The following is a 72,089-nucleotide window of genomic DNA, read 5'->3' as shown; positions in this document are numbered from 1 at the left end:
AAGTTTGGTATGACCATAATGCTTCATTTAACTTCAAATGCCACAACCCAGGCCTTTCTCTTATCGTTTTTTCGAGGATGCCGATCAACACTTTACTGCTTGCCTCGCCCTGTCCGTTTGCCTGAGGGTAGTACGGTGTAGATTGCTCAAGTCGGATATTCAGACTTGCCGCGTATTCCTTAAACCTATCGGCCGTGAATATGGTGCCGTTGTCAGTTATGATCGTTTCTGGCACGCCGAATCTGGTCACAATATTTTCCTCTACAAAATTGCATACCTCTTTGGCCGTTAATTCGGCGTATGATCTTGCCTTGACCCATTTAGTGAAATACTCAGTCGCTACAATTATCCATGCGTGTTTTGCCGCCCCCGACGATGGCGTGATTTTGCCAATTACGTCCATTGCCCATCCCCTGAACGGCCATGGTTTAGTAACCGAGTGGAGTAATTCGGCCAGGGCTCTCTGCACGGGTCCATGAATTTGGCATGGTACGCATTTTCGTGCATATTCGATGCAATCCTTTAATATACTGGGCCAAAAATAACCGTCTCGTCGAAGCAACCAGCACATCTTTCGTCCAGATTGGTGTGCCCCACAAATTCCTCCATGTACCTGGCCATTGCTTGGGCAGCCTCGTGTGGGCCGAGGCACAATAGTAGTAACCCGTCCTCACCCTTGCGGTATAATTCATTTTGGTATGACACGTAATTCGTGGCGAGGACTTTCGTTCTCTGGTCGTGTTTCCCATTGGGGTTATCGAGGTATCGTAGCATCGTCTTTCTCCAATCATTTGGTTTCACCTCGACGACACATACTTCTACGGGGTCTCCCCGTTCTAGTAAGGATGTGAGCAACATCACCCTTGTGCGTATTACGTGTGCGCGCTGGAGAGTTTACCGATTGATCAAGGCTGGGTACGATTGCAGACTTGTGGCTGCAATTCGACCTAGCTTGCCCCCCGTGAGTTGTGCTCCGGAGGCGATCTGGGCGAGTTTGTCGGCGTCCGTGTTGTGAATACGTGAAATATGTTCAAACGTGATCCGTTCGAACGACTCGGCCAGGTAGGTGGCGACCATGTGATAGGGCGTTAAAGTACAACTTATGCAACGAAACATGCCATTCAATTGGTTAATCACAAGTTCGGAATCACCGAGGACGAGAACACGGGAGGCCCGTAGATCGTGTAAAACGTGGAAGCCGATAATGAGGGCTTCATATTCAGCCTGATTATTTGTACAACTGAAATCCAACTTGAGAGAAAAATACTAGCGGCAGTGGTCGGGCGATTGAATTACAATACCAACACCCGCCGAGGTCGAAGTACTGGAACCATCAAAATGCATAGTCCAATGGTTATCACGTGTTATGACTAAACCGATGTCGACGTCGCCTCCCCCAAAACCATAAGGGGAAGGGTGTTGGGCCAGGAAGTCGGCGAGAGCTTGCCCTTTGACGGCCTTTTGGGGTACGTACTAAAGGCTGAACTCGGATAAGGCGAGCGTCCATTTCCCGATTCGGCCTTTGACGATGGGCCGAGTGAGCACGTAACGAATTACGTCTGTTTGGGCGATGACCTGCGTAACTGATGGGAACATGTAGTGCCGAAGCTTTAATGCAGCAAAAAACAAAGCTAAGCAAAGTTTTTCGACAGGTGAATAATTGAGCTCTGGTGAATTCAGATTATGGCTAAGATAAAAGATAGCTTGTTCACGCCCTACATTGTTATCTTGCGCGAGGAGACAACCAATGGATTCAGCGGCTGCCGAAATGTATAATTTAAGGGGTTTGCCGCGACAAGGTGGAATTAGCACGGGTGGGGTGGAAAGGGCCACCTTGATTTGCGTAAATGCAGTTTGATGCTCTTCGCGCCATTCAAATTTGTCGGTATCCTTAAGTTTAAGGAGCGTAGAGAATGCCTTCATCTTACCGTCCGAATTGGTGATGAAGCGGTGGAGGAAATTTATCTGCCCGAGTAATGACTGGAGCTGTTTCTTTGTTGTCGGAGGTGGAACACTAATGATTGCACAGGCTTTATTTTCGTCGACTTCAATGCCGCGATGGTGCACCAAAAATCCTAAGAAATTACTGTCCGAAACATCAAAGGCACACTTGGCTGGGTTCATTTTGAGATTATTCTTGCGCATGCGAATGAACGCTTGCTGCAGATCATCCAGGTGCGTTTGGCGGCGTTTAGACTTTATCACCACATCATCGATATAAACTTCGACGATTGTACTGATTAAGTCATGGAATATCATATTCATGGCTCATTGGTATGTGGCGCTGGCATTCTTAAGGTCGAACGGCATGACTACCCATTCGTAAGTACCGAGTGCCCCAGAGCAGCGGAAAGCCGTCTTGTGGACGTCGGCTTCGGCGATGAAAATCTGGTTGTAACCTGCATGGCCGTCCATAAAAGATAGCAGTTCATGATTAGCTGCGGCATCAATTAGCAAGTCTGAGATTGGCATTGTATATTCATCCTTGGGAGTGGCCAGATTTAGATTACGGAAATCGATGCAAATGCGAAGGGCTCCGTTTTTCTTTAACACTGGGACGATATTGGCCAACCATTCGACGTACCGAGCGGTCCTAATAAACCCGGCTTTTAGAAGCCGAACTAATTCCTCTTTGATGCCGAGTTATACCTCGGTCGAAAATCGGCGAGGGGGTTGTCAAAAAGGCTTACACCCGTCCTTGATGCGTAGCTCATGCTCTACAAGGTTTCGATCGAGGCCTGGCATTTCATGGTAGTTCCACGGGAAGCAATCTCTAAATTCCTGGAGTAACTTACGGAGTTCGACCTTCATAGACGGTGGGAATAACGCGCTGATAAACAATGTTCGAGGATCATCGGCCGTGCCTACATTAACTTCTTCTAATGGGTCATTAACCTGGGGCCGATTGTCTTCGAGTTCGGCTGGTGCGGCCTGAACTTTATCAAAAGATAGAACGGGGCCGTTATCCGCTTCGGCCAAAAATTCGATTAAATTGATGCCGGAATTTGGTTGCTTGGTAATGGCGTACCAATGGGCCAGCAGACGTTCCATTGTCGATGAAACCGCGGCCTGACGCCGTCCTTGCTTGGTGTTATCAATCATCGACATTGGTGACTAAATTTGCCAAGCCAAGTCTCGCCGAATCCTGTTGGATAGTCTCGGCACCGACTTCAATCACTTTCTGTACCGAAATTCTCGTCGGCCGCCCATCCTCATTAAGGCATTGGAGGGTGATGTAGCCGACGTGATCATCGTAATAGTGAGCCTGAATCATGTTGGTTTCAAATGGTTGATTATTGGCTGGGTGTACTACGACCGATTTGCCATCCCAAAAGATGAGGACTTGGTATAGTGATGAAGGAATGCAACTGGTTTGGTGGATCCTATCGCAGCCAAGTAATGCGTTATAGTCGGTCTTGGAGTCAATTATAAAGAATGTCGTCATGTGGTGACGACCGGCAATGCTGACTTCCAACGGGAGTACTCCTTTGGTCTGAGACTTGTCACCAACGAAGCTGCTCATAATGATACCTGACGGGATGATTTTATTATCAGAACGGCGTAAAGCCTTCATGACGAACATCGGCATAATGTTGACTGTGGCTCTACAGTCGACAAACACTTTAGAAATGGGAAATCCTTCGATGTGAGCCGTGACGTATAACGGCTTGAGATGTTGGAGATTAACCGAGGAGGAACGGGGAAACAATTCGGCCAAAGCCGCCTTAAGGTTGTCCCCGTTTCGGACTTCCCTATCGTCGTCGTTTGCGACGAAATCTACTTGTGTTGTTTCCTCAGCAACCACGTCCCCGTCCAAGAAATTTGACTGGTGGGTACTTGGTTGGAATTCAGTTGGTAGGACGTGGACCATACTGATCTCCATATGTTCGAGGACCGAGGGACCCATCGGATCGTGGTCGTCGTCTTCCGCAGAAGTAACCATAGTATCAGTCGGCGAAACATCCTCAATCGAACTTTTGAGTGCCTTGGTGTGAACCGGCATCTGAGGCGTGTTGACCGAGTCGAGTTTATTTTGGCTATTTTCCTCGACTATGTTTACTGCTGAAGATTTATGTTGGTCCTGCGTTATACGAGCTCGTTCTTCATAGGCGATACGGGCGTTCCTCATGTCTAGATATGTATCCAACCGTGCTATCCTTTTTTCCTCGTCGGCTGTGAGGTCGAAGAGAGATACAGCCGAGAAAACTTCAAAATGATAGCGCAAATGCTGAAGGTCTTCGAGTGAAAAAGGTAATTCGACGGCGTCAATATCTGTGTAAGGATCGACCTCAAAACCAAGGACCCGAGCCTTCCATATATGTTGAAATCTAGCTTTGATCGCTGGGTCGGAAGTTTTCTGAATAATTTGCTCGGCATCAGGGCAAGTTAGAGCTAGGTCGATGGCTTCCTGACACGCCTTGGGTAGTCCGTACAAGTCATTGGCGGAATATTTCTTATGAAACTCTTGCATGTACTATAGGGATTCTCCGAGGAATGAAGGGTGTAAATTGCGTCGTATTTTGATGAACGGCTCGCGCGGTGGTAACGGAGAAAGTTTCCTTTTAGCCTCTTGTCTAAAATGCTCGAGACGAGCTTTCGTCTCCCCAGGCCGGAGAAGAAGCTTGATACGTTTCTCAGACTCTTCAATAGTGGTTTCAAAGCCGGGAGCCGCTACTTTTCTCCCTTCGACTAACTCGGCCATGATAGTCGGGGTTGGCCGTTCACTAATGCTTTCCACGGCCTTTTTTGGTTGCCACCGGTTGGCAGGGCTGGTCTGCGCTTCTCGTCATCGAGCCATGCAATCTATCCGTTTGCGACGACGTTTTTGAGATTTAGACAACGCCGTATATAGGCCAGTCGGAGAATTGTAACTGTACCAGCATTGATCCGATGTCTTGGGTGGTTTGAAAGTTTTTCGATCGGCTGGTGAGCCCAAACTATTGGTATTACGCGAGTAATAATCTTCATTATAGAAAGGTACGTCGAAGTCAAGACGCCGCCTGACCGGGGCCTGGTCTTTTGGCCGTACTTAAGGGCCGAGTCTATCAAACACTTGGCGTCGTGGACCGTTACCATGTCCCCTTAGCGATGTTGTAGGGGTCGTGGATGGTGTCGAAGATGTCTTCGTCCCAGGTTCGACTGGTGTTTTACAATGGTCACATAAAACCCTTGATTCATGAGTTTCGTCGGAACTCGACCCCGTCATAGGCTCATCGATGAGTGGCCCCGAGCGTTCCGTAGGTGGTGCATTTGAAAATAAATCAATCTTTAGTCTTGTTTAACCATTCCGTTTATGGATATGCTGCACCGGGATGTATTCGGCATTCCCTTTGTTTTTAGGAAGATGAGCATCCACCATACCAATTGTTGTTGAAGGGAAGGGATTGACGTCGACCGCCATCTGCTTTTCCAGAAATTTCAACTTTCCTTTCTCGATCCAACTTTGAATTGTGTCTTGGAATACAACACAATTATTGGTTGCATGCTTATTAGAGTTATGATACTTGCAGTATAACTTGCCCTTCAATTCATCGGCCTTAGGGATAGTATGTCCCGGCCGAAGCTTGATGATTTTTGCTGCCAATAATTGATCGAAAATTGTATCGGCTTTGGTGATATCGAAAGTGTATACTTTCAATGATTTACGCATCTCCTCGGCGGCCGAACGGGTTTTGGTGTCTTTGGAACTCACTTGAGCTAAAGCCTTGCAGACGTAAGGTTTATCTATTACTATCTCGGCCGCATCCACACTAGCATACTGAGGGTCCTCGCTTTCGGCCAATGCATAGCTAACCGTGGGATTCTTATACAACGTCCCCCGGGATGGTGACTTTGATATCTTTTCTTCTCGGAGCAGATAATCATATTGTTCAACGTGTTGAGCAAGTTCGTAAATATCTCGAATGTTTGCCCCCAAAAACTTCTTTTTGTATTCCATGTCCAATCCGTTGAGGGCGATCCTGACGAATTCCACTTCGGGGAGAGGTACTCGGCACCAATTCCTGGCCGACTTAAACCTTGTTAGGTATTCCATTGGAGATTTGTCGGACGCTTGAGCCATCCTGGCCAACGATGATACGGACATTTCCATCCCTGGCCGATAGAATTGTTCATGGAACTTCTCGACTAACTCTTCCCAACTCTACACGGAGTTGGGTGAGAGATTAATGTACCAGGCGAAAGCTGAGCCTGTTAGTGAAAAATTAAACAGCCGTAAGTTATAGAAGTCGCTATTGACGTCTCCACACTGCGTTGTGAACCGAGCCACATGTTCTAATGAGGATAAAGACGATTCCTCGGCGAAGAGACTGAAATCAGGGATATTAAAACCTCGCGGGTATTCAAACCTTTCTACATAAGCCGGGTATGGATGGATGAATTTTGGAAACTTCGGCCCCTTCTTTAGGGCCGAGTCAATCATTCTCTGGACTTCGGTCATGTTTACGGAGGCGGCTTCTTCTCCCTGGCTTGGTCCCTCAGATCTATTGCCCGGTCCACCTCTTTTATCTAAGGTGATTGGTTGTGGCCGGGCGGACCCTTTCTCGGCTTGTATTGGAACATTCGTAGAAAGCTGCCGAGGCTGGCCGACCTGGCCATCTTCGAAGGCTTTACTAACCAACAGTTCAAACATCCTGGTCTGTGTGTCATTGTTACTTCGTATTGCTTCCAGTAAATCATTCATCTTTTGACCAATCGACTGCTCGACCTGTCGATACTGTTCATCAAGTCGTCTCTGAAGAAACGACCTAGTTGGTGGATCAGAACCCTCCCTACTGTCGTCGTCGCAATCTTCCACTATTCTTTCCACGAACATGCCTGCTGTTTGGTTTGGGACCTCTGAGTTGCGAGGTTGTCCGCCGAGATAGATTTCATTTTCTCGGCGTGTCGCGCTTGTGGCCTCGGGCGACGCAACAATGATCGGATTTTTTGCAGGGTGCAAATCCTGCCCAAGGCCTTGCACTGGTAAGTCAGCTGTTGACTTTCCCATGATTGTTTTCTTCTTTACAGACCGTGTCTCAATGGTCATGAACTCCAAAGGTTTAGCACAATGGTCCCACTGGGCGTGCCAAAATGTTGACTCTAAAAATTACAAAACCTACTTGGCGCGCAGGCCGAGTAACTAATAAGCTAACTACGTCCTTCGGTTGAATGCGAGGCGTGCCAACTCGTCGGCCGAGCTCGGCCAAGGAGTAAAATTCGTTGATGTCGCGTTGAGCGCGTTGTTGACTTCTCTATCTTGCGATTGCGACCGAGGAATAAACACTCTCGGTCTCTGGGTTCTATAGCCTGAAGACAAGGCTACTAATTCTGCGAAGTTCACAAATCGTCAGAGCCCGATTCGGTCACTGTAATTATATTCGTAAGAGTATAAGCATGTCGAATCGAGACCAAACTATATGGACACAGGTACTCAAATGTGATGTATGTCTTGATGGTAAATGTAGTTCGGCTGTCAGAATGCCGAACTCTGAAACTTACTTGTGAGTATCCAATCATAAAATCATTCGGCGTCCAGTACGCCGAATGACGCAATTCGTAACACCTGACTACGCCGAGAAGGCTAGCAAGGTGACCTCTACCAATAAGGGTTCGAAAACCCTTCTCGGCTGAGACTTAGATAAGTAACCGATCGGCCTTGACGCAGTGATGTTTATCCAAACTGAAAGTGCTTCTCGGTCAGCTGATTCTGCGACAACAGTGCTGTTTATCCAAACTGAAGGTGCTCGCCGGGTGCCTCCACAGTGCTGTTTATCCAAACTGAAGGTGTGTCGGCAGAAAAAGAAAAGGAAAAAAAATCTCAAGGTATTTGAGAGGTTTTGCGCAGGGCAATTGTATGCTGAATTGAAGGTCCTTTTTTGTTGCATGATTTCTTGTATTTATAGCACCCCATTCCTTGAGATCGAATTGCATCCTTATCTGGATTGGGAGTCCTTGTCCCGTTTCAACTCTACCTCGAACAAACCTACTCCCACTAGGACTTTGAACTTTCCCCTTTTCCGAGGCTTTATTCTTTGCCGGCCGGGAATCATGGTCGCACCAGGACTTCCTCAACCCTTTCTGTTTATCTGGACTACTTCTTAGGATAGGACTTGACCGACCCTGCCAACTGGCCTGGGATTTATCACTCGGCCCATAGCATTCGACACAGCCTTGGGCCGAGCACAACCTGCTGCTCGGCCCAACAATATTATTTTGGGCCCAAACAGATAAAAAGGTTATTTCATTCCAAAACCTTGAAAAACAACCTAAAAGCATCGGTATGACCTCCAGTGGAACTGGTACCTTTTGTAATTATGTAGTTGGTATATGATTTATCACCTCAGATTTTGTTTGTTGACATTATGCTCACTCAAGCTCCGAAGACATCCATCGGTCCCAAACCACATATTTCTAGGTACTTAAGGTTTTTAAACCCTGCAAATTGAAAATACAATGGAAAAATAATGAATCTTGGTAAAAACCAAACTCCAAACTGTTTTCGGAACTTCATCCTCTGCACTGTGACCAACAGCCTCTAAGATGAAAATTTAGAAGACCAGGCAATATTGTTTCCACGTTCTGCAAATATTATCGGTACAATTTAGCATGTTAGTTATATACTTTATCTAACATAATAATGCAACTATCATACCCAAGAAACATAGAAATCCAAGTTATCTCTATAATTACATTCCCCATCATTTCTCATCTAATTGTCAATCCAAAAAACACATTAAGGTCAGTTACATGACCTTTCAAATGCCACAACTATTTAACAACTACTATGCGTAATTCTTAAAAAAATGAGTACAAAATTAACCTCTTTTGAAAAAAGAAGGAAGAAAGATGAAAGCTTAAGCCAAGGAATATAAGCATGTTGAACTCAATTATATGCCCACTAAGAGGGAAACGCTTCTACAAGTGAAAAAAAACGTATTTATATAAAACAAGCCTGTAGCTTTAGCTTAAAGTCGTACACCATCTAAAAGAGACTCTTGTATCCATTCCAATTATACTCATGTGTACCATATCCCTCTACAACTCCCCACCACCAATCAACCATAACTGGTTTCAAATTATACTCGTGTACCATATCCCTCTACAATCACCCTTGCTAAGTGATAAACCAATAATTATACTATGTATTTCGCCCTTTAATATTTGTTTTCTTGTCTAATTTAGTTGAAAGTTTTAAGTATTTAAGTATTTTCTAGGGTTTATGCACTAATTCATTTAGAGATATTGTGGAATTATCCTTGTTATATGCTCCGGAACTATATATAATATTATATTCTCACCGTATGTGATTGTGTTTGATAAAATATGCCAGTAAAATGAGACATAAATAGATGGTGGGTTAGAAACTCAGAAAGATGCAAAGTCAAGGAAGTGCGGATGGAAAAACCACCAAAGTGGGGGAGTGAGGTTTTGAAGAAAAGCAAAACAGAAACGAGAAAAAAAAAAAAGAAAAAATAATAATAAAAAAGTTTGAATGGTGCACGGCACCATATGGAAAAACTTGGCTAAATAAAACAAAGGGACAAAAGATGAGGGGAGGCGGGTGGGGGCGTTGACAAAGATGTTTCGCACTTGCTGAAGTGCTTGACTGGAAATGGCTTTGGGGAGCGTTGACAAAGATGTTTCCCACTTGCTGAAGTACTTGACTGGAAACGGCTACCTTTTGAAAAGGACCAATACACAGCACAGAGAAAACAAAAACTGAAGACAGCAGAGTGAAGCAACCAACGGCAGAAAGAAAAACAGAAGAGGCAGAGCTGAAGACAAGGGGGCACGGCAGAGAAGAAGGCAAAAGACAGATTTTCAAGTTTGGTTGTTTTCTTTCTCTCTTTCATTCTTAATAGATAATTCCTTATGTATTAATACAAGTATGTGTAATTAATTTCCTTTCGCCAGAGTGAGGACGTAAGCCTCAACCTGAATACATAGATTTCTCTTTTAATTGCTTAAGTATTGTTGCATGCTTGCTTTGACATTTTCAATCACTGAATTAAACTATCTATGTGCCTTAATGCTTAATCACCATTAGGATGCTTAGAAAAGTTATCGGATGCAATTTTGAACGAATGTCACGTTAAAATTGGTTGTGCTTCTTATGATTGAGAATTGTAATTTCTCCTAAGGTAAATATCACTCTTAGGGATTGCATGGTTTACCAAAAGGATTTTCACCAAGATTAATGAATCACTCATGTTTATATTTAATCCAAATGCAATGGATGAATTGCATGTAGTGGTATGCGTTTTACCTTGAATGTCACGAGTAAAACTACACAAGGAAAAACCCAACCTTCAAAGCATGTGTGTTTTCGATTACTTAAGCAATTGGAAGAGTTACGTAGGAGTATTGTTGGTAAAGGTCGAACTCTAGTGCCTTGTCAATCGAATTTTCTTCAATTATTTCTATTATATTGAGTTTTTACATTTACTTGTTTTGTTTAGTTGAATCACTATTTCTATAAGCCAATTCCCATTTTAGATATTTGTTTAAGTCACGTACTATAAGATTTAGTTTTGTCAAATTAGAGTAGTTCTGAGAGTTAATTAAGTTTAATAATCCAAAAACTTGTAAATTGTTTATACCAGTCTCTGAGGAAATCGACCTTACTTGAGTCACTCTATACTACAAAACCTTGTTTTCTTGCAAGAATTTTCTATGGTTTAACCCTTGTTTTACATGTGGTAAAATCTCTCACTGAGTAATGATTCACATACTTACCTCATACTTGTTTATGGGTTCCTATCCAACAAAATTTCGGCTCAGTACCCAAAAATTGCATTAGCTCACGAACCCAGAGAGGTTTATCAAATTCAAAGCAAAACCCACATATATTCTAAAGATTGTAGAGTTAAAGAGGAGCAAGGAGGTACGGTTACGGAACCTGAAACGCCATTTTAATGAGCAAATTATTTTTATTCTAAAATCCAAACTCGGGTGCACTGTTCACGGACAGTGTACAGATGCAAATACTTCCGTTTGGTTTTCCAGCAAGATTTTTTCTCTTTTTTGAACAGTTAAATGACGGCATTGCCCTTATAGGCCACGCGTGACTCCAATTCATTTGCCCAGCCCACGTGTTGATCATCGTAGGCTGTTGCGTTTCCCCTATATTCTTCCCACTTTTACTTTTGCTTCCCATATTAGTCTCTGCCTTTCTATCACTTTTAGACCTCACTTTCTTTCCCTTTCAAGCCCTTGCTTCCGTTGATCGCGAATTTGTGTTCTGTCGCTCTCAAATCCCGCTTTCTATCGTTCTCGGCTCTTGGTTTGCTCAGAAAGCACCGAATCAGTGTAAGGTTGTTCAATTTTTCAGTTTTCTTTGGTTCAAAACTGCGGGTTAGATTTTGTTACATATAAAAATATCAAAAGTTAAATCTTTGTTTGTGTGAATTTTTTAACCCAGATCGTGTCATGGGTTTTGTTCATTGGCTTTTTTGAGATTTATGATTTGGTTTTTTTTGGTTGATTCGTTTGTTTTGCAGGTTTCGTTTATACAGAGACAAGGACAACTTGGCCACTGCACCATTTCTCGGCACTTTGAGGGTAAGATTTAGCTGGTGAGGTAATGGATTGCAAAGCTGTAATGAGATCTTAGCTTTATTTTTAATCAACGAATTTGGAAGCATCTTTATATGTTTAGTTTGCTATCTTCTGTTTCAGTTGGATTTTAGGCACTGGAAATTATAAGTGTTGAATAATTGGCCAAGTGGCCAAGTGGACAAATGTCCAAGAAAACTTTAGGTGATTAAACAATCCAAAGGTGGAAACACATTCCTTGTTTTGGGGAAGAAAATAAGGGGAAAAACATTTTTGTTCTCTTCCATCACCTGTGCCTTTTGGAAAAGAAATATGAGAGAGCTCATTGTGTTCGGTTGTGAAAAAAGAAGAAAGAGAAGAAAGAGAGGAGAGTTTTTCGGTTTTGGAAAAACAAGAGAGAAGAAAGAGTTTCTTCTTTGCAGAGAGCAATTTCTGATTGCAGTCTTGCAGAGAGCCCAAAAAGAAGAACAAGTTGCTGCTTCAATTGGTTAGTAATCATCCACCAAAGTAGTTGTTGTTGTAATAGCTTTGAGCTATATGTATAGAGAAGAAATTATTCATTATATTTCTTTCTCTATTTTGTTTCTTTGGTGTGTGAGAGCTATTGGGTGTATTGGGCTTTTGGGTTGTGAGATTGCCAACACTTTGTAAACTCCCATTTGGTTGATAGTGGATTATTGGGTGAGCTCCTACTGCTCCGAGGACGTACTCCAGTTACACTGACTGTGGAGGAACCTCGTTAAAATCTTGGTGTTATTTTCTATATTGTTCTTGCATTTCATTTTATATATTTTCTGTGGGTTAGCTTGATTTGGTTCTGCGTGGTTTGGTGCTATCCTAGCACAACAATTGGTATCAGAGCACTGGTTGCTCTTGGGTACTGTCTAATTGCCAAAAATGTCAGACGGGCAAGATGAGAATCCTTTTGGAAGCAGCTCCGGATTTGCAAGAACTACGGTGCAAAATGCAAAGTTCGAAGTTGAAAAGTTTGATGGCACAAACAACTTTGGGATGTGGCAATGTGAGGTCAAAGATGTGTTGGCTCAACAAGATCTACTTGCCGCTTTGGGAGAGAAGCCAGAAACTATGTCGAAGCCGGAATGGGAGAAATTAAATTTGTGGGCTTGTTCTTCAATTCGGTTGTGCCTTGCAAAAACTCAGAAGTATTTTGTGATGCGGGAGACATTGGCAAGTGTGTTGTAGCAAAAATTGGAAGACAAGTATATGACGAAGAGTGCAGAGAACCGGCTACACTTGAAGAAAAAACTCTACCGCTTCCAATACAAAGAAGGTACAAAAATGATTAGACACCTTGATACTTTTAATAAGTTGATTGCCGACTTGTTAAATTTAGATGAGGATATTAAGGATGAAGATAAGGCCTTAATATTGTTGAATTCCTTGCCGAACTCTTATGAGCATTTTGTTACCACTATTATGCATGGTAAAGAAACTGTGAAATTTGAAGATGTGTCAAATGCCTTGATGAATTATGAAATGAGGCATAGAGATAAAAATCATGATAGTACCTCGGAAGCTTTATTTGTTAGAGGTAGATCATCGGAGAGAAGATCATCTTCTAGTAGGAAAAAATCACAGTCTCGACCTAGAGGAAACTCTAAAGGTAGAAAACCTTTGGAAATGGATGAATGTGCTTTTTGTCGGAATAAGGGCCATTGGAAGAAAGATTGTCCAAAATTAAAGACCAAAGGTAAAGAAAGTTCTGAAGCTAATGTTGCTGAAGTTGAAACAGATTTTCCTAATTTTGCTTTAACCACTTCCTCATCATTTGATTTTGCTACTAAGTGGGTGTTGGATACGGGTTGTACTCATCATATGACTCCTCACAAGGATTGGTTTTCAAGCTTGAAAGAGTTTGATGGCGGTGTTGTGTTCATGGGAGATGACAATCCTTGCACAACAAAAGGGATTGGTACAGTTCGTTTGAAGTTGCATGATGGCATGGTTAAAGAGTTGACAGGTGTTCGGTATGTACCGAATTTGAAGAAAAATCTTATTTCTTTGGGAACTTTGGAAGCCAAGGGCTTCAGGTTTCATTCAGATGGGCAGACATTGAAGGTGACTTATGGTGCACTTGTTGTGATGAAAGCTCCTCGATGTGGCCATTTGTATTTATTGTAAGGAAGCACTGTGACAGGTGAAGCATCTGTAGTCTCAGAAAATATGGGCACATCCGATTCTGATACTACTAGACTGTGGCATATAAGATTAGGCCATGCCGGTGAGAAAGCTCTACAAGGGCTTGTGAAACAAGGTCTTCTAAAAGGTGCCACGACTTGTAAGCTTGATTTCTGCGAGCATTGTGTCTTGGGGAAGCAAACTAGAGTGAAGTTTGGTACTGCCGTACATCAGACGAATGGCATTCTTGATTATGTGCATTCAGATGTTTGGGGTCCTACAAAGACTCCCTCTTTGAGTGGTAGACATTGGTTCGTGACCTTTGTTGATGATTATTCAAGAAGGTCTTGGGTCTACACTATGAAGCACAAGAGTGAGGTGTTGAGCATTTTCTTAGGTTGGAAGAAAATGGTTGAGAACCAGATTGGGAGAAAGATTAAGATTTTAAGATCGGATAATGGTGGTGAATACACATCCGACCCTTTCTTTAAAGTTTGCAAAGAAGAAGGGATTGTAAGACATTTCAGTGTCAAGGGAACTCCACAACAAAATGGAGTTGCAGAAAGATTGAATCGAACCTTGCTTGAGAAGGTTAGATGCATGTTATCTCAGTCGGGTTTGAGCAAGTCATTTTGGGCAGAGGCAGTTACTTATGCATGTCACATCATCAACCGATTACCCTCAGCTGCTGTTCAGGGTAAGACGCCAATGGAGGTATGGACTGGAAAACCTTCTACTGATTATGATTATATTCGTATTTTTGGTTCACCTGCTTATTTTCATGTAACTGAAAATAAACTTGATCCTAGAGCCAAAAAGGCTATCTTTCTTGGTTTTAGTAGTGGTGTCAAAGGTTACAGGTTATGGTGCCCGGAGATGAAGAAACTTGTAATCAGCAGAGATGTGACATTTGATGAAGAAAATATGTTTAGAGACTCTGAGAAGAATGTGAAAGATGTCCAACAGGTGGAGCTTGAGAAAGTTGCCTCTAGTACTTCAAATCCTATTTCCGCTGATGTCGAAGCCACTACAAGTGAAGAAGTGGAAGACCATGAGGATGTTGAAGAAGTTGAACTTGAAGATTCTATTCAAGTTGAAGAGCAAGTTTCACCTCAAGAGTCTATTGCTAAGAACAGAGGAAAGAGAAATATTAACAAGCCAGCTCGGTATAGTGACTATGTTGTTTTTGCTCTTCCTATTATCACTGATGAGATTCCATCCAATTTTGAGGAAGCCATTGAGAGTGAGGAAAAGGAGAAGTGGTGCAATGCCATGGGTGATGAGATGAATTCTCTCTTGAAGAATAAGACTTGGGAGTTAGCTAAATTGCCTAAGGGTAAGAAAGCTATTGGTTGCAAATGGGTGTATGCCAAGAAGGAAGATGCTGATGAGAAAAGCAATGTGAGATTCAAAGCAAGATTAGTTGCTAAAGGGTATGCACAAAAGGAGGGCATTGACTACAACGAAATATTTTCTCCAGTTGTGAAGCACTCCTCAATTCGTATTATGTTAGCTCTTGTTGCACAATATGATCTTGAGCTTGTGCAACTTGATGTGAAGACGGCTTTCCTACATGGTGATTTGAATGAAGAGATCTATATGTGTCAACCGGATGGGTATAAAGTGAAAGGGAAAGAAAATTTGTTTTGCAAGTTGAAGAAATCACTTTATGGCTTGAAGCAATCTCCAAGACAATGGTATTTGAGGTTTGATAAATTTATGAGAGGCCAAAATTATTCTAGAAGTCAATATGATCATTGTGTGTACTTCAAGAAGTTGCAAGATGGGTCTTTCATTTATTTATTGATATATGTTGATGATATGTTGATTGCCTCAAAGAATGTCGAAGAGATTGAGAAATTGAAGAAGCAAATGAAGAATGAGTTCGAGATGAAGGATCTTGGTGAAGCAAAGAAGATCCTTGGCATGGAGATCACTAGAGACAGAGAGAAGGGTTTGGTTTGTTTGAATCAAAGACAATACCTTGAGAAGTTGATTCGGAAGTTTGGAGTTCATAATTCAACTAAACCGGTTAGTACCCCTTTGGCTCCTCATTTTAAATTGAGTTCTCTACAATGTCCTAAAACTGATCAAGAGAAGCTACAAATGAAAAATATACCATATGCAAATTTGGTTGGTAGTTTGATGTATGCAATGGTATGCTCTAGACCGGATATTGCTCATGCAGTTGGCATGGTGAGTCGATATATGCATAATCCTGGTAAAGAGCATTGGAATGCAGCTAAGTGGATATTGAGATATCTCCATGGTACTCGAGACGTTGGTTTATGCTTTGAGAGAGATGACTCTGGTATTGGTCATTTTGCTGTTGGTTATGTTGATTCAGATTATGCAGGTGATCTGGATGGAAGGAAGTCTACTACAGGCTATGTATTTACTATGGCTAAAGGGCCAGTTTGTTGGAGGTCCATTTTGCAGTCGTCTGTTGCTTTGTCTACTACAGAGGCTGAATATATGGCAGCTGCTGAAGCTATAAAGGAGGCCATTTGGATACATGGGCTGATTAGAGATTTGGGGGTTGATCAGAAGCAGGTGGAGGTGCATTGTGATAGTCAGAGTGCCATTTATTTGGCTAAGTATCAGGTTCATCATGTGAGGACCAAGCACATAGATGTGCGTTATCACTTTGTTCGTGAAGTAGTTGGTGAAGGAGAAATCATTCTCCAGAAGATTCCAACTAAAGACAACCCTGCTGATATGTTGACTAAGGTTGTTGGTGTAGCCAAGTTTGTTCATTGCTTGAACTTGGCTCACATTTTGCCTATATAAAGAAGGCGTTGAGCAGTAGGAGTTTTGGAGCATTTGGCTCGGCATGAGTTGTTCTCTTGCTAGTGATTGGGAGTGATGTTGTGTGTTAATTGTGTTGTTTGGCTTATCATGGCGTTTTTCGGAACTTGGCCAAGGTGGAGATTGTTGAATAATTGACCAAGTGGCCAAGTGGACAAATGTCCAAGAAAACTTTAGGTGATTAAACAATCCAAAGGTGGAAACACATTCCTTGTTTTGGGGAGGAAAATAAGGGGAAAAACATTTTTGTTCTCTTCCATCACCCGTGCCTTTTGGAAAAGAAATATGAGAGAGCTCATTGTGTTCGGTTGTGAAAAAAGAAGAAAGAGAAGAAAGAGAGGAGAGTTTTTCGGTTTTGGAAAAACAAGAGAGAAGAAAGAGTTTCTTCTTTGCAGAGAGCAATTTCTGATTGCAGTCTTGCAGAGAGCCCAAAAAGAAGAACAAGTTGCTGCTTCAATTGGTTAGTAATCATCCACCAAAGTAGTTGTTGTTGTAATAGCTTTGAGCTATATGTATAGAGAAGAAATTATTCATTATATTTCTTTCTCTATTTTGTTTCTTTGGTGTGTGAGAGCTATTGGGTGTATTGGGCTTTTGGGTTGTGAGATTGCCAACACTTTGTAAACTCCCATTTGGTTGATAGTGGATTATTGGATGAGCTCCTACTGCTCTGAGGACGTACTCCAGTTACACTGACTGTGGAGGAACCTCGTTAAAATCTTGGTGTTATTTTCTATATTGTTCTTGCATTTCATTTTATATATTTTCTGTGGGTTAGCTTGATTTGGTTCCGCGTGGTTTGGTGCTATCCTAGCACAACAATAAGTTGTTTTGGGTATGGTTTCCTGCCTCTGCTGCTTCCTGATTCTGTCTCTGTTTGTTATTTGGTTTGCTAGAATTTGTGGTTTTGTCCGTAAATCTTGAAAAAAATTTGGGCTAAGCAGAGGAACCAATTCAGGTCTCAGTCATGCTCCCTTCAATTGTAGTATTTTACAATTCAAAAACATTATAATTTATAAAAAATGTTAGTCGTTGTTTGTTAGCAAACTCTGAGTTGGACTGCTCCCTAAACAGATAGTGAACCAGCTTAATTTTTCATTAAAATCACGAGCTTTGGTATCTGAGTCTGCCATATTAGTATCATTCATTAGTTTTTAATCCCATTAATTATATTTTGAACATGTTTATTTTTCATACAACAATAGTTATAAACATGTGAATTCTTTTACATCTTAAAAAATAAGAAACTGATCGGGATTCTGATTTTCCAAGCTGGGTTTATTCTGCATCAGGTACACTTCTGGGCATCATCACGGGTGTCAATTTCTTTAGAACTCATGGATAAGTAGTTTCGCGATATCAGTTGATGGACTCGGTAAGTGAATTCAATTATAGTTTTCTTAGCTGAGTTGATATCTTATCCACTGCACTGTCCACCTTCCTTTCTTTTGAGAAGATTTGTTTTCTATTGAATTAATAATAAAAATAACTGGGGAAGGAAATTGAAAAAAAAAAAAAAAAAAAAAACAGCTTTTCTTGGATGTATTTGTGGAGATTTTCTTTAGTATTTACTCCTTTTGGTATGTTGTGATTACACGCAAATACAGATTATATGTCAATATTGTGGGGTTATAACACATCGGTTTTGGAAAGCATCAATTTTGCGTTGTGAATTCTGAATTCTGTGTTTAATTTTGCCTTTTGTGTTTTGAATTTGAATTTGTAGTCTGATTATGATGACAATGCAGACTGTCTACTATCAATCAGACACTAGACTATGCCTTCAATCATTTGAGAAAAGTCAGTTCATTTGCAGACTGCCTGGTTATGAGTTTACTTTTAACTATCTGGTAATTTGCAACCAAGTTTTCTTTTTCAACTTATGCTCGGTTTACTATTCTTCTGCAGCTTATTTTTTCACAGATTCAGTCTTCAGTAGATGGTTGAGGAATTTCCACATCCAGCACTGTATCAAATTATCATTGATCATAGGGTATGGCATTGTAAGATCATCTTCTGTTCACGTTGATCAAAATTTTATCGACTTTATTTTTATAATTATGATTTGCTTCTTATCTTGCCTCAAGTTTAGTTGACTTAAGCTTTGTTTATTATCTCTGGAGTACGAAGAAGGCCTTATTAGTGTAATGAGAGAGTCCAATATCAACTGGACGGCGAGTGATCCATTCTTTTTGTTTTTTGTTTTTAATGCAATGTCCATACATAGTGTAATTTTTACCATATGTTTGACCTTTGTTTTTAAATTAAAATCCACCAATTTGGTTGTGGTTTGTTCCATGATAATTGTATGAAGATGACCATGTTGTACATTACATAGTTTGGGAATTTGACTAAGCAATTTGATCAATCTGAGTAAATATATTTTAGCTTTTCTTATGTTTTAACTGTTAAGATAGAAAATTAATGGATCATTTACATAAAACTCACAAATTATGAGTGTGTTATTGCATATGCCCATTTTGCTCCTAAATACTAATCAATCAGTATAATTTGTTTATGGAAAACTAAGTTTAATCCTGGACGGTAGGTAGGTAGGGATTAATTTTGAGAATCGTTACCCTATGAGGATATTCACAGTTAATGGTGAAAGTTATTTTATTTTTTAAATTATCTCATGAATAAATCTGTTGAGGGAGATGATAGTTTTCTTAAAAATAGCATCAGAGGGGAAAATGGATATTGAATTTTTGGGTGGTTGTTTCTGCATTTGCATCTTTCTGATTTTTACCTTTGCTGTGTGCTAACTCTGTTAGCGAAGTAACGTTTACAATTACTTTGGGCAGTTCTATACTAAACTGGAGGAAAAGATACATGCAAAGGAGATGGAGAAGAATAATTTGCAAGCCTAGTATGAGATGGTATTCCAATAGTGTGGAAGAAAAGAGCACCATCGCCACAAACGCCGGCTTTTCGTGGGAAGATTCGAGTGGGACAATGTGTGAGCAACAAAGAATCTTTGCTTTGTTGTATCCTTTTTAGTTTGATTGATATCTGATTGATTCCATAAACCCAAAAATTAATCTAATTATTTCCATGTTTTGATGGGTGGAAATGGTCAGGATTTCAACTGCGTTGGAGCATAATTATTTCCATGTTTTGATGGGTGGAAATAATCAGTGACTTACTCTGATTAAGTGGCAAGGCATCAGACAAATTGGCATTATCAACATAATATTGTCTCGTCTCTACCAAACGCACCACCTCCTTGAAAGGCATTCCATGAATTAATAGAAATAAGATTGAAGCAGGTGGTAGTGCTATCCATCTGACCCCTACCTTACCCCTACCTTCTCAATCTGAAACTCAAAGTTTCCACGAATAATCAAGTCCAAGAACTTAGACAACATACGTTCTGCATAATCTTCTCCTAATTGCATCATATGTGGTTGCTTTTCCGAGAAGAGTTCTCTGCCCAAATTATCACATGGTTGTCCTCCATGGGTTGGGTTTGCAACTCATCCATGAACTGCGAGACCATAATTGTTCCATCACCCCACCTCAACTTTGCAAGCTGGGACACATACTTCTCATGAGCATAATGGGATGACCCCAACACCGTAATAGAAGAACCTGCAGCAAGCCCACAAGGAAGATACGTCGACTTATCTCTTATTGCCAATACTTCCCCACTCATTGATAACCATGAGGGACATGACTCTGGGTTTCCTCTCAAATCTCCTTCAACTTAGCCACATCTTTATCATCTTTATAGCTTGACATTGGCAAGATTTCTTTCCACGAACCCAGTATGAATGTCAAGACCTCGGTAAACCCATTCCTTGCAATCTCTAATCTGATGAGTTTAGTGTATTCATAAGCAATTGCAACATCCTCCCAATATCCCAAGCATCCAGGTTGCTACTCAAAGACATATTATCTGTATTCAGTCTCTTAGACATGTCCTCAAACAGTTCCAAGGCATAAAAATCTTTCTTCACAAATTTTCCCACAAAATACCAATTAACCCAGTCATACTTAGCATTCAAGAAAGCATGATAGACGAATGCACTATGACCAGTATAGCATGCAATTACACCAAATAAAAGCAATAACTCAGATCCAGTTTTTGTGGTATCGGGGAACAAGTGCTTAAGGATTAGCCACGGAGCAATGGTCATCGTAGAAGCATAAATCACTGTCTTCGATGCCGGAAGAGAAAATGTGGTTGCAACAGAATCGTTCGACTGTGGCTTGACGGTCGAAGTTGCCAGTGCTCGTAACAACGGTGAAGATGAGAGCAGCGGTGGAGCCTGGATTGCCACCAGTATAAGTTGCGGCAAATAAACAGGAATTAAACAACCAATTTCAAATTGAGGACAAAAATCTTACCAGGCAAAAGAGCTATCTAGCTCGTTGATGTCGGAGTTGTAGAAGACGCACCAGAGGCAATTGTGGGAACCGTGTTCGCCCAGAAGTGGTTGCGAAAACCGGGAACGGTCTGATATACATCGGACTAGAATAGAAGTAGAAATGTATGCAATCATTAGAGAAAATTTACAGAGTCTTCTTCATGTCAATACGTTTACTAACTTATACCATGTACAAAAACCAATCACATAAGATATGACTTGAAAATATAATAATATTCAGATTTACGTTATAGAATTGAAAGAGAGTTAAACTCTCCTTTTACGCAACAAACAACCCCTCTCTCTTTGTAAACCAATCCAACCAAACCTTTCTTATTTATCTTAAACGTATAAAACCAACACATTGTGCAATGGTAAAGATAAAAATGCTTCTTTTTTTTTCATGAAATGATATGGGTTTGTCAAGTCAAATTATATATAAGACTTTGTTGTCAGACTATATTATAGATGAATGATAATTTATCAAAGTTAATTGGCGTGGGTGCTAAACACGGCGAACTTGGTGCTTGAAGATGACACGAGTGGAATCAATGCTCTAATCATTGGCAAATCAAGTGAAAAGATTTTTGGCATGGCCTATAAAGATTTGGTCTTCAATCGATTAGCAGATCAAAAACAGTTGCCAAGTGAGTTTCTCAAATTAATAGGCCATAGAAAAATTTTTCACCTCCGATTTGGAAGCAGGAGGAATTCATTGAACTCAAACGATTTCCTCATCTACAACATTTATGAAGACCTTAGCATCTAGCTAGCAACTCCACAGTCCATTAGCAGAGAAATTGCAATCTCTTCTACAACAGTTTCATCTTCCACTGCACCTATTGAGACAACTGGGGAATCACATAAAAAAGAATCACATAAAAGAAAAAGAGAACCAATTAGAAGAATGTTTTTTACAGATTCTGAAAAAAGGTTATACTCTGTATAACATTATTTTTAACTACATCTCAAATTAATCTCAATCTAATCCAAATTTAATTTTCTGATTTTTTTGATATCTTAACACAGTGAAACAGAAGAGATCTCTGAAGCAAATGTGCAAGATTTCGATCGAGTTCCGATTAAAATGTTGAAAAAAAAAAAAATCCTCCCCAACTAGCTCAAAAACAGACGTTGCTGCACAGAAAAAAGATTAGGGTGACTTTGTTTTCTTACTGCTTCTTTCATACTATAAATCTATTCATGTACAAACCGTATTCCATGTGTATTAACATTTGCTTCTCTTTTCGTATTTTTTTTTCCAATTATCCAAATTTTTTTATCTGCAGTGACTGCTCCTAGGAAAAAAAAAAAAAACTTTTGCTGCTCTACAGAGGATATTATCATCTGTTGTCCAAAACAGAACAGTGTTGACTAATATTTTTTGTCTGTAAATAGTCCTTGCTAACATGAATTCCCCATTTTTTGGTGTATAGAAACAATCTGGTGATACCAATCAGCATCTAGGGTAGTTATCAAAGGGGAATATCAGGATAACCACTTTTGTATGTGTATGTGGAAGAAATTTTAAACCTAGAAAAGCTTGATTTTCAGGAAATCGGCAATCCGAAAGCTTGGGTTTCCTGGTGAGTTCTCCGACATATTTGTTTCGAGTTTGGTTTTTGAATTCTCTTTTCTTTGTTGAAATTTTTGTGATTTTAATTTTAAAAATTTGGGTTTTTTTGTTCAATGGTTTGGTCCATCTTATTAGCTTTCTCACTAGAGATCTCTGCCATCGTTGCTCCACCAAACTTCCGTCCGCTCCTTCGAACCAGGTACAGCTTCTTTCATTTTCTTTTGTTTCCGGGAAAATTTAGGGCTCCAAAGTTATGTTGGTCTGTATACAATGAAATTGAATTTTGATTTTGTGTTTCGGCATACCCTTACTGGAATTTTGTGATTTGGGATTTGTAGAAGTTAGTGGCGATTCAAAACCGTTAACTGGGATGAGAATTAGAGTGATTTGAAATCAGAGAGTAAGGAATTGCAGGTGGGTAGTGATAAATGATAATGGTGAGGATACTATGATGATAACACAAATTCACTATTTTGCAGAGTTTTGAAGGTTGATTTTTTTTCTTTTCCTTTGTCATTTTGATTTTTGATTTTTGTATTTTTTGTATTTTTGAACAGGTGGTGTTCTGGTTTTTCATTCCTTCTCATCACTTCTACAAGAGGTTAGTTTTCTTTTCTGCATTTAAAGAGTGTTTACAAAAAAATTGTATGTAATTGATTTTCTGCTATAATGTTTTGAAATTCCTTATTTTACTTGAATGTATTAGTGCTTGCTTTTGCTTTCACCCAACTACCAAATTCAGTTTTGTTTGTATGGTAACATGGATTGCTCAGGTTAGGTAGGAGAGGATGGAGGTGAGAAATACAATTGGGAAAGATATGCTGAGAGGTTTACAAAACACCTTTGAAGCTGTCAGTGAGGATTCTTCAGTTTAAAAGTAGGTATTTTTTAATTTTTCGTGGAATCGATGTTTTGTTTTCGACCGAGTTTATAAAGGATTGCTTGGACAAGTTCAAGGTGTTTGGGATTGGCCACAGATGGGTTCAGAGAGAGTAGCTTGATTGAAGGGTTTGTGTATAAAGGTTTCATTAATGGGGATTTCTATGCCATCAAGAAGATGAAGTGGAACGCGTGTGAGGAGCTCAAGATCTTATAAAAGGTATTTTCGCCTTCTTCTTCTCTTTTTTTCCTCTGTTTTTTTGTTTCTTAATTTTTCGGTCTTTCGTAAAGCTTTCATCTTTTGTGTAGCACACCATTTGCGGACTTAATTTTGACTGTTTATAATTTCCTTTCCAAATATCTGATTATGTTTTCAATTTTTTTACTACAATGTGTTAATATTTCTAATTACTAAATCAAATGATCACCATTCTATTTAACAGAAGAAAAAAAAAATTCCAACATTAATTATCCTTATCATTCACAGAAGTGTGCTTCTCAAGCTTTGTTCTATGCAAATTTTAACGCACTTGACACTCACTTCAGGATCACTGGCATTAATCAAATCAGGTGACCAAATTCTTATTATTGATCATTCAATACCTTCTCTCTTTGCTAAGGTTTTTTCACCCCTCTTAAAACTTAATAACTTTGATATGCTTCAAGTTATTCCTTGGTATAGAACCCACCTCATCTGCTTTCAAAATAATAAGATGTTGTTTTACATAATTATGTGAATTATTGAATTTTCGAAAGAAATTGATTTTAATTTTATTTATTTATTTAGTCAGGCAAGAGAAAAGGAATTGACAAAGCAGAAAGTTTTAGAGAAAGCTAGAAAGCTTCAGGTAATAATCGTGAATGTATTTTGGGTTATTCTTTTCATAGGCTCAAAATGCAGTGCTTATTTTGTGGTTGACAATTTTCCTCGAGAGGTATGAAGATAGCTTTTTTTTGTCAAATTTTCCTTGCTTTGTGGTTAATGGTGGGAATAAAACAGGTAAAAAAGCTGCATGCTTCAAAGGAAAAAACACACCAGCGCACACTTGGAAATAACTGGAGGTATTGGCAAACCTCACTTTGTACGCACATGCTTTACAATAAGTTAGGAAATTGCATTTGGGAACACATTATTCTCAATATGTTAGGAAATTGCATAAGGAAGTAAGTCTCACAAAAAACCCTAAGGCTATGGTAAAAACCCGAGTAGGGACAAAATCCATAGTCTAAGGAAAAATGCTTGAGTAATGCAAAGTCAAATGAAACGTCTATGGGACGTTATCAGGGATATTATCAACTCAAGGTGAGTGCCTCGTCAAAACCTAGTTAGGTAGCAAAAACCCAATGGGAAAAATGCTCCTAATCGTAGGGAAAAAAAGTACATTAAGATCAAGCAAGTATACTTCAGGATACCCCCTGAGTTTGACACAATTCCAAAGAGAACTAGCAATGTTACAACTCATAAAGTTTACATATACCAATTCCTTGAACAAGCTTCTGAAATGTTGCATTCGGTAGTGATTTGGTGAAGATGTCGGCCAGATTGTCTTGTAAACAGATTTGCGTGACTTCAATCTTCTGATGCTCTTGTTGTTGGTGTGAGAAGAGGAACTTCGGCGTAATGTGCTTGGTGTTGTCTCATTTGATGTAACCCTTCTTGAGTTATTCGATGCATGTTGCATTATCTTCATAGATCATCATTGGAATGTCAATGACAAGGTAAAGATCGCAGGAGCTTCGAATATGGCCCACAACTGCTCTCAACCAAAAGCATTCCCGAGTTGCTTCATGTAAGGCGAGAATTTTAGCATGGTTAGACCAAGTGGCAACTAAGGTTTGTTTAGTTGACCTTCAAAAGATTGCGATGCCTCCAACGGTAAAGACATAACCGTTTGAGAATGCGCCTTATGCAGATAATATAAGTATCTTACGTCGGCATAACTAACAAAGCGAGAATCGACTCGAGATAAGAAGGGTGCGACATCACTCAAGGATTCGTAAGGATAGAACAAGCTCAAATCCGTAGTACCCTTAAGGTAGCGGAAAATGTCTTTAACACTAGTCCAGTGTTTGCGTGTTGGTGCATTACTATATCTTACCAAAATATTAACAGCGAATGAGATGTCGAGTCTAGTGCATTGAGCTAAGTACAATAAAGCGCCAATCGCACTTAAGGAACTTCAGGCTCTAAAATCTCTTCATTATCCTCATTTGGACGGAAGGGATCTCGTTTTGCATCTAGCGATCGAACGACCATAGGAGTACTCGAAGGCTTCGCTTTATCCTCGTTAAAGCGGTGCAACACCTTATGAGTGTAGTTTGTTTGATGTACTAAGATTCCAACCGAACGATGTTCTATCTTGAAGCCAAGACAGTATTGAGTCTTTCCTAGATCTTTCATTTCAAATTCGGACTTCAGGTGCGACACAGTTCTCGCGAGCTCTTCAGGAGTTCGAATAAAGTTCATGTCATCGACATATACTGCAGCTATCGCAAAAATGAAATGTGACTTTTTAATGAACACACAAGGGCATAGTTCGTTGTTCACATATCCCTAACTAGTCAAATACTCACTCATACCACTTTCCTTCAGATTGCTTCAAACCATAGAGTGAACGCCTCAGCCGAATTGAAAGCGTGTTCCGGGGTTTGGAAATATTTGATCCAGTTAATGTATGTCCTTCGGGAACTTTCATATAAATTTTCGTATCAAGATCCCTATAGAGATACATAGTTACTACATCCATCAGCTGTATACTCTATTTTTCGGAAACTACCAAACTGATAAGGTAGCGAAAAGTAATCACATCCATAACGGGTGAATAAATTTCATCATAGTCAATCCCGATGTGTTGTGAAAAGCCTTGCGTAAAAAGACGAGCTTTGTAACGCACAATTTCGTTCTTCTCATTACGCTTTCGAACGAAAACTCACTTGTAGCCAACGGGTTTCACATGTGGAGGAGTAGGAGCTACAAGTCTAAACACCTTATGTTTTGCAAGCGAATCGAGTTCGACTTGAATTACTTGTTTCCAGTTTAACCAATCAACGGAACGGGGGTTCAATGTTATTGCTCAACATGATCTTAGTAGCTCCTGCATATGCTAATGCATCGTCGACGATCATCTCATTCTACACCAAACATTATCTAAGCTAGCATAATATATCAAAATCTCACGATTCTTGGAAGGTGGATTTGTCTCTTCGAGGACACTTCCATAATCTAGAATTTCCTCATAAGCTGGATAGAATGAGTAGGCAACTGTCGGATTCACAGTAAGCTCTTCATGGGTCTGTACCATGGGTTTCCTCTTCCGGGGGTGTGAATCCTTTGAACCAAGAGGTCTGCCATACTTATGTGTAGGGGCAGATGATTGGCTAGCCGCTAATGTAAATAGATCACCAAAATTGGAGTCCCAGGCCTCCAGGAGGGAAGTCCGTCTTTGCAGCCACATTCGTAGCTAGTATGTGATCTTATCACTCGTGCTAGATCGGTGAACACATCTGGTATGCTTTGAGCTACGCTCTGAAGATCTAATATGCATTGCACTTCAGTTTCAGATTGAGCGGTGCGGGATCTAAATGAGTCAAAGTGGGAGTTGTCCATGATAATTTGTGTCGCTCATCAGGAATGTTGACGTTCTTGTCTCCCCCTAACGACTGGAAGATTGTCTTATAGAAGTGACAATCTGCGAAATGAGCGGTAAACAGATCACCTATCAAAGGTTCTAAGTAATGAATGATCGAAGGATAATCATATCCGACATAAATTCCAATCCTTTGTTGAGGTCCCATTTTTGTACGTAAAGGCGGCAAAATCGGCACATAGACCACAAAACCAAAAGCGCACAGAAGCGATATGTTGGGTTTCTATCCGGTAACCAACTGAAGGGCGCTATATGGTTGGGTCGCAACATGCCTCATGCAGATCAATATGGATGCGTGCAATATTGCGTGGCCCCAAACAATGATTGGGAGCTTTGGTACGTATGACCAACGATCGAGCAATCATTTGTAAGTGCTTAATGAATGCTTGCAGTTGTGTGATTACTTCGCCGCGGTGTGTTTGCTTGAGAAAATAATTAACTAGGTCAGACACCTGTATGTATGAGCAATTACGGTTTGGGGTAATGAACTAGGTCAATAACGCTTTCTGGATCTCTATTGGGTTGGTAATTCAAATGTGTCGCTTAGTTATGATAAATAATCTATCTGCTATGCAAAAATTAGAAGTGTTTGTTGTCTTTGATGCAAGCTGGTAGCTACTATTTTATTAGTATTCATTTATGTCATTTGTTATCACGTTAGCAAATTAACAAGTGTTCTCATTCTCTCTGCTAGTAGTTTATTAGTTAATACAGTATAAATGGCTTTCTCAACTAAAAAAAAAAAAATACAGTATAAATGGCAGACATAATTTTAGGGTTCATTTGGAAATACTTTTAAAATGAATGAGACCGTTTTTATAGAAAATGTTTTTGAGTTCTAAAAGTACTGAAATGCTTCATGTACTTCTTCCAGGAAGCACTTCATGTGCTTTTCCAAAATTCACTTGCGTTTTACTAAGGATTGATTCCTCATAATATTGTCACCAAAAGCCGGTATAGTTGATTGGAGGATAAGAGAAGGGAGGACACGTGAGATTGAATGCCCGCAATGCAGCATTACGGTATCTGTGGAAGCCTGAAGAAGTGAAATTTACAGCAAAATCAAATCTTCTAAATGGAGTTGCGCTCGCTCTCTCTCTCTATTTCTCTCGCTGCTCTTTCTTCGATCCGACAATGACGTTGCCAATGCTTCCACTTAAAAACTAAAATAATTAATAGTTGACAAATTCAGAGACCAGATATCAAAGTAATGAGTTATATCAATTTCAAATATATTTTCCCTTAAAAAAAACTTTATCAGCACGTCTTTCAAAGCTGCAGAGCAGCTTCCCATTCATTGCACGTGGTGATCTTGTTTCCCACTCAAAAATTCATCTGGACCACACTCCATTTTGAGTCACTAAAACCTATCCTTATTTGTGGGAATTTTTTTTATACCATATCTGATCGTTTTCCTGACCCATTGGAAGGCTTTGGACATTTATACGATTGTAGGGACAAAATATAGAAAATCATTGGAGATGCTCAGTGCTACCAGCTCGGGTAACCTGTTGCGGGCCATTACGAAACAAGACTTGAGAAGACTTCAAGAGATGACGCTCCTGCCCTACATACGGTTACCATTATTGTATTCTATACAAATTTCTCCGGCAACACAAATAATTTTGCTGCGTGTATGTATCAGATTTTGGCAACTTGCATGCAGGATGGGGACTGGTCTTGGTCGTCCATAATTTGAAAGCTCCGCACAAGCTTCAGTGGTTAGAAATTTAGCTTCAGTTCATGTGCGGATATACGCGAATCACTCTAAAGAGTGTTTTCGTAATTGCCTCTGAAAGAGCTACACGTATTAAGTCATGCGAGCATGCACATATCACCTTAGGTTGGGTGTTATAAAATTTTTTTTTTTTTTGGAAAGGTCAGAGCATCTCCAACAACCTAGCTAAATGAGATTTTTTTGGCTACTTTAACAAAACAATGCAGAAAACATAGCTAGCTAAATTTAGCTAGAGGAGAATATGGACTTAATTGGGTTGTTAAGTTTCGGGGTAATGTTAGGTAGACCAACTTTTTAGACCAAATTTATAAATAATGTGATATGCTACAAATATGAAATAAGCATGTTAATTAACACTTATATAGTAATCCAATAATTAACAACCACATCACATGATTTATACAATTTGGTCTAAATAGTTGGACATCCTAGCATTACCCTAAGATTTTAAAATATTTTACCTTAAGCTAAAATAGCTAATATTGTTGGAAATGGTGGCTAGCTAAATTAACATTTGAGTCATTTAATTTGCTACAATAACAAAAATATAACTAGCATTATTGGAGATACTTTTAGAAGTGCTCTTCTAACAACCAGAAAGACGTTTTCTTCGCTATTATAAATAATCACTCTCTCCGGTTTTTAAATCTTAGTTGACTTTTTTTTTATCAACACAATTTTTTACAATTTATTTTGTTGCAGTTCGATTCGGTTCCACGATATTTACGAACACCCTTAAAAGCCAATAAAAGTAAGGAAACTTCAAAGTTTGGTTTTAGTACTACCAGCTCGGGTAACCAATCGTGGGCTATCACGAACCAAGACTTGGAATACTTCAGGAGATGATGGAGAGATTTCGCAAGTGTTTCAATACAATATGTTGAAATTTCATTGGTACTTCAAAGTGTATTGTTGTCCACACAAATTTCTCCGGCAACATAAAATTTTTTGGTACATTACGAATAAGATTTTGGCCACTAGCATGCAGGATGGGGACTAGTCTTGGTAGTCGATAATTTGCGAGCTCCACACAAGCTTCAACGCCTTAGAGTAATCTCCTTAGGCTGGGTGTTTATAAAATTGTTTTAGAAAGAGAGTTAGAAGTGCTCTTTTGACAACCAAAAACGAGTTTTGTTCGCTATTATAAATAATTGCTCTCTAAAAATTTTGGCAACTGAAGCAAAGTTCATAAAGAGAGGGAAAAATAAACAATGGAGATCACACGGCATGATGAAGATGAAGTGTACGAGGCATCACGGACTGGGGGTGTAGAATACTTAGGGCTAGTTTGGTATTGCTGTGCTTTTTAAAAAAACTGCTTCTGCTGTGTTGTAAAAATAAGTAGCTGTAAAACAAAGCAGTTACGTGTTTGGTAAACTTTTATTGTAAAAGTGCTTTAACAAAAAAAAAATGTTCAAGTGTTTGGTTAACTTTATAGAAAATTGCTGTGACTATGTTAAATGACTAGGAGGGTATAATTTTTTTAAATGGGATTTCTGGGATTTGCCGTGTCCTCCTCCCCCTCCCCATCCCCCCCCCCCCCCCCCCCCCCACCCGTGTCCCCCTCGACCTTCCATCACCACCCCACCACCACCCTCTCTTCCTCCATCTCTACCTCCTTCCCAAGGTTTTGCTAAACAAAAACCAAAAACGAATTATGAAATTTAAGGGATTTTGACGTGGGCAACCTCATCCTTGAGGATTTGTCTTCAAATCGAAAAACCCAGTTGCAGTCAAATCTTTGCCATCGAAACTCCGTCTCGACGATTTTTCGGAGAGTTGTGCAGCGATGATTCTGGGGTATTTGGACCCGCCGGGAAACCCATTTCCTCCTCCTCCAGCTCCAATCTCCTAAGTCCCTTCACCTCCGCCTTATCCCTCACCCCATCTCTATGCCGTCCCATCTCATCCGCCGCCATGACTCCACCACCCTCATGATCGAGACGTCCCTCCCCTTCACCTCCCATAACTACAAGCTGCCGTCGCGCATGCTCAAGACCACTTCCAAGGAGCTTATGACATTCTTCCACAACATGACGTTGATGCGCTGGATGGAGATCGCGAGAAGGAGAAAGCGGTTATAATTGGGATTAAGAAAGTTTCGTTAAACTTTACTGTTCATCCGCCTACTTTGAAAAAAAGCTGGTTTTGAGAAGCAACAAAATGTTGCTTCCATTTTTCTGCTTATTTTGGCTAAAACTTTGAAAAGAAGCACTTATTTTTACATCTACCACATTTTACACCCCAACTTTTTTTCATAGCTGCCTTTTTAATAATTTTAGCTGTGCCAAACTAGTACTTAAACAGATTGATTGAAAAAGACCCAGCAATTATAAGGAGAATATCCCTGTAGACCGGCAAAATCGGAAAGCCCTTGCATGTTTCAGCTTTACTCGGCCACGTTGAAGTTACCAAAGCCCTTTGCACTAACAATCCCAAACTTGCAGAGCGGGTGGACGCCAACAGACGCACGCCCCTGCACTTGGCTTCTGCTGGTTGGATATATGTCAACAATCTGTGATAAAATTATATATGCTAATAAATAATAAATAATAATAAATATTAAACAGAGTATGAACAATGAAATAATATTAAACAGAAAAATTGAAGATCGAGGCTTGCGTATCGCAATGTCCTTGAAACAGAAATTTCGTCTCTACTCAGTGCTTGTAGTTCTACGGACGTCTGCTTCACCAGGATTCAACGATCTAAGTCAGGAATTCTAGCATCGGAAAAAATTGACTTCTGGTGAATTTTTATGTGGTTCTCTCAGAAAGGATGTTTATGATTGTAGAAGAAGAATGTTGATTTTCTGTATATTAAATGTCATGCAGATGGATGTATATATAATGGGATAATGCATGTTCGCAACAGGTATGAGAATGGGGTGTGACTGTTGGGAGACATCTCTTCAGATGGGTGCATTTTTTCTGAACTCTTCAGCCTTCATCTGAAATGATGAGTCTGTTGGTAATAATAAAAAATAATAATTAATTAATTAAATTCAAAATTAATTAAAAATAATTAATTAAATCCCAAAGCCCAACCCCAAGGTGAGACCAATTTTATTTTCTAAGATCCATCACTCCAATCACTTTATATAAGGAACAAAGCCTTATAAAGGGAGGAAACCTTGTGGTGGTGAGCAATGTGGGACAATGAAATTCTACTCAAAATTTCCAACACTGCTGAGGGCCACAAGGAGACCGTCGAAGCTTTGTTATCTATGTATGCTGATGCGTGTTTTCATTTGGATGAAAATGGAAGAATCCCCCTTCACTATGCAGCCATGAGAGGAGAAGTTGAGGTGCTCCAGAAGTTGATTGATAAAAATCCTGAGTCCATTTATTTCAAAGTTGAAAACAGATCGAAAGAAACAGTTTTGCACTTGTGTATTATGCACAACCATGTTAGATATCTTAGAGGACAGCAGCATTGCAAGAGAGGACTTTAGCAGAAGCTTAGAAATTCAACAGATTTTGATAGACGCAGGATTAATCAGAAGAGAAAATAATGAAAATAATAATCCTAACTCAGCTGTTGCCGCTGCTACTGTTGTTGTATCACCAAATCCAAAAAGGTCAAAGAAGAGAAAGAAGCTTCACAAACAAGTAGCACCATCGGAAAAGGGATCAAAGCCAGCAAGGTGGCGCTGGATAAAATTGATGAAATGGTTGAGACATCCGAGTAATTGGGCGGTCGAGACACGTGGCATGCTGATGGTTGTGGCTACGGTAATCTCGACGATGGCTTTTCAAGCCATAGTCAACCCACCAGGTAGTGTTTGGGAAATTAATAATACAAACACTACCACTTATTCTGGGACACCAGTTTGCAGTGAAGATAATGTATGTATAGCTGGAACTGCATTTGGAAAGGGTTCTTCATCAAGTTCATAAGATACAATACCATCTCGTTCCTTGCTTCTTTGAGTGTCACCCTTTTGCTCGTTAGTGGATTTCCTCTCCACAATCGGTTGGGCACGTGGCTCTTATCGATGTCCATATGCGTCACTCTCACATTCATGGCACTCAGCTACCTACATGTGCTGCTCATGATCGTCCCTGAGAACACTATTTTCTTATCGTCTAAAAAAATTTCCAGGACATCCATTTATCTTTGGATTTCTTTGCTGGCCGTAGTCGGTGTAGTGCACACTATTCGGTTTCTTATTTGGGTGATGAAGCGGTTGCGGCCCATGTGCTTCAGGTCAACATCAAGTCTCAAGAATATGATCACTACTAGCTCCTTTTCATGGAACAATCCAATGCGTTTTGAAGAGAATGATGTGCCTGCAGTTGTGTGATTACTCCCCCACGGTGTGCTTGCTTGAGAAAATAATTAATTAGGTCAGACACCTTGTATGTATGAGCAATTAGGGTTTGGGGTAATGAACTAGGTCAATAACGCTTTTTGGATCTCTACTGGGTTGGTAATTCAAGTGTGTCGCTTAGTTATGATAAATAATCCATGCTACGCAAAAATTGGAAGTGTTTGTTGTCTTTGATGCAGGATGGTAGCTACTATTTTATTAGTATTCATTTATGTCATTTGTTATCACATTAGCAAATTAACAATTGTTTTCATTCTCTCTGCTAGTCGTTTGTTATTAGTCAATACAGTATAAATGGCTTTCTCAACCAAAAAAAAAAAAAAAAATTACAGTATATATGGCAAACATAGTTTTAGGGTTCGTTTGAAAATACTTTTAAAATGAATGAGACCGCTTTAAAAGAAAATGTTTTTGAGTTTCAAAAGTATTTGAAATGCTTCATGTATTTCTTCGAGAAAGCACCTCATGTGGCTTTTCAAAATTCATTTGTGTTTTACTAAGGATTGGTTCCTAATAATATTGTCATCAAAAGTTGGAATAGCTGACTGGAGGATAAGAGAAGGGAGGACACATGAGATTGAGTGCCCGCAATGCAGCATTACGGTGTCCGTGGAAGCCTGAAGAAGCAAAATTTACAGCAAAATCAAATCCTCTAAATGGAGTTGCGCGCGCTCTCTCTCCATCTCTCTCGTTGTTCTTTCTTGGATCCGACAACGACATCGCCGATGGTTCCACTTCTAGAGATTTTTTATGAAAAAACTAAAATAATTGATGGTAGACAAATTTAAAGACCTAAGATCAAAGTAAAAAGTTATATCAATTTCAAAACGATTTTCCCTAAAAAAAACTTTATCAGCGCATGTTTGGCGCGTCTTTCAAGGCTGCAGAGCAGCTTCCCATTCATGGAGGTGGATTGTCTGCCCTCTCATTTCCATGCTCTCCCAATGCCCTCCTGTGATGTGTGGTCATGGTTAAGCCACATCAATATTTAATATTAATCTTTTATAGAAATAATAAAATAAAAAGTAATAGAAATATAAAATGTTGACGTAGTTTAACCGTGACCACACAAACAGAAGGGCATGAGGAGAGTATGAAAATGGGAAGGCAGACAATCCACCTCCCCCATTCATTTCACATGGTGATCTTGATTCCCACTCAAAAATTCATCTGGGCTCCACTCCATTTTGAGTCACTAAAACCTATCCTTATTTGTGGGAATTTTTTTATACCATGTCTGATCGTTTTCCTGACCTATCCTTATTTGTGGGAATTTTTTTATACCCAAAAATTCTTTCACTAGAATACTTTTCACTCTAGCTCTCTTGATTTTCTGTCAACCCATGTTCAACCTGTCCCATGGGACAGCCAGATGCTCTCTCCCTGGATACTTCTATGTTCTCTCCCTTGAAAATTGTCCAAACTTCCGGCCAAGAGTTTCAGGACACTTAACGAAGTTTTTAACGGAATGACCAAAATGATGGATGATGGACAATCTCAAGGACCACTTCTATTGATTTGAAATCTCAATGACCAAAGTGAGAAGTTATGCATATCTCAAAGACCGACTAAAAAGCTGACACAATAATGTTGTCCACCTTCTTTTTGTCTTTCACTATTAGCAAAGTTGGTTTTGGCCACTTGGCCATTAATCTAACAAAGACTTCCTTATCACAAACGAAAGCCACACACAAAGTCACAAATGGCTGCTGCCATTTCCTTGTAGCATTCAGAAAGTTACACTATCAAACCAAACACAACATGACGGACCTCTTGCTACTGTTATTGGTAGATTACTTTTGTTCCTTACTTTTCTTGATCTCTCATCGAACAGTTTCCTTGCGTATTTTTCATCTCCTACTGAAATCACTCAAAAATTCCATCGTTTGCATACTCTTCTACCAAATTTCATCCTACTACTCATAGAAACACAATATGGTAAAATTATCACAAATACTTAAAACTTCCAACTAAACTCGACAAGAAAGAAAATATAAAAGAACGAAATAGATAGTATAAATATGGGTAAAGTACAAAAAACTACCTTAACTATTGGGGTCATGACAGTTTCATACCTCATTTTTTAAAATTGACAATGTCATACCGCATCTTACGAATTTGTGACAATGTCATACCTCCGTCAATTTTTCTGTTAATTGCTGACGTGACTTGATTCGGGACCTACTTTCTATTAAAAATTTATTAAAAACTAAAAAATAATTATTTAATATTTTTTAAATATTAAAATAATAATAAAAAGCAGGAAAAAAAAAACCCCCCCTCATTTCGTCCCTCCCTTCCCCGCTCCTCCCTCCTCTCCCCATCTTCATCTTCTTCCCCCACCTGCAAATCCCAACCAAAAAAAAACACCAGATCCCGTCGACGAGAAGATGGGTGAGCAGAGAAGATGGAGGATGGGTGCGGAAGAGGATGTGGAGAATGGATGAAAGTGGTGGATTTGGGGTTTTCAAAATTTTTTTTTTCCTTCTTTTTTTCCTTCTTTTTTTCCTTCTTTTTTTCCTCAGGGGAGTTGATGGTTTAAAAAAAAAAAAAAATTCCTTCCTCCTTTTTTTCCTCTTCTTCTTCTTCTTCCTTCTTCTCCTTCTCATTCTCCTTCTTCTTCTTCCGCAGGGGGTGTTGATGGGTTTTCAAATTTTTTTTTATTTTTTCTTCCTCTTCTTCTTCTTCCTCCTTCTTCTTCTCCCTTCTTCTTCTCCCGCGTTGACAGGGAGGATTTTTTTTTTTTCCTCTTCTTCTTCTTCTTCCTCCTCCTCCTCCTCCTTCTCCTTCTTGTTCTTCCGTAGGGGGTTGTTGGGTTTTCAAAAATTTTTTATTTTTTTTATTTTTTTGGGTTTGCAGGTGGGGGGAAGAAAATGAAGATGGGGAGAAGAGAGAGGAGGGGGAGGGGGAGGGGGAGGGGAGGCACGAACTGATGGTTTTTTTTTCTCTGCTTTTTATTATTATTTTAATATTTAAAAAATATTAAATAATTGTTTTCTAGTTTTTAATAATTTTTTAATAGAAAGTATGTCCCGAATCAAGCCACATCAGCACTTAACAGAAAAACTAACAGAAAAATTGACGGAGGTATGACATTGTCACAAATTCGTAAGATGCGGTATGACATTGTCAATTTTAAAAGATGAGGTATGAAACTGTCGTGATCCCAATAGTTGAGGTAGTTTTTTGTACTTTATCCTATAAATATTGGTTCATCAACTACTTCGGGATGACCTTTATTGTTTTTCATTCAAATTTCTCCACAAAAATAATTTTGCTACGTGTACGTATCACATTTAGCCACTTGCGAGCTCCACACAAGCTTCAACGGTTTGAATCATTCCATGCGCGAATTACCTTAAAGTCGTTTTGTAATTGCTTTTATATTTAACCTTATAAGAGTGTTTTTGATATACGCGCATTTTGTTCGCTATTACAAATAATCGATCGCTCTCAGAAAATTTTTCTAAGTGAAGCAAGGTTCAGAAAGAGAGAGAAAAAAAAAACAATGGAGATCACACGGCATGATGAAGAAGAAGTGTACGATTCATCACGGAGTGGGGATGTGGAATACTTAAACAGATTGATTGAAAAAGACCCAGAAATTCTAAGGAGAATATCCCTGCAGACCGGAAAAACCGGAACCCCCTTGCATGTTTCGGCTTTGCTCGGCCACGCTGAGTTTACCAAAGCCCTTTGCACTAAAAATCCCAAACTTGCAGAGCGGGTGGACGCCGATGGACGCACGCCCCTGCACTTGGCTTCTGCTGAGGGCCACAAGGAGACTGTCGAAGCTTTGTTATCTGTGTATGCTGATGCGTGCTTGCGTTGCGATGAAAAGGGAAGAATCCCTCTTCACTATGCAGCCATGAATGGAGAAGTTGAGGTGCTGCAGAAGTTGATTGATAAAAATCCTGAGTCCATTTATGTCAAAGTTGAAAACAGATCGAAAGAAACAGTTTTGCACTTGTGTATTAAACACAACCAGTTAGAGTGCTTGAAAAGGTTGGTTGAAAGAGACGACAGCAATGGTGAGTTCCTCAACTCAAGAGCTGGATGTGATGGTGGTGTGACCATCCTGCACTTAGCTTTGATGCTAAGGCAAATTAAGGTACGTATATATATTTCCATTTTCTATATTGGATATTCTTAGTTTTTTACTATATTAATTAATATATGTTCATGTGTAAAGTTTCTTTTGTTTCTTCCCCTTTATATATAGTTTATGGCATTAATTTCGTGAAGTTTTTTGTTTTTTGGTTTTTAACATTTCGTACCTTAAGGTTTTTTGTTAAGCTTGGTACTAAAGTTATAATTAATTCTGAGGTATTTTTATACATCCTTTAAATTATTTGTTAAAATCTCTGTTGATGCATCTACGTAAAGAATAATTAGATACCACGTGTCAGAGTTCACATGAATACTAGAAAAACTAAAATATTAAAAATTTAAAAACTAAGTTATCTGGAATCGCATATGAGGAGGAATTGCAGAGCAAGTTTGAGACTCTCCCTCCCTTCGACTGCAGATGGGCGGCGGTGGAATGAATCCACTTCCTTTTTGTGCTGCATATGGGTTTCCCTTACCCAGATCTGCAACCCACTCCCTTCCCTTACCTCCCGTTCAACTGGAATAAAAGAAAGAATCGCGTCCATCTGCATCTCAAGAAGTTGCAGAAGTATTAGCAGCAGCAGCGCTGCCGGTCATCGATTAGGCGTCTTCCGCCGTCACCAACTCCGAATCCGAAGATAACCCATCGTCGCTGCGGCCTAATCCGGATACTCCAGTTGGCTGGCTGGCCGACGGAAAGCTCAGTCTCGAATGGGTTAGGAACCTCGTGTTTGTTTTTTATTGGGCATCTAGAAATCCGGACCCGACCCAATTGCCCGTGTTTCCCGTCGTGGTTGTCGACAAGCTTGGTCTTCTGCACATTCAAGATCCTCCACAAAGAGGCCAAACGTCGATCAGTTAGGCCTGGAATCTACCGTGGTAGTCGTCGGAGACCTTCGTGGACCTCCTTTTTCTTTTAAACGATCTTCACCCTTTTAGGTTTTTAGTATTTTAACTTTTTAATTTTTAATTTTAATTTCTTAATGGACAAATTATTATGAATTTCTATTATAGATTTTTATGGATTTATGAGGATTTCTTTCATGTATTTCTTAGGATTTCTTTTTTGACTCCTAGAATATAAATTCTTTTCTCAGTGCACAATCTGAAAAAGACATAAACATATATATATATATATATATATATGGAAATATAAACCAATCAAATATGTCTTTTCTTTCCCTTTCTCATTTGCATTGTGATTTCTTTACGAAAAATAATTTTAACTAACCAAAACAAGTGATGCTTCTTAAATCAAATGTCTCAAAATTAATCATTTTTCCTCAACAATTGATTAGTTCATAATGTTTTGTTTCTAAGTACAACTACCAATATAAGTACAAATATAAATAGGCTTTGGAAGATGCTTGCACCCTTACACTAATATGATTACACGAAAAAGACCAGAAAGCTTGAATTGATAATAAGATTCTTAGTAGTAATTTCGAAGAGTTCAATTAATATGGTAAAAAATAAACACCTTCAGATAGAATGCATAATCATTACAAGAACGGTTAGTAGCCATTAACACTTCCCATCAAAGCATTACAAGAAATACTATTACACAATCCAAAATAAAGAAAATAAAAAAATTTACAAATGTTGTAGTTTGCTACTGGGACGGTGACGGATGAACATGAAAGGAAATCAGATTGGCAGGTTCTATATCTGGAAGAAAATAGAGAGAGAGAAAGAGAGAGAGGGGATTGAAAAGAAAACCTAGGGTGGAGGTAGAATTTTGTTATGCTTATAATCCCTTTTCAAATCCTATAAAATCTCTTATTGAAAGAAATTCTTCAAAATTTATGAATTTTTTAATACTGATAGATTTGCATAGACTATATAAAAATCTTTTAAAATCCTAGTTAGCTACATTAGGATTCTAAAGTCTTTTAAAATTATTTAATTGACTACCCCTGTATTTGAATGAATTCTTTGAAAATCTTTTAAAATTCTAGTTGACTACACCAAAATTTTAAAGTCTTTTAAAATTCCTTAAAATTCGAACTAGGATTCTCTTACAACCTTTTTCCATCTCTTCCTTTGACATTCTCTATTTTATCTTTTTATTTTTACAAAAAATTAATATAAGATATTATCATGAATAACCGTGACCGTTCAAATAAGAGAAAAGGCAAATAAAAAAATAATAATAATAAAGGGATGATCCCTACTCCTTAAAATCTTTATTTGACTACACCCCATAACTTCTCTGATAAACATTGAGGAGGAATCGCAAATGACCAAATTTGAGCCTCTATCTCCCTTTGACCAAAAAAAACAAAAGCCTCTATCTCCCTCCCTTCGACTGCACATGGGGCAGCGGTAGAATGAATCCACTCCTTTTTGTGCTGCATATGGGTTTCCGTTCCCCAGATCTGCAACCCACTCCCTTCCCTTACCTCCCTTTCAACTGGAATAAAAGAGAATTCCGTCCATCTGCATCTCAAAAAGTTGCAAGAAGTATTAGCAGCAGAACTGTTGCCGGTCATCGATTCGGCATCTTCCGCTATGACCAACTTCGAATCCGAAGACAACCCATCGTAGCCAAAGCCTAATCCGAAAACCCCAGTTGGCTGGCCGGGCGACGGAAAACTTAGTCTCGAATGGGTTAGGAACCTCAAGTTTGTTTTTTATTGGGCATCTAGAAATCTGAACCCGACCCAATTGCCCGACGTGTTTCCTGTAGAGGTTGTCGATAGTGTTGGAAATTCAAATAAAAACAGGCTGTAAAAGGTTGCTGCTAGTTTCTTTACAGGTTGTATCCACACATGCTGCAACTACAAAGACTAAAGTTTCCTCCATGTGCTAGCTGAAAGTGTGTTGAAAGACAGCAGAGATGTGAGCTGCTGTGTGCAAGCTGTCCAAAGTTCACATGATCTGTTTGCATGTGTTGTCTTATTGTTTATTCATTTTCTGCTTGTATAAATAAGCCTCCTTGCTAGGCTTTAGTATTATCCCATCCGAATCCCACTTCCAATTGTGAAGAAGCTTGTAAGCTTTCTTATTCCATCAGTTTGTAAACCTTTTTTTTTTATATATCAAAGTCCAAGCGTTTTGCCAAAGCTTGTTGCTTCCCTCCTTTCTCTATTTCTTTCCTTGTCCAATTTTATTGAGAGTGCAAAGTGAGAGGTGTGATAGAGTTTGTAAACTTATCACCCATATATTTTGGTATTGAGTTAGCAAACTCCTTTGAATACCAACAATTGGTATCAGAGCCAGAATACCATTCTGGCAGGTGCAGCAGTTATGGCGTCCAACTTAGTGCAACTCCAAGTTCCCACATTGAAGAAAGAAAATTATGAAAGATGGTGCATCCAATTCAAAGCATTGTTTGGATCACAGGAGCTATGGGAAGTTGTCAGTAGTGGGTATGTTGTACCCACTGCCGAGCAAGAAGCCGTATATACTGCGGATCAAAGGAACACTCTCAAGGACTTACGAAAGAAGGACCAAAATGCGCTGTATCTTCTATACCAGGGTTTGGAAGATTCAACGTTCGAGAAGGTTGCAGAAGCAACAACGAGCAAGCAAGTATGGGATACACTCAGTACAATGTACAAAGGAGTAGATCGAGTCAAGAAAGTGAGGTTACAGTCACTTCGAGCAGATTTTGAAACTGCTCATATGAATGAAGGGGAGTGCATCTCCGACTATCACTCAAGGCTCATTGTGATAGTAAATCAGATGAGGAGAAATGGCGAGAGACTCGATGAAGTACGAGTTGTGGAGAAGATACTCCGGTCACTCACATCTAAGTTTGAGCATGTGGTGACTGCCATTGAGGAATCCAAGGATTTGGAGGTGATGAGCGCAGAGGAGCTACTAGGATCCCTCCTAGTTCACGAGCAACGCATTCAGAAGAATGCAAACCCCACAACGCTAAAGCAAGCTTTGGAGTTAAAGTTGAATATTGACAAACCAAATGGAGGTCGTGGGCAGTGGAACTCACGTCGTGGGAGTTCATATAACCGTAGCCGAGGACGAGCTCAAGGAAGAGGTCGAGGCTATGCACAAAATCGAGGTCAGTCTCAGGAGTGGAGATCTACTCGAGGAAAGGCGCATATCCAGTGTCACAACTGTAAGCAATATGGACATTATGCCAATGAATGTTCACATAAAAATGGTGAGCATGTCAACATGGCAGAATCAAGTGGAAATACTGATGAAGAACTTACAGTCTTGCTAGCACACCATGATTCCAGTAGCCAACAAGATGTTTGGTATTTGGACTCTGGTGCAAGCAATCACATGTGTGGAAAGAAGGAGTTTTTTGTCGAACTCAAATATGGGGCCTATGGATCTGTAAGTCTTGGTGACTCCTCAAAGTTGCCAGTTGAAGGCAAAGGGAAGATCAAGATCATCCAGAAGGATGGTAAAGAAGAATACATCTCCTATACCTACTACATACCAGGTATGAAGAGCAACATTCTAAGCATTGGTCAACTGCTCCAGAAAGGGTACATTATACATATGGAGAACATGCTTCTCACTCTCAGGAATGCAAGGAGAAAGCTTATTGCACGTGTTCGAATGTCAAAGAACCGGATGTTTCCGTTGAATTTGAACACAAAGATTGGAAGCTGCAACATCGGTGTAATGGAAGATGAGTCATGGAAATGGCATCTTCGATTTGGCCATCTTCATTTCAATGGCCTAAAGTTGCTGTCAAGTGGAGGAATGGTTCGTGGTCTACCCCAAATTGAAGCCACACGCTAAGTATGTGAAGGTTGTGTGCTTGGCAAGCAAGCACGACTATCGTTCCCTGTTGGTGATACATGGAGAGCAAATGCACCACTGCAGTTGGTGCACACAGATATATGTGGTCCATTGGATCCCATGTCTTATGGAGGTAATAGGTATTTTATTACCTTCATTGATGATTTCAGTAGAAAGACTTGGGTCTATTTTCTCAAGGAGAAGTCAGCTGCCCTAAAAATTTTCAAGGAGTTCAAGGCACTCACAGAGGCTGAAAGTAACCACAAGCTTGTGGCTGTGAGATCAGATAGAGGTGGAGAGTACACCTCCAATGCTTTCCAAGCATACTGCAAGGAGCAAGGAATTAGGCATCAACTTACTGCTGCCTATACCCCACAGCAAAATGGGATAGCCGAAAGAAAGAATCAAACCATCCTTGACATGACAAGGTCCATGCTTAAGGAGAAGAATTTGCCAAAAGAGTTATGGGCAGAAGCTGTAGCTTGTTCGATTTATTTGTTGAATCGATGTCCAACAAAGAGTTTCAAGAGGATGACACCACAAGAGGCTTGGAGTGGATACAAGCCGAATGTTACACACCTAAGAATTTTTGGGTGTGTTGCATATGCTCAAGTTCCAGAAGCCAAGAGGAGGAAACTTGATGATAGAGGTGAGAAGTGTGTGTTTGTGGGCTATAGTGAAGAGTCCAAGGCATACAAGCTCTACAACCCACTAACTGGCAAATTAGTGGTTAGTAGAGATGTCATCTTCAGTGAGGAAGAGGCATGGAAGTGGAACAACAAAGAAGTCAGTAAAGAGAAGATTGTTTCCACTGATTTTGAAGAACCAGAAGTTGTACCACCTGTTGAGCAACAACCTGCTCAAACAACCACAACAACTCCATTGCACAGAACTGCAAGGAGTGGTCCGACATCTAGTGAAGAAAGCAGCTCCTCAACTCCAGTAAGGCTAAGAAGTCTCACCGAGATATATGGACAAAAAGAAGAAGAAGAAACCAACTTTTTCTGCTTGTATGCAGACCACGAGCCTCTCTCATTCAATGAAGTTGTGGAAGAAGATTGTTGGAAGAAAGCCATGGAAGAAGAGATCCATGCCATCGAGAAGAATGACACTTGGGAGTTAACAAAGCTCCCACCAAATCAGAAGGCTATTGGTGTCAAGTGGGTTTACAAGATCAAACGCACTGCAGATGGGAGTGTGGATCGATACAAATCAAGGCTTGTAGCAAAGGGCTACAAACAGAAGTATGGAGTGGACTATGATGAAGTCTATGCTCCAGTTGCAAGACTTGACACGGTAAGATTACTAATCTCTCTTGCCGCTCATCATAAATGGAAAATTTATCAACTAGATGTCAAGTCAGCCTTCCTTAATGGAGTTCTTGAGGAAGAGGTGTACGTGAAACAACCAGAAGGCTTCCAAGTACAGGGAAAAGAAGATAAGGTGTATCGTTTGAAGAAGGCTTTGTATGGCCTCAAGCAAGCACCACGAGCTTGGAACTCAAGGATTGACAACTACCTTCACCAAAATGGATTTCAGAAATGTCCATACGAGCATTCAGTTTACATGAAGAATGGTGCAAAATGGGAGTTCTTAATTATTTGTCTCTATGTAGATGACTTGTTGTTTACAGGAAACAATGAAGCAATGTTCTGTGAGTTCAAGCAATCCATGTTCAGTGAATTCGAGATGACTGACAATGGATTAATGTCATACTTTCTTGGCATAGAAGTGAAGCAAGGAAGTGATGGTATCTACATTTCTCAACAAAAGTACATGAGAGATATATTGGAGAAATTCAATATGGACAAGTGCAATATTGTCAACACTCCAGTTGCAACTGGATTGAAGCTGTCTAAGGAAGGAGAAGGTGAGTTTGTAAACTCAACCGTGTACAAAAGCTTGGTTGGAAGCCTAAGGTACCTTACAATCACATGACCTGATATAGTTTATGGTGTTGGACTCGTGAGTCGATACATGGAAACACCAAGGGAGTCTCATTGGCTGGCCGCCAAGAGAATTTTGAGGTACATAAGAGGTACTCTAAACTATGGTCTATTTTATAATTTTGGTGAAGATGCAAAATTATTTGGTTATTCAGATAGTGATTGGGGAGGTGACCAAGATGAAAGGAAAAACACAACTGGCTATGTGTTTTTTCTAGGATCAACAGCTTTCTCATGGACTTCAAATAAGCAATCAATTGTTGCTTTGTCATCGTGTGAAGCCGAGTACGTTGCTGTAGCCTCAACCGTGTGTGAGGCAATTTGGTTAAGAAATCTGTTGAAGTCAGTGTGTCATCCACAAGTGGAATCGACTGTGATTCATGTGGATAACGTGTCTGCAATCAAACTTGCAAAGAATCCTGTTCAACATGGAAGGAGCTAGCACATTGATACCAGGTTCCATTTTCTAAGGGACCATGTGAAGCAAAAGACAATTGAGCTTGTCTATTGTCACACAAAGGAACAAGTGGCTGACATCTTCACTAAGCCACTACCAGTTGAATCATTCCGGTTATTACGTGAAATGCTAGGCATGAAGGCGTTTTGATTTGAGGGGGCGTGTTGGAAATTCAAATAAAAACAGGCTGTAAAAGGTTGCTGCTAGTTTCTTTACAGGTTGTATCCACACATGCTGCAACTACAAAGACTAAAGTTTCCTCCATGTGCTAGCTGAAAGTGTGTTGAAAGACAACAGAGATGTGAGCTGCTGTGTGCAAGCTGTCCAAAGTTCACATGATCTGTTTGCATGTGTTGTCTTATTATTTATTCATTTTCTGCTTGTATAAATAAGCCTCCTTGCTAGGCTTTAGTATTATCCCATCCGAATCCCACTTCCAATTGTGAAGAAGCTTGTAAGCTTTCTTATTCCATCAGTTTGTAAACCTTTTTTTTATATATATCAAAGTCCAAGTGTTTTGCCAAAGCTTGTTGCTTCCCTCCTTTCTCTATTTCTTTCCTTGTCCAATTTTATTGAGAGTGCAAAGTGAGAGGTGTGATAGAGTTTGTAAACTTATCACCCACATATTTTGGTATTGAGTTAGCAAACTCCTTTGAATACCAACAGATAGTTGATCCTCTGCACATCCAACATCCTTCACAAAGAGGCAAACGTCGATCAGCTAGGCTTGGAATCTACCGTGGTGGTCGTCGGAGACCTTCATGGTCAGCTGAACGACTTCCTTTTTCTTTTAAATGATCGTCACCCTTTCAGGTTTTAGGTTTGTAGGTTTATATTATTTTAATTTTTTTTTCTTCTAATTTTAGTTCTTTTGTTAATTTTTATTTTTTTAATAACCAAGTGGGCTCATACATGGCATTCAGTTATTGTTCATATGGATTCCACATCATCAGTTAACGAAATTTTTGTCGGAAAACTTAACGGATCTGTGAAACTGTTTTAGAATTATGACTTTAATTAAGGATCAAACTGAGACAAAAAAAATTTAGATATATCAAATGTAGAAAATCAAGAAAATTCAAAGTACTAAATTGAGATTAACCTAAATTTATGTGTACTTTCTTTTGTTTGCTCCCCTTAGGAGCATAATTTCCACAAAATTAATAAAAGTGTATATATTATTTACAGACTATACGTTACCTGCTTTCTGTTGATGCTATAAGAGCAGAAGCAACTGGTGTGAATGGGATATCTCTGACCATGTCAGATATCTTAGAGTACAGCAGCGTTACAAGAGAGGACTTTAGCAGAAGCTTAGAAATTCAACAGATTTTGATGGACGCAGGATTAATCAGAAGGGAAAATAATGAAAATGATAATCCTAACTCAGATGTTGCCGCCGCTGCTGTTGTAGCACCAAATCCAAGAAGGGTAAAGAAGAAAAAGAAGCTTCACAAACGAGTAGCATCATCGGAAAAGGGATCAACGCCAGCAAGGGGGTGCTGGATAAAATTGATGGAATGTTTGAGATATCCGAGTAATTGGGTGGTCGATACACGTGGCATGCTGATGGTTGTGGCTACGATGATCTCGACGATGACTTTTCAAGCCATAGTCAACCCACCAGGTGGTGTTTGGGAAACTAATAATACAGATACAGACACTACCATTGATTCTCCTGGAATCAATTATTCTAAAACAATTTGCACTGAACAGAGAACATGCATAGCTGGAACTGCAGTGTTAGGCTACATCTGGGAAGATCTCTTCGTCGATTTCATAAATTACAATACCATCTCGTTCCTTGCTTCTTTGAGTGTCACCCTTTTGCTCATTAGTGGATTTCCTCTCCACAATCGATTTTGCATGTGGCTCTTATCGCTGTTCATGTGCGTCACTCTCACATTCCTGGCATCCACCTACCTACAAGTGCTGCTCATGATTGTCCCTCCTTATTTCGATTTTTCATATATAAGCATTTACTTTAACTCTAATATAAGCATTTACAGCTATTCCGTCTATCTTTGGAATGGGTTGCTGGCCATAGTCGGCGTAATACACACTATTCGGTTTCTTATTTGGGTGATGAAGTGGTTGCGGTGCATGTACTTCAGGTCAAGATCATGTCTCAAGAACATGACCACTACTGGCTCCTTTTCATGTAACGATGCAACCCGTTTTGAAGAGATTGATGCGACTGCAGTTGTGTAATTACTCCGCCGCGGTGTGTTGGCTTGAGAAAATAATTAACTAGGTCAGACACTCTGTTTGCATGTAGCAATTAGGATTCGGGGTAATGAACGAGGTCAATGACGCTTTCTCGATCTTACCTGGGTTGGTAATTCAAGAGCGTCGGTTAGTTATGATAAATAATCCATCTGCTATGCAAAGGGGAAGTGTTTGTTGTCATTGATGCACGATGGTAGCTACTTAGAGAAGTAGTATTGTCTAAGGAAATACTCTCTCAAGGTTTAAGAATTAATATTGTAACTTGATTTTGATTGTATTTCTGATTTGTAGATATCTTTAATTGTCAAGTATACATGCTTGTATATAAAATCCTTTGTGGTATGAATAGAATTATCGCTAGCAAAAATACCCACACCAGAAATTAATCAAAGCAACTTAATTCACATGGTATAATAATTAAGTCTTTCAGTTTCATCTAGATTCTATTGGATTTGCATTAAGAGCCTATGTACCAACAAAATAGCTGATTTCTAAGTCCTAACTATATACAATTTACATGATTTTTTATGGATTCTACAACGTGCTTGTTTAATTGTCCCTAATGTGTAGTAGTAACTGTTGGTGATGTTGCAAAATGCACCTGCACAGAAATTCAAAACTAAATCCTGATTTGAGATTGTGCTTGTTTAATCTCTAAGTTCTACCTGTTAAATCCTGGTGAATCAATATGATAATATCATAAATACCTTTTTTAAACCTCTTAGGATTTAAGTCAAGCCGAGTCATCTGTGACGCTGCATAAAATTCTTGCAGTTTCAACAATCTAAACAAAGCATGTATAAGCATAAATAATAAAGTATTTGGGATCAAAAAAATTTGTTCACACTTACAACTGTAAGAATTGCAGAAACCTTAAAGATGAAGAAAGAAGAAATGACGCAGAAGAAAGAAGAAGAAATGAGAGAGAGAGTTAGGAGGGAAAACAGATTTAGAGAGAAGAAAAGACTTGTTATTTTTCACACACTTTTCTGTTTACAAAAAGGACTGTTATATGTAGTTACAACACCTTCTTACTAAGCTTAGGACTAATTGCTATCTAACAACCTTATAACAAACTATGTAGGATCTTGACAAGTGTCATTTGTTTCTGCCATAGATTTATCTTTCACTTGGAGGTTGGTATTTCTTACTTCACTATTCTTACATCCCCCCTCAAGCTCATGCGTGTAGGAGCTGAGCATGAGATTGCCATAATGCAACTGGAACAAGGGCGCAGATAGACCCTTAGTCAAAATGTCAGCTGACTGATCAGAGTAAGAAACATGTTGAATTTGGAGATCTCCTCGTGTGACACGTTCTCACACAAAGTGGTAATCAATTTCAATGTGTTTAGACTTAGCATGAAACACTGGATTGGTGGATAGAGCGATGGCAGAAACATTGTCACAATGTATCATGGGAGGCAAGGGCAAAGGAATGTGAAGATCACAGAACAATTGGCGTATCCAGGCAAGCTCAGCTGCAGTGATGGCAAGGGCTCGATATTCAGCCTCTGTGGAAGACCGAGAAACAGTGTGTTGCTTCTTTGAAGCCCAAGAAATGGGATTGGAACCAAGAAATACAATGAAACCAGATGTAGATCTGCGATCGTTGGGATCGCCGGCCCAATCTACATCACTATAGGATTGCAGATAGAGTGGTCCTGATTGAAATCGAATCCCATACCCCGAAGTTCCTTTGAGATATCGAATTATGCGTTTGACTGCAACTACATGGGATTCCATAGGATTGTGCATAAACTGGCAAGCTTGATTAACTGAAAACGCGATATCAGGTCGAGTAAACGTGAGGTATTGCAGTGTACCTACAATACTGCTATACTGGTCAGGACTGTGATAAGGTTTCCCATCATCTTTGATCAGTCTGTGATAGGGAAGACAAGGAGTGGCACAAGGTTTACAATCTTGAAGATCAACCTTGTCAATCAACTCCTTGGTGTATTTGGATTGAGAAACAAAGAGACCATCAGAAGTGTATTGAATCTGAAGCCCTAAGAAATAGTTCAGAACTCCCAAATCCTTCATATCAAATTCCATAGTGAGAGCTGAAATAACATTGGAAACTAACTGGGAATCACTCCCTGTGAGAATCACATCATCCACATAAAGCAAGAGAACAACCGTGCCCTCTGATGTATGTTTAACAAACAAAGAATGATCGGCTGGAGACTGTCGAAACCCCAATCCAGGCAAAAAACTTGTAAACTGTTCATTTCAGGCTCGAGGAACCTGTTTTAGACCATATAGAGATTTTTGAAGCTTGCATACATAAGTGGAGGGATGACTAGAACTTTGAAAGCTTGGAGGTTGTTCCATATACACCTCTTCATTGAGTAAACCATGTAAGAATGCATTTTTAACATCCAGTTGGTGAAAAGGCCAATGAAACTGTGCTGCCAATGCTAGGATTAATCGAATAGTTGTAGGTTTAACCACTGGACTGAACGTTTCATCATAATCAATGCCTTCCTCCTGACTGTACCCATTTGCAACAAGCATGGCTTTGTATCGGGAGATGGAACCATCTGCATTTCGTTTGATTCTGTATACCCACTTACAACCAACCAGATTTTTATGGGGTGGAAGAGGAACAAAGGTCCAAGTTTGCTGAGAATTTAAAGCAGCAATTTCCTCTTACATAGCAGACTGCCACTCTTTCACTTTTGCAGCTGCTTTGAATGTTTTGGGTTCTAAAAGTGGTGAGGGGAGTGCCACTGATGCAGAATAAGCCTTTCTTTTGACAATGCCACTTTTGGAACGAGTCTGCATTGGATACAGATTCATATGGATAGGAATATCAACAATTAGATGGTCTTGTTGGAAATCAGGATCAGCAGGGATAGGGAACTGTGTAACAGCATGAGGGCTAGACACTATGGGTGAAGAGGGTGACAGTGACATGGAATTATGCAGTGAAGATGATTGAACAGATGCTGAAGCTGTACATGATTGTGGTTGAAAACACTCTGAGGTTGTAGATGCAGACAAGGAATCTGTGGCACTAGATGAAATTGGACTCAAGGACTCTGAGGCTTGAGATGAAGATGAATGAAGATGTGATGATGATAAAGTGACATGATTATGCAATGAAACTGATGGTATGAGTGGTGCAGATGAAGGAAGGAAGAACTTGGATGTGGATGAAGGCATTGGAGATATAGCAGATAGTGTGGTGGAGTATGGGAACAGTGTTTCATCAAAGAGAACATGTCTAGAAATATAGATTTTGTTTGTGATTCCATCTAGACAGATAAAACCTTTGTAGTTGGCTGGATATCCCAAAAATGTACAGGTTGTGGTTTTGGGTTGGAGTTTGGAGGTGTTATAAGGTTTTAAGAGAGGGTAACAAGCACACCCAAATACTTTGAGGTGTGTAAGAGGTGGAGAGTGACCAAATAATAACTGGTAAGGAGATTGCATTTGTAAGGAAATACAAGGCATTCGATTTATCAGATAAATGGCTGCGGAACAAGCAAAAAACCAGAATTTGGAAGGAAGTGTAGCTGTTTGCAATAAGGTGATGGCAGTTTCCAAAATATGTCTGTGCTTCCTTTCTGCCAAGCCATTTTGCTCTGGAGTGTAGGGGCAGGATTTTTGATGCAAAATACCTTTGGTTGTGAGAAAATGTTGAAATTGATGACTTATGAATTCACCACCACCATCACTTTGGAAGATTTTAATATGTGCAGAAAATTGGGTATGTAAGTAGGCATGAAACTTAACAAAGATTTGAAAAACTTCTGCTTTATTTCTTAATGGAAAAATCCATGTATATCGAGTACATTCATCCACAAAACTAACATAGTACCTATACCCTTCAAATGACATCACAGGGGCAGGGCCCCATACATCACTATGAATAACCTCTAATGGAGTTACAGACTTAGTTGCAGGAAAAGAAAAAGACAACTTTGTAAATTTGCCTTCCAAACAAGGAGTACAAATGTTGTGACAGGTATCTGTGAATGCAGAAGGGTTGATGTGTTGAAGCATTGTAGAGGTGACTTTATTGAAGGGATGCCCTAATCGTTGATGCCATAAGCTTGTAGTAACTGGTTTGGCTAGATAACATGCATGAAATGTGGATGATGCAGGTGATTTCTGCTGTGGAGACTTAAACGGGATGGGGTAATAGCCAGCTTTACACAGCCCCTTGAGAAGAATTTTCCCTGTGATTTTGTCCTGAATCCAAAAGGAAATATCATCGCATATGAATCTACACTTGTTATCCTTGCAGAGTTGATATATGGATAATAAGTGTTGTGAAAGTTTAGGAACGTGCAACACATTGTTCAGTGTAAAGATGTGGCTGGGAGCTTGCAGTGTAGATGTACCAATATTAGAAATTGTCAAACCTGCACCACTGGCAGTGGTTATTGTATCTGTGCCTTGGTAATGAGTAGCCATATCAAGATTCGCAAGTTCTGAAGTCATATGAGACGTGGCACCAGTATCCGCAACCCAGAACTGTTCAGATGATGAAGAAGGATTGTGACTTGCTTGCATCGCAGTGAGATTAACTGAGGGTGGTCTCCCTTGATATGCAAAGTTGTTTCTGTGATAACATTGAGTAGCAGAGTGTCCAAACTTCCAACAAATTTGACATTTAATAGCTGCTCCATGTCCAGCAGTTGATGTATTATGCCTTTGAAAGCAATATGCAGCCACATGACCTTTCTTGTTACAGATTTGACAAGTGGGAATCGCATTTGGATGATCAGGACAGGTGTGTTGAAAAGCCTTTGGGGCGCCAAGAATTCCAGGACTCGAATTGTATGGTGGAGAGTGAAATCTGGGACCATTGTTATACTGGAATCTGCCTCTTCCTTTACCTCTGTAATGTGTCCCATTGTATCCCCCAGAAGACATTGTATTGCCATAACTACCATTAATATGTTCAGAGCCATTTGAAGAATATGACCCCTTGTCCAGAGTGAAATCCATTAGAAGTAGATCCACCATTAAAGCTGTAGTCTTGGCTTGAACTGTGATCAAGACTAAGAGCTTTGCCTTTTTCAGACTGAGTGCTTGCAACCATTGCAGTTCCAAAAGACAAGGAAGATTCACAAGATTGTCCAATTATAACTTCTTCAGCAAGAAGTTGTGATCGAAATTCTTTCAGATAGATCCCATTCTCTCGGCCTCTAATAACACACCGAAATGTATTATAATCAGCAAACAACCCTTTTAGAGCAAGGATGATTATGTCATCATCATCAAATTGAACACCAGCTGCAACAAGATGATCTCTGGCATCCTTGATCCTTTGCAGATAGACAGACACTGAATCAGACCCTTTCTGTATGTTCCGAAGCTCTGTCTTCATCTGAAAGATGGTTGTTTTTGTAACTGTAGAGAACCTTTCTTTGAGATTTGTCCACATGGCATGAGAAGTTGTACTGCCAAGCACACAGGAGATCGCAGTGGAGGACAATGTAGCGATGAGAAGCTGCATAAGAGCCCGATCATGCATTTTCCAAACCTGATAGGCATCAGTTTCAACCCCTTCAATATTCGCTTCATCAAGAAACCTTGGTGGACATTACTTGGACCCATCAACAAACCCAAGAATTCCATGACTGTCAAGCAGAAGATTGATCTGAAAACTCCATACAAGATAGTTTGAATCATCCAACTTGACTGTAACAGAAGACGACACTGTAGAGATGAGACTTGTAATGGGTGATTGCACAATATGCAATTGCGCTGCTGTAACCATTGGTGAAACAACAAGAGAGTATTTGACTTCGAACTTTTATCGAACAGTTGGTGGGCAACTGTATAGGAGACGAGGATCTTGAGTATCGGGACTTTGATGAGCCCAGAAATCTCAGAAAAGTTTACAAATCAGAGGATTGAGAGAAAGAAATATATGTATTAGATAGTATGCGGAAGCTTTGGATTGACCTACAGCGAGGATACCATGTAAGAATTGCAGAAACCTTAAAGATGAAGAAAGAAGAAATGACACAGAAGAAAGAAGAAGAAATGAGAGAGAGAGAGTTAGGAGGGAAAACAGATTTAGAGAGAAGAAAAGACTTGTTATTTTTCACACACTTTTCTGTTTACAAAAAGGACTGTTATATGTAGTTACAACACCTTCTTACTAAGCTTAGGACTAACTGCTATCTAACAACCTTATAACAAACTATGTAGGATCTTGACAAGTGTCATTTGTTTCTGCCATAGATTTATCTTTCACTTGGAGGTTGGTATTTCTTACTTCACTATTCTTACAACAACGAGGCCACCGGAGCCAAGTTAAAAAAGAGCAATTGATGATTCTTTTTCGGTTTTGTTACATTTAAAGTGGCACCCAAACCTGATGTTGGGAAAAAATAATTCAGCATTACAATAGAATCGGTTTTAATAAATATGCATGTTACAGGTAAGATTATTAGGTAGTTCTGCGTTGAATAATTAGAATCGGTTTTAAGTCAACTGATATTCTGACTTGTATTCAACTGTGTGAAAGTGAAAGTATTGTAAGTCAACATAGATAGTATAACTGAACGATATTCTCACCATATCATTAAGTAATATGCTTAGAAAACCACCAATTCGATCATGAGATCCAATTACTTTGGGTCTCAAAATCTTCATATTTGGACTCTAATCTTCTTGTTCGACTGAAAATTTTCAAATAGTGAATCGTAAATGTAAGATGTACATTGTTAGTATATAAATGTGTGCATGTATGTATCGAAATTAAAGTTTGTTATAACTTACAGTGAAGCCAACATTGTCAAATCCAAAAACAGCAACTCAAGATCCTTTTTTTTCAATTTTCCAACATTTAAAGTGGCACCCAACCTGATGTTTGGATAATTAGAATCGTTTCTAGTTCAACTAATATTCTATTTCATTGCATCGTATGCAAGTGAAAGTATTATAACTGAATATAGATAATATAATGAAAGGATTTTCTGACCATTTAAGCAAAGCAATATGCATTGGAAACCACCAAATTGTTTATGAGATCCATTTACTTTGGGTTACAAACTTCATCGCACTCGGTTTCTAATCTACTTGTTCGAGTAAAAAGATTCCAAACGGTGGATCGAAATACGCTCATTCTATTGCAAACGTGAAAGTAAAATATACATATTGTTAGTATATATAAGTGTGCATGTGTGTATCGAAATTAAAGTGTGTCCAAACTTAAAGCGAGGCCAATAGTAACTGAATATCCTTTTTCAATCTCCTACATTTAAGTAGCATCCAAACCTAATTTTGGAAAAGAAAATATTCAACATTACATTAACTTCGGATACATAAGTAAAGATAGTAATGTTCTTTAGTTTTGGATTGAACTAAATGTTTGTAATGAAGAATAAATTGTCTACCTTGTACTTAATATTTCTACAAAACAGAAGGATTGTAACAAATGTGTAAGTTAAAGGTGGGATTATTAAGTATTTACGTGTTGCATTATTAGGACCTACTCAAAGTCGACTAATATTAAGTTGGATTAAATTGTATGAAGGGGAAACTACTATAACTGAATTTAAGTAATATAATAAAACAAATGTAATCTATCAGTAATAGAACAAAACAATTATAAGTTAATAGAAAAACTGTAAGCGAAAAAGATGACATACTTACCCTGTTTCTCTGAAAGAAGGCTTGACCACCCCCATCCATCTGATTAAAATTGTCAAATTCGATCTCATCTACAGTTGCTTCCCTGCGTTTTCTTTTCCTTTTTCGTTTTTTTTTTTTTTTTTTTTGGGCTTCAGAAATTTTTTTAAGGCCATCTATATCTGAAACGTGAGAATCGCACTCTTGTTGCATCACAAAACTTTGTTCGGCAAATGTAAGGCTTTCAGGTAACATATGCTCATCATCAGTATGACAAACATTTTCAGTAAACATTTCAATTCCAATTGGGGTGCCAAAATTACTATCATTTTGTGGCATCTGGTTCCTTTTGTTATTCCTAGTTCTTTTTTTGCATCATGTGTAGGAATTGTAAAATCCAAAGAACAAATCGATAGCTACACCAGCCGAAAACCGATAGATTGATATTTGAGAAGAAAAAAAATGAAACACACAAAAATCAAATTTAAAATTTTCCATCAAACCTAAATTATAATTAAATAAAGCGAATACCCAGTATCATATCAGAGTCACGGAAGCAAGGACTTTAAAATGCCACAGTATTTAACAAATACTATGCATAGTTTATAAAAAATGAGTATACGGTTAACCTGTACAACGCATCTATGAGTTGCTTCTAAAAAGAGATGCACAAAATTTGACAAAAGCACCTATCCAAATAAAAAAAAAAACAAAAAAAAAACAAATTAAATAACAATTAGGCAAGAACCACAAAATGCAACCCAAAAAAAATTGAACCAAATCCACAATCCAAAAGCAAATAAATCACAAAAACACTAACTAATTTATGCTAGTTATTGATTTGACATACTAATCTGTGGTCATAATTCTATCACTCAGAATGGTGAAGTCAGTCGCCTATCATAAAGGTCTGGGAAATATAAAGATTTTTGCTCTCATTTTTTTTGGGTGTTATACCTGCTGCATACAAAAGTTAGTTCTGATATAGTTGTTATCATCTCTTCTATTTCTTTAGGATAAAAAGGTTATGTCATTCCAAAACCTTGAAAAACAACCTAAAAGCATCGGTATGACCTCCAGTGGAACTGGTACCCTTTGTGATTATGTAGTTGGTATATGATTTATCACCTCAGATTTTGTATGTTGACATTATGGTCACTTAAGCTCCGAAGACATCCATCAGTCCCAAACCACATATTTCTAGGTACTTAAGGTTTTTAAACCCTGCAAATTGAAAATACAATGGAAAAATAATGAATCTTGGTAAAAACCAAAGTACAAACTGTTTTCGGAACTCAATCCTCAACAATAACGACAACCAGAAAACAAGATCAAGCGAAAGCTGAAGAAGAGCCCATTTTAGTTATTTTATTTTTAACACAATGTTAAAAACCAAACTCCTCACATTCAAATCAACACGAAATACCCCGTAAACTAAACTTCAAAGAAATTACATCACCACAACCAGCACTTCCCATAGGCCTCAAACCCACCGTGAATTTCAAATTGTTGAAAGATGATTGAGGCAGAGATAGAGAGAACGGTTGGGTTGGGGTTTGGTTGGTTAGTTTTTAATTTTTAATTTTATATCAATTGACTTGATTTCCTATAAGTTCTTATAAAATATTTATTTATAATAAAGGGCATTCTAGTAATCATACAAATTTTCATTCCGATTCAAGTGAATTAGTAAACAACTTATATTCAAACATGACCATTTATACTCCGATTCCAGAAAACTATAGTAAACAGCTTTAATCAAAATCTGGATTTCACTTCTCCTCAATTCAATTCCCACTCAATCCAATTCAACCTATTTTTATTACGGATTAGTAAACGAAATATTCGTAATAAAGAATAAATTGTCTACCTTGTACTTATATTTCTACAAAACAAAAGGATTTTAACAAATATGTAAGTAAAAGGTGGGATTATTAAGTATTTACATGTCGGATTATTTGGACCTACTCAAAGTCGACTAATATTAAGTTGGATTAAATTGTATGAAAGGGAAACTACTATAACTGAATTTAAGTAATATAATAAAACAAATGTAACTTATCAGTAATAGAACAAAACAATTATAAGTTAATAGAAAAACTGCAAGCGAATAAGATGACATACTTAATCTTCTTCTCTGAAAGAAGGCTTGACCACCCCTACCCATCTGATTAAAATTGTCAAATTCGATCTCATCTACAGTTGCTTCAGCTGTATTCATATTGCTGCAGGGTGCGTTTTTTTTTTTTTTTTTTTTTTGGTTTACTTGTTTTGGGCTTCAGAATTTTTTTTAAGGTCATATCTGAAGCGTGAGAATCGCACTCTTGTTGCATCACAAAACTTTGTTCGGCAAATGTAAGGCTTTCAGGTAACATATGCTCATCATTAGTATGACAAACATTTTCAGTAAACATTTCAATACCAATTGGAGTGCCAAAATTGCTATCATTTTGTAGCATCATCCTTTTGTTATTCCTAGTTCTTTTTGGCATCATGTGTAGAAATTGTAAAATCCAAAGAACAAATCGATAACCGATAGATTGATATCTGAGAAGACAAAAAATGAAACACGCATAAATCAAATTTAAAATTTTTCATCATACCTAAATTGTAATTACTTAAAGCGAATATACAGTACCATATCAAGGTCACGGAAGCAAGGACTTTAAAATGCCACAGTATTTAACAAATACTATGCATAGTTTATAAAAAAATGAGTATACGGCTAACCTGTACAACGCACCTATGAGTTGCTTCTAAAAAGAGATGCACAAAATTTGACAACAGCACCTATCCAAACAAAAAAATAATAATAATAAAAAAAGAAGAAGATAAAAAAAATAAAAATAAAAATAAAACTAAACTAATTAAATAACAATTAGGCAAGAACCAAAAAATGCAACCCAAAAAAATTAAACCAAATCCACAATCCAAAAGCAAATAAATCACAAACACAGTGACTAATTTATGCTAGTTATTGATTTGACATACTAATCTATGGTCATAATTTTGTCACTCAGAATGGTGAAGTCAGTCGCCTATCATAAAGGTCTGGAAAATATAAAGATTTTTGCTCTCATTTTTTTTCGGTGTTATACCTGCTCTGCATACAAAAGTTAGTTCTGATATAGTTGTTATCATCTCTTCTATTTCTTTAGGATAAAAAGGTTATTTCATTCCAAAACCTTGAAAAACAACCTAAAAGCATCGGTATGACCTCCAGTGGAACTGGTACCTTTTGTAATTATGTAGTTGGTATATGATTTATCACCTCAGATTTTGTTTGCTGACATTATGCTCACTTAAGCTCCGAAGACATCCATCGGTCCCAAACCACATATTTCTAGGTACTTAAGGTTTTTAAACCCTGCAAATTGAAAATACAATGGAAAAATAATGAATCTTGGTAAAAACCAAACTCCAAACTGTTTTCGGAACTTCATCCTCTACACTATGACCAACAGCCTCTAAGATGAAAATTTAGAAGACCAGGCAATATTGTTTCCACATTCTGCAAATATTATCAGTACAATTTAGCATGTTAGTTATATACTTTATCTAACATAATAATGCAACTATCATACCCAAGAAACGTAGAAATCCAAGTTATCTCTATAATTACATTCTCCAGTATTTCTCATCTAATTTTCAATCCAAAAAACACATTAAGGTCAGTTACATGACCTTTCAAATGCCACAACTATTTAACAACTACTATGCATAATTCTTGAAAGATGAGTACAAAATTAACCTCTTTTGATAAAAGAAGGAAGAAAAATGAAAGCTTAAGCCAAGGAATATAACTATGTTGAACTCAATTATATGCCCACAGAGGGAAACGCTTCCGCAAGTGAAAAAAACGTATTTATATAAAATATTTATATAAAACAGGCCTGTAGCTTTAGCTTAAGGTCGTGCACCATCTAAAAGAGACTCTTGTATCCATTCCAATTATAATTATGTGTACCATATCCCTCTACAATTCCCCACCACCAATCAACCATAACTGGTTTCAAATTATACTCGTGTACCATATCCCTCTACAATCACCCTTGCTGAGTAATGATTCACATACTTCCTCATACTTGTTTATGGGTTCCCATCCAACAAAATTTCGGCTTAGTACCCAAAAACTGTATTAGCTCACGAACCCAGAGAGGTTTATCAAATTCAAAGCAAAACCCACATATATTCTGAAGATTCTAGAGTTAAAGAGGAGCAATGAGGTTCGGTTACGGAACCCAAAACGCCATTTTAATGAGTAAATGAATATCTAAACAGAGGTTAACAATTTTCAGCAATAAAAACCATGGCTTTCGATCAAAGTTGTATAAATTACAGAACTTTGGATAAGGACGAATAAAAAGCCCATATTCCAATCAAGAAAAATTAAAAAAATTGTATGTAAATTGGGATTGGCAGCAGCTAAAGCATACTGAATCCAACGGGAGCCACGTGAGCTCCAAACAAAGTCACATGTCAGCAATCACCTGATCGATCATAACACCATCGCAAATATGAAAAACATAAACAATTAAGTCAGCAACATGATATGCCATCCCTTTCATACAAACACAGATTGCAATTCAAATATGTCACATTAATTACAAACAATTACGAATCGAGAAACAATTAAAGCATCATCATGAATCGCAGTGTAACATGAACACTCATCAATTAGAAAAGACAGAACTACATGGCAATGAGCATACAGAGAGTAAACATACAGAGATGAATTGCTTTAGATCCTTCCCAAAAGCAATCTTCCGCATGATAACAAAAGATCGGTTGATCTCTGATCTAATTGCAGACACAATCTGCAAAACCGACTTCTATGGAATTTGAACATGTTAAATGTGGAGTGGACCTGAATGTAACAAATTGAACTTGTTAAATTTGAACTTTCGGATGCCGAAATCCGAAAGGCCAATAGAAATCTCCCATTACAGCACAGAAGATGTTGGAACCTAAATCTCAACCCTAGCTCAACCTTAACTATTGCACATAGAAGAGAGGGAAGGAGGAAGATAAGGAGCAGAGCTCCAATATTTTTATATTGATTTCTTTTGTAAAATTCTGATCTGTTTACAAACCAAAGAGCTGGTGCTCTTATACACGAAGTGTGACTACTGCCAGCTGACATTTCTAACAAATTCCCCTAATAACAAGTAAAACACTCAATTACACTCTTAATTAGAGCATAAACCTCAATTACAAATTGGGTACATAACAATACTTCCCCCTTGAAAATTAGCCTTGTCCTCAAGGCTTAAAAAAGAAATTGTGGGGACTTGTTTGAACGCAGCAGCTCTCTCCTTCAGCTCTAGAAGCACCTCAGTTCCAGAAATGGCCATTACAATCCCGATATCAGCAAGCTTCAAAGTAGATGCACCATTCATTCCATCAACAGTTATAGCAGCAACCTCACCATCCTCTTTAAGCAACCTCACAATGTGCTTTGGTTCGACCCTTGAAAACAGAAGGCCATCATCTTGTCTCAGATGGGCTTTTGGATCACGTATAGTACTCATAAACTCTTTTCTTGTAAGGCTTCTTGAATGTACGTCTTCATCAGTACTAAACACGCCTATTTCACGGCATATTGCTTCTGCAATGTTCTGGTTATCTCCCGTGATTACCATAACAAGAATTCCAGCTGCTCGGCAGTCTTCCACTACTTTAAACATCCTTGAAATCTTCTGGTCAGTGATCGGAACTCCAGCATTCTCGAATTCAACAAACAATTTCTCAGGGTTTGTAGCAAATTGAGGGAAGATATATCCTTTGTCAATCTCCAATCCTTCCACCCCGACGATAGTCTCAAATGAGAAGGGTGACTCAATGGACAGGACACCAACAGGAACCACGACAAACACGTACCCATGAACATTATTTGTAATTGCTGCAATATGGATTGATTCCAAAACTTTTTCAGCTCTTGAGCCATCAATGCCCTTGTCTCTTAAATTCACCAACACTAAATGGTTCTCTGTTCCAACAGAAACAATATCATAGCCCTTCTTGAACAAGCTCTCTGCAAGTTTTGAGAAATTACTAGGTGACTTGTGGGTTGTGGTTTTAACCATATCTGCATACTCAAAAGGAGAAATGTTCCCTGTATACAGAGTCTTGAAGTGGAAACACGCAGCAGAGTCTTCGCCATCACAATGCTTTCCTGAATTGTTGTGATTGTTGACATCCCGAAAAATGACTTCCAAGAAATTAAGGGTCTGTGCAATCAGTGACTTCCTCTGATTAAGTGGCAAGGCATCAGACAAATTGGCATTATCAACATAATATTGTTTCGTCTCTGCCAAACGCACCACCTCCTAGAAAAGCATTCCATGAATTAATAGAAATAAGATTGAAGCAGGTGGTAGTGCTATCCATCTGACCCCTGCCTTCTCAATTGCCTTCGCAACATGATAGAACTCCACATTTTGAAAATGGGAAAGCTCATTCCATTTGTATTTAGAATTTGGGGTTGGCTTCTAGGGAATGGCAAAGGCAATTGGTGGTATACTTGTAGCATATTGGTGAAAAGTAGCAGACCTTCCTTGTAATTTACTTACAAAAAGCTCAACAAAAAGTGTCCTCCAAATGAATCCCTTCAAAGAATGGTCTAGCCTACTCAGAAATGGACCAAGCGTCGGAGGAAGAATGGTAATTTGAAAGATACTCCCACAAGAATATATATCAGGAAAATGATGGTCAACCCAACTCAGAAACTTATCGCTGCTAGCAACTTGGATATAGTCTATAGGGGTTGATTCATCCCTAATCCGAACAATGTTCCACAAAGGCTTGAGCAGCTGCAACAAAGTGGCAGTCTGAAACTCAAAGTTTCCACGAATAATCAAGTCCAAGAACTTAGACAACATACGTTCTGCATAATCTTCTCCTAATTGCATCATATGTGGTTGCTTTTCCCAGAAGAGTTCTCTGCCCAAATTATCACATGGTTGTCCTCCATGGGTTTGCAACTCATCCATGAACTGTGAGACCATAACTGCTCTATCACCCCACCTCAACTTTGCAAGCTGGGACACATACTCCTCATGAGCATAATGGGATGACCCCACCACCGTAATAGAAGAACCTGCAGCAAGCCCACAAGGAAGATACGTCAACTTATCTCTTGTTGCCAATACTTCCCCACTCATTGATAACCATGAGGGATGTGACTCTGGGTTTCCCTCAATTATAAAACTCTCTCAAATCTCCTTCAACTTAGCCACATCTTTATCATCTCTATAGCTTGACATTGGCAAGATTTCTTTCCACGAACCCAGTATGAATGTCAAGACCTCGGTAAACCCGTTCCTTGCAATCTCTAATCTGATGAGTTTAGTGTATTCATAAGCAATTGCAACATCCTCCACAATATCCCAAGCATCCAGGTTGCTACTCAAAGACATATTATATGTATTCAGTCTCTTAGACATGTCCTCAAACAGTTCCAGTATAGCATGCAATTACACCAAATAAAAGCAGTACCTCAGATCCAGTTTTTGTGGTATCGGAGAACGAGTGCTTAAGGATTGGCCACGGAGCAATGGTCATCGTAGAAGCATGAATCACTGTCTTCGATGCCGGAAGAGAAAATGTGGTTGCAACAGAATCGTTCGACTGTGGCTTGACGGTCGAAGTTGCCAGTGCTCGTAACAACGGTGAAGATGAGAGCAGCGGTGGAGCCTGGATTGCTGCCGGAATAAGTTGCGATTGGACTCCTCCAACACAAATTGGGCTCCGAGGTAGCTGGATAGGCTCAATCGCAGGAGAAACATAATGATCGGTGGCAAGAGGGGCAGAGATGCCTTCCCCAACGCTTCGAGAGTGCAGCTCGTTACGAAATTTGTCGAAATAGGCAGGAAGCTTGGTTGCAAAGGCCTTTTCGATAGCAGCGCCAATGAGAGAAGGTAACGAGGCCATCGTAGCCTCCAAGGAAGCAACACGATCTTCCAGGGAAGAGAAACGAGGGGCAGCGAATCCAAGAATCGATATGGGTGATACCATTGTTAAAACCCAAATCTCAACCCTAGCTCAACCTCAACTATTGCACATAGAAGAAAGGGAAGGAGGAAGATACAAGGAGCAGAGCTCCAATACATGAAGTGTGACTACTGCTGGCTGGCATTTCTAACAAATCCCCCTAATAACAAGTAAAACACTCAATTACACTCTTAATTAGAGCATAAACCGCAATTAAAAATTGGGTACATAACGGAATACAAAACTTAAAAAATTTGAATTTCATGAAAATTTTGATCAGTAAAGAGATTGAAACTAAAACGAGAAAAAAAAAAATTTAAATTGAACAAAACCCTAACCCAATTTAAGGCCCTTTTCGAAATCCCTCATACCTTAAAATTTAAATTTCAAAACTGAAAGAGGAAGGCAAGTTATGGGTATATTCAAGATTTCTTGGCAAATAAGCAGGAATTAAACAACCAATTTCAAATTGAGGACAAAAATCTTACCAGGCAAAGGAGCTATCTAGCTCGTTGATGTCGGAGTTGTAGAAGACGCACCAGAGGCAGTTGCGGGAACCGTGTTCGCCCAAAAGTGGTTGCGGGAACCGGGAACGGTCTAATATACATCAGATTAGAATAGAAGTAGAAATGTATGCAATCATTAGACAAAATTTACAGAGTCTTCCAGTACGTTTACTAACTTATACCGTGTGCAAAAACTAATTACATAAGATATGACCTGAAAATATAATAATATTCAGATTTACGTTATAGAATTGAAAGAGAGTTAAACTCTCCTTTTACGCAACAAACAATCCTTCTCTCTTTGTAAACCAATCCAACCAAACCTTTCTTATTTATCTTAAACATATAAAACCAACACATTGTGTGATAGTAAAGATAAAATTGCTTCTTTTTTTTTTTTTTTTTGTCTTTTTTTTCATTTGTTATGAAATGATTTGCCTTAGTCAATTCAAATTATATATAAGACTTTGTTGTCGGATTATATTATAGGTGAATGATAATTTATCAAAGTTAATTGGTGTGGGTACTAAACACGGCGAAAGAACGGGAATTTTTTTTTAAATGAAGGTACAAAGTGTTCTTGGTGCTTGAAGATGATACGAGTGAAATCAATGCGCTAATCATTGGCAAATCAGGTGAAAAGGTTTTTGACATGGCCTGTAAAGATTTGGTCTTCAATCAATCAACAGATCAAAAACAGTTGCCAAGTGAGTTTCTCAGACTAAGAGGCCAGAGAAAAAAATTTCACCTCTGGTTTGGAAGCAAGAGAAATTCATTGAACTCAAACGATTTCCTCATCTACAACATTTTTGAAGACCTTAGCATCCAGCCAGCAACTCCACAGTCCATTAGTAGAGAAATTGCAATATCTTCTATAACAGTTTCATCTTCCGCTGCACCTATTGAGACAACTGGGGAATCACATAAAAGAAAAAAAGAACCAATTAGAAGAACGCTTTTTACAGATTCTGAAAAATTGTTATACTCTGTATAACAATATTTTTAGGAAGTTTTAACGAAAAGCCAGCGGTACTGTTCACTTTAACAAAAAACCACATTTTAACACTAAAAAGTCAATTCTGGTACTATTTACTTTACTCTTGATTTTGTCCTTATCATTAAAACTCAAAGTTTTCAAGCATTTTTCATTAGTTTTCCTTTATTTTTTAACTACATCTCAAATTAATCTCAATCTAATCCAAATTTAATTTTCTGATTTTTTTGATATCTTAACACAGTGAAACAGAAGAGATCTCTGAAGCAAATGTGCAAGATTTCGATCAAGTTCCGATTAAACTGTTGAAAAAAAAATCCTCCCCAACTAGCTCAAAAACAGACGTTGCTGCACAGAAAAAAAAAAAAATTAGGTGACTTTGTTTTCTTACTGCTTCTTTCATACTATAAATCTATTCATGTACAAACCGTATTCCATGTGTATTAACATTTGCTTCTCTTTTTGTATTTTTTTCCAATTATCCAAATTTTTTATCTGCAGTGACTGCTCCAAGGAAAAAAAAAAAACTTTTGCTGCTCTACAGAGGATATTATCATCTGTTGTCCAAAACAGAACAGTGTTGACTAATATTTTTTGTCTGTAAATAGTCCTTTGCTAACATGAATTCCCCATTTTTTGGTGTATAGAAACAATCTGCCGTTTTGAAACATTTTATCTTCCAATGGTGATACCAATCAGCATCTAGGGTAGTTATCAAAGGGGAATAACAGGATAACTACTTTTGTATGTGGATGACAGAATAGTTGATAATGCCTTCTATGTATGTTGTATAAATTTAGACAACTATGTACAAATATTTGCTATATTTCTATCCAATGTTTATTTCAATCTCTACATATTTATATGTTAATGACATAATCTATAGCTATATTTTCTTTTTGCTTCCGCAACAACGTGCGGGTAAAATTTACTAGTTATTTTCTGTACTAAAACCTGGTGGAAAAGTACTGTTCATTAATAGTGTTGTTCCGGTTTCGTCCCTCATTTTCTTCATGGTTTTCCGGCTTTAGTGGGATTGTGTTGTTAAGTGGCGATTTTGCCCTTCTAAATGCGTGTTCCCCGCGTCCTCATCGTGCGCCTTTTCGTTGGATTTCCTTCCTCCTATACTGTTATACACGTGTTGCTCATCATGGAAGGGAAGAAATGGACCCGGCTTCTCTGCCCTTCCAATTTCCATACACTCTCATCCCCTCCTATTTTGTGCGGTCACGGTTAAGCTACGTCAACATTTTGTATTGATTTTTTTATAGAGATAATAAGACAAAAAACAATAGTGATATAAAATGTTGACGTGGCTTAACCGTGACCTCACAGATAGGAGGGGATGAAAGTGCATGGGAACTAGAGGGCAGAGAAGCCAGGTCCCTTACATGGAAAAGCATGCTCTTCCAGTTGCTTCCACAAATTTGTCAAGCTCTCTCTCAAGCTTCGAATCTCTGGCCTCCGCAAGAAGGTATGTCTCTCCCCCTCTCTCATTTTTTTTTTTTCCAATTCGAATTTTCTTTGAATGAATGTTGGATCTGTTGCCGGGAAGAAATTTTAAACCTAGAAAAGCTTGATTTTTAGGAAATCGGTAATCCGAAAGCTTAGGTTTCCTGGTGAGTTCTCCGACATATTTGTTTCGAGTTCTTTTTTTTTTGTTGAAATTTTTGTGATTTTAATTTTAAAATTTTGGGTTTTTTATTTGAACCAGGTACAGCTTCTTTCATTTTCTTTTGTTTCCGGGAAAATTTAGGGCTCCAAAGTGTGTAGAATTGTAGAAGTTAAAACATGTCTCAATCTTGATGTTGGTCTGTATACAATGAAATTGAATTTTGATTTTGTGTTTCGGCATACCCTTACTGAAATTTTGTGATTTGGGATTTGTAGAAGTTAGTGGCAACTCAAAACCATTAATTGGGATGAGAATTAAAGTGATTTGAAATCGGAGAGCAAGGAATTGCAGGTGGGTAGTGATAAATGATAATGGTGAGGATACTATGATGATAACACAAATTCACTATTTTGCACAGGTGGTGTTCTGGTTTTTCAATTTGATAAATGATGATAAATGTTGACGTGATTTAGCCGTAACCACATAAATAGGAGGGGATGGGAAGGGTATGGGATGGGGAGGGCAGACAATCCAGGTCCCTAAGTGTACAACTCTGCACTTTATACTGGTTGACAAAAGGTGAGCAATCATTATTTAATGATTTTAATTAATAAACCTTTAGTATTGCCCATTGAAAATTTGTTAATTGTTTTAATGCATATGATATAATGTTTCTGCTTTTTGTAATAAACACTATCTAGGATCTGATTATCATCTTTAGACATTGCTTGATTTTGTATTGTCAAATGATATATATTTTCATACCCACTGTGTCTATAGTTCTTTTTATAATATTCAGAGCCTTCTATTCTTTGTATTAGATTTTTGTATACGTAAACAATTTTTTAAAAGTGTTAATTAAAATGGTTAATTGATAGTTACTATTTACCTATGCATATTCTTTCTTAGTATTTATTATCCACATGCATATTCATGTTATACTAAATCTAAATGTAATGTTCACTGTTATTCACTTATTCACCGGATATTTAACAATATTTTTTTCCTTGCATTTTTTTCTCACGCTTAATTGTCAAGCAACAAGCAATATAAACTTATACAAATTTTGTTTTTTCATTGTTAATCTACTGATGCTAGGGATAATTTGAGTTGAGCTTTTACATTCTTTTGAACATTTTTCATATTTAACTTGCAGGGTCAGTGTCATTGTACAACTTTCCACAATTGTTTGTTCTGTCCTTCTCCCTTTTGTGTAATTTTAGTCAATTGAACTACTCTTTTTAGCTTAAGATTGAACTGAAGTGCTAAGAACTTAGTTAAAAATTAATTTGGTTTGATGACATTTTGGTGTTTGGTGTTGAATGCATGATTATTAGTTCCACAATCATTGGATACATGATCTTTCATATGTTTTTTTACCATAATATATCATAGTTCCGCATCCACATGTGGATCACACTTTCTGTTTACAACTATACGATCGGGACAATGATTGTCTATCCTCCCACTTTCAATGCCCTACCGTGCCTTTATATTTGTGTGGTCACAGTTGCCACATCAATATTTTATATTACCATTTATTTTTGTCTTATTATCTCTATAAAAAAATAATATAAAATATTAACATGATTTAACCATGATCACATAAAACAGAAGTAAAAAAATAAACAATCCTTGTTCATGCGATCGCAGGGACAAATTTTGGAACAGTGGACCACAAGGACTAATCAATTCGAGTCCAGCTGGCTTAGTGAATACCAAACGAAGGATATTAATCCAATCAAGTCCCATTCAGTCGAATCAGTCCAGCGCTGCAAATCATATTCATGCCAGTCTATGGCCCACCAAACGCACCCCTCTCTCTTCTCTCTATCTCTCTCTCTGCGCAATGCCACACCTTTATTGCACATCACCTTCTCTGGTTCTTAGTTATTAATGTTTAATAATTAAGATCTTTTTAATTCAATGCAAATACCAACGAAGATGGAAGCCTTTTGACCCATACAACATCTCCTTGGTGGGGGGGGGGGGGGGGGGGGGGGGGGGGTCTTTGTGGTATCTCCATTATCACTGCTTGGCTTTGTTTCTGCTGTTTGCCTCTTGTAGGCTTCTTTATAATATTTGGTTCATTGGTTTTCAAAAAAAAAAAAAAAAAAAAAAAAAAAAAAAAAAAACAGATCTTTTTAATTTTTAGATTTTAATCGTAACTCATAACATTAATGTACATATTTTTGATTTGGTTGGAGCAGAACCAATTTGCTTAGCTTTACACCTGCCCCAAGTTTCGTTTCTGATACATTTTGCTTTCCGTACAAATTTCTCCAGCAACAAATAATTTTGCTACGTGTACGAATCAGATTTTGGCTACTTGCATGCAGGATGGGGTCTGATCATGGTCGTCAATAATTTGCGAGCTCCCCACAAGCTTTGAACAGTTAGAGATTTAGCGGCAGTCCATGCAAATATACGCGAATCACCTTAAGAGTCTGTTTGTAATTGCTTTTTTAATCTCATGTGAGCATGGGGTGTTTATAAAAAAAAATAAAAAATTGGAGAGGTTAGAGCATCTCTAGCAGGGCCTAACTATATGAAGTTCTTTGCTATTTTAACTAAAAATTGCAGAAAAAAAAAATCTATTAAGCTACCTAATTGACTGTCTAAATATATTTAGACAATTTTATTTTTATCTTGAAAAATGGTGAGTTTTAAAATCTCTTATATAAAGCCAGACCCTCATTTTGGGGTCACGGCCTCGACAAAAATAAATAGGACCAGAATGCTCCTCAACCAAAAAAAATCAAAAGCAACAAAGAAGAATGCATAAAATAATACAAGGGTAATTTTGTAAATTTACTTTTTAATAATTTTGTCATAGGACAAGTGGGTGGGCAATCTGACAGAGGTAGGAGCAATTAAGTATGAACGGTCATTGTTGAATATATCAAAGCCAACTCATCTTTGTCAGCTCATCAAAACAGTTATAAAGGATTGGATGATGTAATAGTTAGTTGAAATAGTGAAGTGAGTTCATTGAGTTTAATACAAAAACTTCATTCATTTATTTCTCACATTTCTCTTCTCTATTTAAAACTTCATTTCTTGATTTTATAATTGTTCATATCTGATACTTCTCTAATGTAGTTAACACATATCACCAAAATATACGAACATAACATCTTAAGAGGCGTGTAATGTCGATTATAAAAAAAAGTTTTTCGCACGCGGATAATAATGTGATTAAATTAGTTATGAAATGATTGTTTGTTTTGACAAACGATATTATCTACACTATAAGGAGAGGTTGGACTTAACCTCACAATAGACTACCAATATTGTGATTCAATCAATTATTTATTAAATATTATTTTCTCTATTCTTAATGTAAATTCTATAGAAATCGATTTTATTATGTAAATTCAATTATTTTAATTGGTTTACAAGGGGTTTATTTGATATAAGATTATTCTTTTATTATATGAATGATTACTTTCTTCTCCGGGGTTTGGCTAACACGTGGCTAAAACAGTGGGCCTAGATACAAGCTCTCAACTCTCAAGCACTGCAACTTCAATGACTCACATGTGTGCAGTCCAAGTTCTCTGAGTGATTACGTTGGAAGTTTGGTGTGAATTTGTTGCTGGAGGTTCTCGCTCATTGTGCCCGTGTTAGTCCACACAAATCCAACAAGATTTTTTTTCGCATTGTTTTAGTGAGGATTCTAAAAATTCGTAAATTGTATTCGTTTATCATACATTGTACAATCAGTTTTTGTCAAATTTTAAATAAAAATTTTAAATCGTATTCTGTTTGTGTTTAATTTTAAATAAAAATATTTAAAATAATTTTTAATCACATAATGTACGATAAACGAACATAATTCACAAATCTCTGAATCCTCACAAAAAGAATCGGACGATAATCCAGATTCCACACAAATAGTCATGATACATAATTAAAATTTTCTCTACCTTCTGAACACAAAAAAAAAAAAAAAAAAACCTGTTGCCGTGTAGCACTTGCAATAGGAAAGTCTGCTGAGAAAGTCAGTCATTGTCTTCATCAAATTGAGGTCGAAGAATTAAGGTTTTAGATCTGCGAAGATCCTAACTTAATCAGACTCTCCGAAATTAATCAGAGAAATGGAAGCTCAAGCAAAAGAAGGAGACTCTCTAGAGAAGCGGCCCGGCATCGTCTTCCTTGGTTCCCCCGGCGTCGGCAAACGCTCTCTTATTTCTCGTAATTAATAAAGCTAATGGAAATGATTGAGGCAATAATAATAATTAGACATGTAATTAATTTTTCCTATATTTTGTTTGGTATGTCTTAGCTGTATATGCTCATGATTAATTTGTTCGAGGAAAAAACAAATCTCATATTTAATTTGTGTAGTATGATTGTGGTGGGTACGTTAGTACTATAAAATATGATATTTGTCAAAACGGTCTTTTGTCTTTTTCGTCTTCCTAATAATTATTGAAAGCGTTGTTAAAATTTTTTTTTTTTGAAGTTTTAAAAGTATTTTCTACGAGAAGTTAATATGTTTTTTTTTAAAAAGTATTTTAAGTGTTTTTTTTTTCTTCAGAAATTACTTGTATTTTCATCAAAACGCTTTCAGCAATTTTAGAAATACTTCCAAACGATCTCCTATATTAAGATTCGTATTTTTTATCTTGAGTCTTGATATATATATATATATATATATATATATATATATATATATATATATATATATTTTTTTTTTTATTTATAAATATATATAAAGAAGATGTGTTGTGATCCTAGAAGGTAAGAAATTCTAAGAGAAGATGCAAGTCCTATATACGTTCAAATCACCCCAAAGGAGGATGGAAACTTTTGCACTTCGTATTTGGATAAAATATATAATGCATATCTTTTGATACGCTTATCAGTTCGGGGTGCTAGTGTAACTTTATGCTCCTGATACATTTAATCATCTCATTGATTAATTGTATTTTAATGTTTTATTTCTCTTTTTCTTCCTATTTTTATTGTATTAATTACATTTAAATTTTCATTTTCATTTTCATTTTATTCATCATAATATATTTTGATTACATTTAGGTAAACTAATTTTTTTAATATAATATATTCCCGTGCAATTTGTATGTTCTTCATTCACGTACATTAATTCATTTGATAGGGTAACACTGAGGAGACTAAATTTATGGATAATGCTTGGGAGACCAAATTTTTTAAACCAAATTGCAAACCAAATTTTTTAAACTAAATTTATAGACTCTGTGTCACCTCATATTTTGACACAATATTTTATAATGTTAGCACAAAAATCGATATTAAATTGTAAGATAATAGAGAGTCCATGCATTTCACTTTTGAGAGACTCCCCCCTAGTGTTTCTCAACTATAAATTTGCATGGTTTGGTGACTCCAATTGCTACCTGTTGTCTGCGTTTGTTTTGGCATTTAATTTCTTCTAAGTGAAGCAAAGTTCAGAGAGAGAGAGAGAGAAAGGGAGAGAGAGAGAGAGAGAAAATAATGGAGATCAGACCGCACAATGAAGATGAAGTGTACAAGGCATCACGGACCGGGAGTGTAGAATCCTTAAACAGGTTGATCAAAAATGACCCAGACATTCTATGGAGAATATCCCTGCAGACCGGCAAAACCGGAACCCCCTTACATGTGTCGGCTTTGCACGGCCACACTGAGTTTACCGAAGCCCTTTGCACTAAAAATCCCAAACTTGCAGAGCGGATGGACGCCGATGGACGCACGCCCCTGCACTTGGCTTCTGCTGACGGCCACAAGGAGACTGTCGAAGCTTTGTTATCTGTGTATGCTGATGCGTGCTTGCGTTGCGATGAAAAGGGAAGAATCCCTCTTCACTATGCAGCCATGAAAGGAGAAGTTGAGGTGCTGCAGAAGTTGATTGATAAAAATCCTGAGTCCATGTATGTCAAAGTTGAAAACAGATCGAAGGAAACAGTTTTGCACTTGTGTATTATACACAACCAGTTAGAGTGCTTGAAACTGTTGGTTGAAAGAGACGACAGCAATGGCGAGTTCCTCAACTCAAGAGCTGGCTGCTGTGATGGTAGTGTGACCATCCTGCACTTAGCTTTGATGCTAAGGCAAATTAAGGTACGTATATATAGGTTTCTATACTGGATATTCTTAGTTTTTTACTATATTAATTAAATATGTTCATGTGTAAATTTTCTTTTGTTTGTTCCCCTTTATATATAGTTTATGGCATTAATCTCAGTTATTATTATAAAGTTTTTGGTTTTTTAGTTTTCAACATTTAATGTATTAAGTTTTTTTTGTCCCAATTTAGTACTTAAGTCATAATTAATTCTGAGATATTTTTATACATTCTTTAAATTTTTTGTCAGAATTTACGTTGATGCATCTACGTAGACAATAATTAGACGCCGGCAGGGCCCACCCACGTGAATATTAAAAAAACTAAAATATTAAAAAATTAAAAACAGAGTTATCTGGAATCGCATATGAGGAGGTATTGCAGAGCTCTATCTCCCTCCCTTCGACTGCACATGGGCGGCGGTGGAATGAATCCACTCCCTTTTTGTGCTGCATATGGGTTTCCCTTCCCCAGATCTGCAACCCACTCCCTTCCCTTACCTCCCGTTCAACTGGAATAAAAGAAAGAATCCCGTCCATCTGCATCTCAAGAAGTTGTAGAAGTATTAGCAGCAGCACCGCTGCCGGTCATCGGTTCGGCGTCTTCCGCCGTCACCAACTCCGAATCCGAAGACAACCCATTGTCGCTGCGGCCTAATCCGGATACTCCAGTTGGCTGGCCAGCCTACGGAAAGTTCAGTCTCGAATGGCTTAGGAACCTCGTGTTTGTTTTTTTATTGGGCATCTAGAAATCTGGACCCGACCCAAGTGCCCGTGTTTCCCGTAGTGGTTGTCGATAGCTTGGTCG

General features: G+C 38.3%; 4 protein-coding genes and 1 pseudogene across 9 annotated transcripts in view; 4 read left to right on the top strand and 1 right to left on the bottom strand.

Moving 5' to 3' along the window:
* The first annotated feature begins 17,377 nt into the window (after nucleotides 1-17,377).
* Nucleotides 17,378-19,436, top strand: LOC137744056 (uncharacterized). 5 transcript variants are annotated; one of them, XR_011069582.1, is made up of 6 exons: nucleotides 17,378-17,440; nucleotides 17,775-17,857; nucleotides 18,231-18,282; nucleotides 18,391-18,475; nucleotides 18,606-18,656; nucleotides 19,257-19,436. XR_011069582.1 is itself a non-coding variant. In XM_068483916.1 (6 exons), exons 2-6 carry the CDS (start codon nucleotides 17,849-17,851, stop codon nucleotides 19,350-19,352), a joined length of 303 nt encoding a protein of 100 aa, XP_068340017.1. In that variant the 5' UTR covers nucleotides 17,378-17,440; nucleotides 17,775-17,848; the 3' UTR covers nucleotides 19,353-19,436. The 5 variants fall into 5 exon arrangements, 1 of the variants encoding a protein (XP_068340017.1); XR_011069581.1 differs by having other exon boundaries at nucleotides 18,231-18,332; nucleotides 18,406-18,475; XR_011069583.1 differs by having other exon boundaries at nucleotides 18,231-18,332; nucleotides 18,406-18,485.
* Nucleotides 19,437-29,903: 10,467 nt separating this feature from the next.
* Nucleotides 29,904-32,998, top strand: LOC137744763 (ankyrin repeat-containing protein ITN1-like; annotated as a pseudogene).
* A 3,448-nt stretch (nucleotides 32,999-36,446) lies between these two features.
* LOC137746307 (ankyrin repeat-containing protein BDA1-like) lies at nucleotides 36,447-46,468 on the top strand. Its single transcript, XM_068486385.1, has 2 exons — nucleotides 36,447-37,136; nucleotides 45,446-46,468. Exons 1-2 carry the CDS (start codon nucleotides 36,534-36,536, stop codon nucleotides 46,466-46,468), a joined length of 1,626 nt encoding a protein of 541 aa, XP_068342486.1. The 5' UTR covers nucleotides 36,447-36,533.
* A 12,728-nt stretch (nucleotides 46,469-59,196) lies between these two features.
* Nucleotides 59,197-62,708, bottom strand: LOC137745963 (calcium-transporting ATPase 4, endoplasmic reticulum-type-like). Of its 2 annotated transcripts, XM_068485995.1 has the most exons (3): nucleotides 62,568-62,708; nucleotides 61,585-62,239; nucleotides 59,197-61,494 (listed from the first exon to the last, which is right to left on the bottom strand). In XM_068485995.1, the coding sequence occupies exon 3, from the start codon at nucleotides 60,171-60,173 to the stop codon at nucleotides 59,295-59,297; it is 879 nt and encodes a 292-aa protein (XP_068342096.1). In that variant the 5' UTR covers nucleotides 60,174-61,494; nucleotides 61,585-62,239; nucleotides 62,568-62,708; the 3' UTR covers nucleotides 59,197-59,294. The 2 variants fall into 2 exon arrangements, with proteins under 2 accessions (XP_068342096.1, XP_068342095.1); XM_068485994.1 differs by having other exon boundaries at nucleotides 59,197-62,239.
* A 7,917-nt stretch (nucleotides 62,709-70,625) lies between these two features.
* LOC137744169 (ankyrin repeat-containing protein ITN1-like) overlaps nucleotides 70,626-72,089 on the top strand; it is a 3,402-nt gene continuing 1,938 nt past the window's right edge. The window contains exon 1 of the mRNA XM_068484037.1: nucleotides 70,626-71,278. Coding sequence (XP_068340138.1) covers nucleotides 70,673-71,278 — 606 coding nt within the window. The 5' untranslated portion in view covers nucleotides 70,626-70,672. The remainder of the gene's footprint in view (nucleotides 71,279-72,089) is intronic.

This window comes from Pyrus communis, chromosome 9, assembly GCF_963583255.1.
Source record: "Pyrus communis chromosome 9, drPyrComm1.1, whole genome shotgun sequence".
Taxonomy (NCBI): Eukaryota; Viridiplantae; Streptophyta; class Magnoliopsida; order Rosales; family Rosaceae; genus Pyrus; species Pyrus communis.
The sequence above is the reverse complement of the archived record's forward strand: the minus strand, read 5'-3'. Positions and strand labels throughout refer to the sequence as shown.

What these genes read in the sequence shown, in the direction of transcription:
- LOC137745963 (XM_068485994.1), bottom strand. Translation starts at nt 60,173, where the DNA reads ATGGTTAAAACCACAACCCACAAGTCACCTAGTAATTTCTCAAAACTT.
- LOC137746307 (XM_068486385.1), top strand. Translation starts at nt 36,534, where the DNA reads ATGGAGATCACACGGCATGATGAAGAAGAAGTGTACGATTCATCACGG. An exon ending in TGATGCTAAGGCAAATTAAG is followed by an intron (nt 37,137 to 45,445) that starts GTACGTATATAT and finishes TATTATTTACAG; the next exon opens with ACTATACGTTACCTGCTTTC.
- LOC137744056 (XM_068483916.1), top strand. An exon ending in CCTTCAATCATTTGAGAAAA is followed by an intron (nt 18,283 to 18,390) that starts GTCAGTTCATTT and finishes ATTCTTCTGCAG; the next exon opens with CTTATTTTTTCACAGATTCA. An exon ending in TGATCATAGGGTATGGCATT is followed by an intron (nt 18,486 to 18,605) that starts GTAAGATCATCT and finishes TTATCTCTGGAG; the next exon opens with TACGAAGAAGGCCTTATTAG.